Below are 71,820 nucleotides of genomic sequence, written 5' to 3'. Positions count from 1 at the left end.
TCTCCCATTGCCCTCCCTAACCTGCTTCCTAGCCACTTCTTCCGTGGGTATCCCCTACCCACACTGTTATTTGCTTATAACCGCTACACACTTCCTGGGCCTATCCTTTTTGGAAGTGCCTCAGGCTTCAAAATTACTGTCACAACCAGCTTTTTAGTTGGGTATTAGCATTATCTGACCAAGTTAACTCACTCTAACATGAATTATCCCCAGAGAAGACACAATTCAAAAGAAGGTCTTATTAACCTAAAGGAAGCTCTAATTTGTGGATTTCATAGGGGGAATGTTTCAGGGGCCCATGGCTGGGGTGGGGGTGAGTTTCCTGGGTCAGGTGCTCGCCTCTGGACAATAAACTGAGGGTACCGGGAGCATGTGGCCCACAGGGCAGCTGGACCAGTGGGTCAGTGTGGGTTATTTTAGAAGGGGACATGGGTTGGGGCAGTGATTGGTATCACTTTTGTATGATTCTTATATTAGTCTGCTCAGGCTGCTATAACAAAATACCATAGACTAGGTGCGTTAAACAACAGAAATTCATTTTCTCACAGTTCTGAAGTCTGAGAATTACAAAATCAAAGTGCTGTTTGATTCAGTTTCTGGTAAGGGCCCTCTTCCTGGCTTGCAAGTGGCTGCCTTCTCTGTGTCTTCACATGGCAGAGACAGAAAGAGCTCAAGTGTCTCTTCCTCTTCTTTTAAGGGCACCAGTCCTATTGAATTAGGGCCCCACCCTTATGAGCTCATTTAACCTTTATCACCTTCTTACAGACCCTGTCTCCAAATACAGGCACAGGGGGTTTAGGGCTTTAACATGTGAGTTTTGAGGGGACACACATATCCAGTCCATAACATTCTGCCCCCTGGTCCCCCCAAATTCATATCCTTCTCACATGCAAATACATGCATTCTACCTCAGTAGCCCCCAAATTTTTAACTAATTCCAGCATCAACTCAAAGTTTCAGGTCCAAAGTCTCGTCTAAATATCACCTAAATCAGATATGGGTGAGACTCAAGGTATGATTCATCCTGAAGCAAAATTCCTCTTCAGCTATCAACCCGTGAAACCAGAAAAATCATATGCTTCCAAATTGCAATGGTGGGACAGGCATAGGGTTGACATTCCCATTCTAAAAGAGAGAAAGAGCAAAGAAGGAAAGGGTGATAGGTCTCAAGCAAGTCCAAAACCTGGAAAGGCAAATTCCATTAAATGGTAAGGCTTGAGAATAATTCTTCAGCTCAGAGGGTGCCCCACCTCTCCAGATCTTGAGGAAGGCCTTGCACATATAGCTGTCTTCAAGGGCCCCGCCTTCTGAAACTGGGGAGAAAATTGTCTTGCCTCTGAGCTTGCGGTGGGAGTGACAGCCTTGGTAATCTCTGAACTGGCTTCAGGTCACTCTTCTCTTTCTTAAAGGATAACACATGTTCACAGCCTTCCTTCATTCTGGCCAGTTTTCTCCCAGCTGGTGATGTTTTGCTGGTATAATCCTACCTCCATTCCTGGCTTCTGCTGAGATGGTTGATTAGATCATGGTTCATATCCACAGTAACCTCATTATTAAATAATCATTCAGCCGCACCCTTAGTGTTCTCTTCAGAAAATGATTCCTCATTTTTTGGCAATATGAATAGGCTAAGAATTTTCCACATCTTCAAGTTCTGATGCCTTTTCGTTTAACAATTATTTCTTCAATTTATCGCTGCCCTCTTGAATTTTACTATAAGCCGTAAGGCAGACCCACGCCTCACTTTCAATACCTTGCTTGGAAATCTCCTCTGCTAAATATCCAATTTTATTGTTCGCAAGTTCTACCTTCCACAAAACACTAGAACACAGTCCAGCCAAGTTCGTTTTCCCTTTACAACAAACAGCACCTTTCCTCTAGTTTCCAATAACTGTTCCTCATTTCTGTCTGAGAGGTCTACGTTTCTACCAACATTCTGTGTTATTTATGTATCCTCTAAGAAAATAAAGGCTTTCTCTCCAGCTCTCTTCTTTTTCTGAGTCCTCACCAGAACTGTCTTTAAAGTCCACATTTTGGCCAGGCATGGTGGCTCATGCCTGTAATCCCAGCACTTTAGAAGGCCAAGGCAGGCTGATCATTTGAGACCAGAAGCTCGAGACCAGCCCAGGCAACATGGCGAAACCCCATCTCTACCAAAAATACAAAATACAGCTGGGCGGGTGGTGTGCACCTATAGTCCCAGCTACTCAGGAGGCTGAGGCAAGAGAATTGCTTGAACCTGGGAGGCGGAGGTTGCAGTGAGCTGAGATCGTGCCACTGCACTCCAGCCTGGGCAACAGAGCAAGACTCTGTCTCAAATAATAAATAAATAAAGTCTATATTTCTATCAACAACCCCTCCTCAGCAATCTAGACATTTTCTAGCATGCACCTCAAAACTTCTTTAGCCTTGGCAGGGCACAGTGGCTCATGCCCAGTAATCCCAGCACTTTGGGAGGTAGGGTGGCAGATCAATTGAGGGCAGGAGTTGGAGACCAGCCTAGCCAACATGGTGAAACCCTGTCTCTACTAAAAACACAAAAATTAGCTGGGTGCGGTGGTGTGTGCCTGGAGTCCCAGCTACTCAGGAGGCTGAGATGGGAGGATGACTTGAACCTAGGAGGCAGAGGTTGCAGTGAGCCGAGATCCTCCAGCCTGGGTGATGGAGTGAGACCCTCTCTAAAAAATAAAAAGAAATTAACTAGCATAGTTCTCAACTTCATAAATCTCAACTACATAAATCACCTTAGATTTAGATTTATAAGTGCACACTGGAATCCCCCGAGGAAGCTTTAATAAACATACTATACTCTAGTTTCCCCCACCAGAAAGTATTATGTAATTGGTCTGATGTGCAGCTCAGGTCTTGGGAGTTTTTTAAAGCCCATCAGGTAATTCTAATATGCTGTTTAGGGGGCAGACATGGTACATCAGCAAGCAAAGTTAGAGGGCCAGAGGAGCTAGATGGGGCCACTTTATGTAGCTCAGCCCCAGAGCTACACCAATTGACTACTAACAGTCTCTTAGTTCAATTGGTTGAGGGCTTTTATACTCTTCTAGCTGTACCTGCAAAGGAATATCAAGCAATTTAACAACATAGGTGTGCTAAGTACACGTGCAATAAAACTAAAATCAAAGGCACAGAGCTTTCGGGGGAAATAGAGATTCTTTGAATATGGGAATGGTGGGGTTTTGTTTAAACTATGGTGTTGGTGACAAATAGAGCTCCAGCTTATGTTTCATAATGTATATATGTATATAGTTGATTCCATGCACTTATCATCATTTAGCTGATTTTTTGTTTGTTTGTTTGTTTATTGTTTTGGGGATGGAGTTTCACTTTTGTTGCCCAGGCTGCAGTGCAATGGCTCGATCTCAGCTTACTGCAACCTCCGCCTCCCAGGTTCAAGTGATTCTCCTGCTCAGCCTCCCAAGTAGCTGGGATTACAGGCATGTGCCACCACACCTGGCTAATTTTTGTATTTCTAGTAGAGATGGGGTTTCACCATATTGGCCAGGCTCGTCTCGAACTCCTGACCTCAAGTGATCCACTCACCTCGGCCTTCCAAAGTGCTAGGATTACAGGCATGAGCCACTGCACCCTCACCCAGCCCATTTGGCTGATTTTTGACAATTACTACTTTTTCTTCTGGGAAGTTGGGAGCGCACCACCCTCCCTCATTTTCCCCACTTTTCCCAGCTCACAGCCAGGAAAGGAGGGATGGTCCCAGTAAAGGGGCAACTGGGTCTAGCCACAGAGTTTGGCCTCCTGCAGGGTGGGGAGGAGATGGGGCTGGAAAGACGACAGGGAGAGAAGCTCCTCTCCATCCTAGCTGAGGAAGCCACTGGGCCTGGGTGTAGGTGGTGCCACCAGATATGACTTTGTCTGTAGTTCTTTCCTCTGTACTGCTAGGAGCGGACAGTGACACTTCCCTCTTTGCTGAGGGGCAGCGTCTCTTATCCACTCTACCACGAGGGAAATAAGGCAAACCAAAATGGCAATTTACCATCCAGACGAGGTTTTGTACAATATTCATTTAATATCAATCTGGTGAGAGGCCAAAAGTACATTGACATTTTTTGCGTGGTAAACAAGGGCCATGTGACATTGTTCCAGCTTTTGCCATAGAGAACTATGCAAAAACACCAATCCATTAAAAGATACTAATTCCTTAAAGATAATCCATTGATGATAACTTGAAAAACATGGAACCAATCCTGCCATGTAGTTACAAAAATAAGTTCCACCGTGCACACAGAGTTGCCATTCGGGAAGATGAAAAAGTTCTGGAGAGGATTGTGGTGATGGTCGCACAACCATACAAACGTACTTAGTGCCACTGAACTCTACACTTTCAAATGGTTAACATAATAAGAAGGAAAAAAATCCACATTGAAAACTAAAGGTATCCCATACGCAGAGTTAACACCATCTTTAAATACATGATATTCAAACTGAAACCCTTTAAATATACGATATTCAAACTAAAAGATACAGTCTTGTATGTGCAGGAGAGGAGGCGAGCGAGGGCATGGCAGGCAGGGCGTGTCTGTGCCACCACCAACAAACACCAGACTTTCCATTCTCAAACAGTTTGTCAGACTGGAGCTCTTCCTTCGTTCAGCTGGTGTTTCGGTGCCAGACAATCAAAGCAAAAGGAGAGCCAAACCAGGGAAGCCCTAGAGAGACGGGGAGAAAGCCTCAAAGCAACTGAGACAGAGCCGGGCCCCACCGCACGGCCGGAGGGCCGCCCCCACACGGAGCTGCCCCAGCCCGGGGCCTGCGGGGCCGAGTCGCCTCCCGGCAACTGAGTGGCAGCCTCGGCTGCGGACCCGGGCGCAGCTTCCCCCAGAGGCCGGCGCTATTAACTCCCCGGGCCTCCTGCGGCGGCGAGGCGGTGGCACAGCTCCTCCCGCTCCCTCGGCCTCCAGGTTCAATAAGGATTACATCATGGAGCAAGTATGCGGGGCAGCCTGAGAATCAAAGCCGTCAGCACCGGCGGCTGGTTAACTGTACTGTTGCTGAAACACATCCTTCCCACCCCCTCCCTGCGCGCCTCTCCCCGCCCCGGCCCTCTGCTTTTCGTACCATTAAGGATAGCATTATTGGGGAGAGGAAAATCTGATCAAAACTGTCGACCGCCAACGACAGATTTTCTATGGATTCTATAAAGGCCACCTTAACGATTTCCCTAATTAATGGATGACATCTTTGGCTGAAGGAGAGGCGATGGATTCGACTCTGTCTTCGTCTTTGTTAACCTTCTAATTAACTTTCGTAGGTCACCCAGGTCTCCCAAACCTGAAAAGTGAAGAGGCCCATTGTGCGAGGAGCAGTAAACTTACTTTTTCTGCTGGGGTACTTAAAAGGGAGAGCGGCTATAGGCCGAGAAAAATAACTCCATTTAAAAGCTTTGTGGCTGCAGAGAATACATAGGTCCCTCCCTTAGAAAATAATTGAAACACCTTTTATACCAATATTTCTATGCATAATAAAAACAAATTAGCAAAATGCATCTAAATTCAGCAGCACTTTCAAATTACCTTTTTTGGAATGTAAGCCTCTGCAAGTCAACAAAAGGAGTTGGGTTTAGAGAGAAAATTGCAACTGCAACAGCTATCAGCCTTTATGCTGAGAGAGCAAGAAACTCGGATCCCTCGGAGTCAGGGCCAGGAACTCGTATACCTCGGAGTCACCTCCCTGAGGAAATGCTCTAAAATATCCTGCCCTTGCAGAAGCTGAGCTATAAACTGCCTGAGGGACCTAAAGACTATTCACAAATGAGCAGGACTTTTTCTGGATAGAGTGATCTTTTGGGGTTCAGAAATATTTTAATGGTGTCAGTGAAAAGCAAACTGCAGTGGAAAAGCCAGAAAACAAGATAAAGCTCCACTGTGATCATAACATTGATAGACCAGAGCAATTTGTTTTAAAAAGTTAAAAAAAAAAATGGAGTTTTACTTTTGGTAGATTTGCCAAACTATGCAGATGAGTTGTGGACACTGCTCTAGTTCCTTGGCATCTTTGAGGGCAATGTGAAGGAGATACTGAGGGAACAAACAGCAGGTGCCCAGCCTAAAGTGGAACCAAATGGAGAATCCTTTAAAAGAATTTTGCTAAAGGAGCACTCCTCTGAGGTAACTTGCAAGGGAGTGAGATTCCTAGCCCAAGGACAACAGCAGCTATTTGATCATTGCTTTCTGGTTGTAAACAAAATCAGAGCTAATTATTGAAAGGCACAAACCTTTCAATACTGTCACTATTGTAATTTTATAAATTAAATTATAATTTTATAAATTTAATTGCTATTAATATTTAATATTTTAATGCAATATTTTAATTGTGTCTATTCCTTTTTCTATGTCCCCCCAAATTTTTACATAGTTCAGATTATATTCTTCTTTTTGTTACTTTAATACCTTAATAACATATCATTAGCATCTTTCTTTCTTTCTTTCTTTCTTTCTTTTTTTTTTTGTAGTTTTAGTAGAGATGGTGTTTTACCATGGTGGCCAGGCTGATCTCAAACTCCTGTCTTTAAATGATCCACTTACCTCAGCCTCCCAAAGTGCTGGGATTACAGCCATGAGCCACCGTGCCCAGCCCGTTTTTCTTTTTCTTTTCTTAACATTAAAAGATAGTTTTTCAATTTAGAGATAGGATCTGCCTGGTTATGTTGAGCAGTCTGGTCTCGAACTCCTGGCCTCAAGCAATCCTTCAGCTGCAATCCTGCTGCCTCAGCCTTCCAAATCCCTAGGATTACAGGTGTGGGCCACCATGCTTGTCCATCATTAGCATCTTCTGTTCCCTTTTTTCTTAAAAATGGGAACAAGATCCCTTTTGGGTCCACATATGCAGATTAAAGGTGGGGGCAACTTGATATCATCTCTTTCTAGAAAGCTCTCTGTCACTTGTTGAGAAACAAGTGATCTCATGCACTGCTGTGGGCACTTAAATTGCTATAACCTCTCTGGGCAATTTGACATTATCTATCTTGGTGATTTTTGTAAATTTTGTAATCTTGCTTTGATGTAGCAATTCCTTTCTGGGAATTTTCCCTAGAAGTATATACTTGCACATGTAGAAAATAATATATGTAGAAGGTTATTCTTTGCAGCATTGTTCATAATAGTGAAAGATTGAAAACAATCTAACTGTTCAACAGTAGGGAACTGGTTAAAGAAATATACTACATCCTAGACAGGACTATTATGCTGCCATAAAAAATAGATGAGGGTGCTCACTATGTACCAATTTGGAATAGTCTCCAAAATAGCCTGTTAGGTAACAAAACGAGCACACAAACAACAGCAACAAGGAGCAGAACCTTGTGTAAAGTATGTCACTATTGGTAGGGAAAGGTGAGATTTGACGTAGAAATTTCCTAGTAGTAGTTGCTTTCAAGAAGAGAATGGAGTGGCTGAGGAATAGCTGTGGGAGGGACACTTCACTATAACTTTTGTATCTTTTGAATTTCATACCGTGTTAATACTGGTTAAGCATCCCTAATCCAAAAACCTTAAATCTGGAATGTTCCAATGGGCATTTTTTTTTGAGGATCATGTCAGTGCTCAGAAATTTTTGGATTTTGGAGCATTTCAGATTTTGGATTTTCAGATCAGAAATATTTAATGTGCATACTATCCATTCAAAAAGTAAGTTAACTCTTGAGCCCAGGAGTTTGAGACCAGCCTGGGCAACATAGCAAGACCCCATCTCTAGAAAACAAACAAACAAAAAAATAAGTTAAAACATACATCTGCATTTTTAAAAGAGAATGGGTTGCTATTTTCCAATGTGCTGTCTGCATAGCTCTGTACAATTCAAGGGTGGCCCAGTCTTAGAAGTGTCTTGTTCATTTCCGTATACTAAATAGCTCATTTTAGACTTCTCAAAGTCTACCTGGATTAAAAGACCCCTAAAATGGAAGGTACACAGTCACTCTCTCTTTGACATTTTTAAATGTTTTATAGCAAAAACAGAATAATGCATTCTGTGATTTAATTGTTCAAATTTAAAATTCAACAAACTGTTAATTCTGTATAAATAAAACATTCACAGGCTTCATCAGCACGTGCATCGGGACAAATGCTTTGGGCCTTGGAATTGTGAAAATATTTCCTAACATTTGAGATGTGCCAAGAAAGAGATAAAGAAATCAAATAAGATCTTGTATTATGCAAATTCTTCTTGCTCACAGGAGTCTGATTTACTTGTATCAATCAATGTAAGTGATTCACACTTCATGAGCTATATTAAGTGATTGAACTAAAACCTAGGGCCAATATTATTCTCTCCCCACCCCTCAACCCAGGCTGTCTGTATAAACAGGATTGGAAATTACTAGGTTGAAGATATGAAATTAGTGTTGTGTCAGTGGTTCAATACCAGCACTTTTTTTTTCTTAGAGAGAGGGTCTTGCTTCATCAGCCTGGAATGCAGTGGTGTGATTACAGGTCCCTGTAACCTCAAACTCCCAGGCTCAAAAATCTTCCCCTCTTAGCCTCCCTAGTAGCTAGGACTACAGGCACATGCCCCATGCCTGGCTAATTGTTTTACTTTTCTTTTCTTTTTTTTTTTGAGATGGAGTCTTGTTCTGTCACCAGGCTGGAGTGCGGTGGCATGATCTTGGCTCACTGCAACCTCCGCTTCCCAGATTCAAGTGATTCTCATGCCTCAGCCTCCCGAGTAGCTGGGATTACAGGCACGTGCCACCATAACCAGCTAATTTTTGTATTTTTAGTAGAGATGGGGTTTCACTGTGTTGGCCAGGATGGTCTTGATCTCCTGACCTCGTGATTCACCCACTTTAGCCTCCCAAAGTGCTGAGATTACAGGCGTGAGGCACTGGGCCTGGTCTACTTTTTTTTAAAAGATGGAGTATTGGTATGTTGCCCAGGCTGGTCTCAAATTCCTGGCCTCAAGCGATCCTCTCCCTTCAGCTCCCAAACAGATGGGATTACAGGTGTGAGCCACTAGGCCCAGCCCCAATAGCAGCAATTTTAAGATTCAACCTAATATTTCACATCATCATGATGTCGTAGCCTGTAGCAGAGACACTGTTAGTTGCCTGTCCAACATCTATTTTTCCCTTTTTACCTGTTAGTACTCCCATTTAGTTCCCGTTTGGAAGGTAGTAAACCTCACTTCAGCTAAATCATAGAAATGGAATTCCGACTTCTTTTGCCTGTGATGGGTTTAGATTTGGGCATGTGATAAAGTTCTAGGCCCTTGAGGTGTCATAAAAGACAGCCAGAGGTTTCTGGGAAAGGTTTTCTTCCACTGGATATTTTCAGGTTTAGATAGACTGCCCAGGATTCCAGCGGCCACCTTACCACTACAAAGGCAGTAAGCATACAGACAAAACGAGCATGCTAAGGAGACACAGAAGAAAGGAAGGAAGTTGGGTCGCAATGCTACTATTTTTTTACAAAAAAAATTTTCTACAAAAAATTTTTAAAAAATTAGCCAGGCATAGTGGTATGCACCTGTAGTCCCAGCTACTCAGGAGGCTGAGGTGGGAGGATTGCTGAAGCCTGGGAGGCGGAGGTTGCAGTGAACCAAGATGGCGCCACTACACTCCAGCTTGGGAGACAGAGTGAGGCCCTGTCACAAAATAAACAAATAATTAAAATAAAACAAAAAAGGAAGTAACAACAACAACAACAAAGGCCATTATATTAAACAACTCTGTAATCCCCCAAACTTGCACTTTTGCCGTGTGAAATAATAATTTTCCTTATGATTTAAGCCATTTCGAGTTGGTGTCCTATTACACATTTTCACCACATAAAGTAGCGTGAGGCTCAGGTAGTATTTTGCAAAAGCTCTTCAGATGATTCTATTGTGCTCCTCTGGGTGAGATAATTGTATTATTTTATTTTATTTTGAGACAGAGTCTTGCTGTGTCACCCAGGCTAGAGTGTAGCAGTGTCATCATGGCTCACTGCAGGCTCAATCTCCCTAGCTCAAGCCATCCTCCCACTTCAGCCTACTGAAGAGCTGAGACCACAGGGCTGCATCACCACACACAGCTAATTTTTTTTTTTTTTTTGTAGAGACAGGGCTTCTCTATGTTGTCCAGGCTGGTCTCAAACTCCTGAGCTCAAGTGATCCTCCTGCCTCAGCCTCCCAAATTGCTGGGATTACAGGTGTGAGCCAACACCCCCAGTCAAAATTATTTTAAATCACAAAAATAAATGCCTCCTCAACATCATTAGTCATTAGGAAAATGCAAATTAAAACCACAATGAGATACCACTTTACACCCACTAGGATAGCTATAATTTAAAAAATGGACAATAGCAAATGTTGTCAATAATATAGAGAAATTAGAACCTTCATACATTGTTGGTGGGAATGGAAAATGGTGCAACCACATTGGAAAATAGTTTGGCAGTTCCTCAAGAAGATAAACATAGAATTACTGTATGATCCAGTGGTTCTACTCCTAGATATATACCCTAGAGAACTGAAGACATACATCCATATGAAAACTTACACACAAATGTCATATTAGCATTACCCATAATAGCCAAAGAGTAGAAACAACTCAAATATCTATCAACTTATGAAGAGATCAATAAAATGTGGCATATTCACACAATGGAATATTATTTGACAAAAAAAAAAAAAAAGAAACGAAGTTCTGACACATGCTACAAGATAAACTTTGAAATATTATCCTAAGTGAAACAAGCCAAATGCAAAAGGCTATATAGTGTATAGCTTTATTTATATGAAATGTCCAAAATAGGCGAATCCATAGAGATAGGAAGTAAATTAGGCAGCATGCAGTGGCTCATACCTGCAATCCCAGCACTTTGAGAGACCAAGGTGAGTGGATTGCTAGAGCTCTGGAGTTTGAGACCAGCCTAGGTAACATGGTAAAAGCCTATCTCTACAAAAAATTTTTTAAAAATTAGCCAGGCCTAGTGATATGCATCTGTAGTCCCAGCTACTCAGGAGGCTGAGGTGGGAGGATTGCTAAAGCCTGGGGGGTGGAGGTTGCAGTGAACAAAGATGGTGCCACTGCACTCCAGATTGGGAGACAGAATGAGACCCTGTCACAAGATAAATAAATAAATAAATAAAATAAAACAAAAAAGGAAGTAAATTAGTAGTAGTTGCCAGGGGCTGGTATGGGGAAATGGGAAGTGACTGCTAATGAGTATGGGGTTTCTGTTTTGAGTGATAAAAATTCTGGAATTTGAGAGTAGTGATGGATATGCAACCTTGAATGCATGAAAAACTACAGAATTGTATACTTTATAAGGATGAACTTTATAGTATGTGAATTATATCTCAATAAAGCTGTTATAAGCCAGGCGTGGTGGCTTGCCTGTAATCCCTGCACTTTGGGAGGCTGAGGCAGGCAGATCACGAGGTCAGAAGTTCAAGACCAGCCTGGCCAACATGGCAAAACCCCCATCTCTACTAAAAATACAAAAAATAGCGAGGTGTAGTGATGCATTCCTGTAATCCCAACTACCCGGGAGGCTGAGGCAGGAGAGTTGCTTGAACCCAGGAAGCGGAGGCTGCAGTGAACCAAGATCACGCCACTGCACTTTAGCCTGGGTGACAGAGCAAGACTCTGTCTCAAATAACAACAACAACAACAACAACAACAACAAACTGTCATAAAGAATTAAGAAAATAAATGCCTCTTATAATTATTTAAAAGATCCCAAAATTACCATACAACTAAAAGCCAACTTTCAAAATTAAATATAACCAGTTTAATAGAAAGATTACTTCTTCTCTAACTAGATTTGGATTTTTGTAGTCATTTAAGCAAAATGAGTGAAGATTCTATCTCCCAGCAGACTATAAGCTTCATGAAGACAGGATCCACCTATGTGTCTTTGTGCCAGCATGTCCAAATGGATTACACATACAAATGAGTGGATCTTCTTGTATCTTCTTAATGAACACTTGTGGGCTTAGCCTCTAAAATTTAGGGCTCTGTTTAGTTATCTGTAAAATGGGGTTAAAGCAGTAACTACCTTACAGGATGGTTGTGAGAATTAAATAAGATAATGGAGCTAAAGCTTACATAGTTCCTGGCATAGTAAGAGTCAGTAAGAGGTAGTTATTGCGGTTTTATTATGTAGTTATTATGATGATTGTATTTTGGGACTTTGTGTCAACTCATCACAAGAGATAAGAAACTTCCTACCTATTTATTATTCCTAAAAATAATATTGAGTGATTATTTTTAGAATATATAGTCATTATTATCACAAAATGGAAGAAAAAGGAATTAGCAATTTTCAGATTTTGAAACAAAATCATGGAAATTGGAATTCAACAATCATAAGATTTTACAAGTCTATGAATATGTGAAAAAAATCTAAAATATAGATTTGAATTCCTATAAATGATTTAGTCTGAAATAGCTTTCTAAATTTCTACTGTTTTTTTCAGTTACTTCATGAAGTTTAAATACCAAAGGCCTTTTTGTTAAATGGTGAGCTTTCGGCCTGTGCTGCTTACAAGTGTTTGAGGGATGTCCCTCCTTCTCCCCAACCCTTGTATCCCTCATTCATCAGGCTATAAGATGTGCCTTATTTGAGTGCAATGCTTTTCACTTTGCATGAAGTTTAACACATACTGATAGGATACAAATTGAGTTGACAACTGTTTGTGGTAGGTAGGGGTGTGCTAGAGGCCAGCCTTTGGTCCTTCCATCTCATACAGAGAAAAGCAAGCGTAGGTAAGTGATTTACCCAAAATCATATAACTCAGTAAGGGGACTTTGAAAGGAAAACTCAGGACAAGCCACTTTTTTTTTGCCTGCTACTACAACATATAAACCTCCTCTATCACACGGACAAACAAGGGACAACAAGCACCCCCCGCAAACCATCTCCCAGCAGCCATGACTGCAAATATTAGGAGAAGGGACAAGCACAATGGGGAAAAGCACAAGATTTTCAAGGAAATTCTTCCAAGTTTCAATGCAGGTTTTGATCATTTATCTGGTCGCAAGTTTTCATTAGATCAATATGCTTCAACTAGCCTTCTTGTTTGCTTTTGTGAGGAAAATACAACCGCTAGGGAAAAGCAGGGGAATGATGAGCAAGGAAGTGTTTTACTGGAGAGATTAGATATCTCTGCTAGAATCAATTCCATGTATTCACACCATAGCCATCCCACCTACCCAACAAAAATAGAGAGAACAGAGGGCAGGACAGAAAGAAGAGTCTTCTCACCTGAGGTCAGGAGTTAGAGACCTGCCTGGCCAATATGGCGAAATCCCGTCTCTACTGAAAAAAAATATATGTGTGTGTGTGTGTGTGTGTGTGTGTATAGAAAAGTCTTCTAATCCCAGGCATGAACGGGGTGAGATATCACCAAACTGGGCCAAAAATAATGGATGGCAACCCCACCATTGCACAGCATCCCTGGTATCAGTTCCTTTTTCTTTGTTCTCATATAAGTAAGACCCACCAACAAGGGGCAATATTTCCTCCCAGTGTGAAGAAACTTCCTAACAACTGAGAAAGTTGGATGTTTTCTCTGCTGAAAGGTTACATCTTGTTTATGGGTTGGAGTCTCTATTTTAAAAGTTCATGGGAAGAAGGACCCTGTGGAGAAGCATTATTCCCCATTCTCCCCAATTTAATCCTTTCATTCAATTCACATTTTTTCTTCCTCCTTTACCCTTTCTGGTTTCTCTCTTCTTTTCTCCCCTCCTTCCTCCTATTTTGCACCTCTATTTTTATTTCTCTTATCCATTCTTCCCTTCTCTTTTATCACATCATTCTTTGGTCGTATATTTAATGTTTCTCACCAAAGTGAGAAAGTCCTGCTTCTGAAACCCTAACTGCTCTGCTGGACAAAAGATAGGTTTAACATTAAGAACTGCAAGTGGTCCAGCATTCCTTCTCATATCCACCAAACAAGGAAGCCCTATGTCTATCTAGAGATATTTTGTGGAGCTTAATTCAGAATACATGTAATTTACGTATACATACATATTAAAGAATTTTCTGGATGTAGTAGAAACCTTTGAAGTCTTTTCTGCATGTTAATTTCTCTGCTAATCCAGATGCCGCTGCTCTTTGTGACATTAGAGAGGTCACTGAGCACCATCCCGATAACCCTCCAGAAAACAATGGCATGCCAGTGCAGAACCTTTTTTTTTTAACTACCAACCATTTAGTATTCTTTTTTCTTTTCAAGAAAAGCCAGTCAAGTCCTAGGAGGTCTTACCACTAATACTAATTTCTCCCAGCTCAGTCAATAGTTACCCTCTGCAGAGAAACTTACAAATGTATCTGTGTTCACAGATTTACAAATTTCCTAACTATGTAATTACTCTCCAGAAGGAACTACCTTGAGCTTCTGTGCCCCTAAACTGATCTTCCTGGTCTTTCCGTAATTATGTAGTTCAAAGAATCACAGCTTTTACAGATGAATTTGCCTCCTGATGTGGAATTCTAAAGAGCTCTAACTACGGCTAAACTGTGTATAGATGATAGGGGTTTGAAAGAAGACTGCAGCCTTTTAAGCTACATTGTCGACAAGCAAAATACCAGCTTGAACTGGAAGCTGTGTGTGTGTGTGTGTGTGTGTGTGTGTGTGAGAGAGAGAGAGAGAGAGACAGAGACAGAGAGACAGAGAGACAGAGAGACAGAGACAGGCTCTCACTCTGTTGCCCAGGCTAGAGTGCAGTGGTATGATCTTGGCTCACTGCAGCGTTGACCTCCCAGGCTCAAGCAACCTTCCAACCTCAGCCTCCCAAGTAGCTGGGATCACAGGTATGTGCCATCATATCCAGCTATTTTTTTTTTTTTTTATTTTGGTAGAGACTGGGTCTTGCTCTGTTGCCCAGGCTTGTCTCAAACTCCTGGGCTCAAGCAGTCCTCCTGCCCCAGCCTCCCAAAATGCTGGGATTACAGGCATGAACCACCACGCCCAACTGGAAAAAAATATTTTTGTTTTAGCAAAAATGTAAATGTAAAATTAATAAATTCTAGAGAAGAGCTAAAATATTAAAACTTTCCACAAGTTTATAAAATTATGTTAATTTGTTACTATTTGGTAAGTTTTTAATTTTGCTGGCATGAAAATAAGTTTTTTGAAACTAAAATATCTTATTTGTATATGATTTTATAGCAAACAAAAGCTCAGTTTTATATACTGTGCATGTGGCCAGGTGTGGTGGTTCACTCTTGTAATCCCAACATTTTGGGAGGCCAAAGTGGGAGGATCGAGTGAGGCCAGGAGTTCAACTTAGTGAGACCCCTGTCTCTACAAAAAAAATTTTAAATTAAATTAGCCGGGCCTCGTGCCACCGCACTCAGCCTGGGCGACACAGCAAGACATTGTGTCTCAAAAAAATAAAAATAAAAATTAAAATTAAAATAAACTTTACTGTGCATGAGAAAAACCCTTTTTGTTTTGTTTTATTTTTTTGAGATGGAGTCTTCCTCTGTTTCCCCAGCTGGATTTCAGTAACATGATCTCAGCTCACTACAACCTCCATCTCCCAGGTTCACGCAATTCTTCTGCCTCAGCCTCCCAAGTAGCTGGGATTATAGGCATGTGCCACCATGCCTAACTAATTTTTGTATTTTTAGTAGAGATGAGGTTTTTCCATGCCACCCAGGCTGGTCTCAAACTCCTGACCTCAGGTGATCCTCCCACCTCGGCCTTCCAAAGTGTTGGGATTACAGGCATGAGCCACCACACCCAGCCTGGAATTTTCATTTTAAACACAAATGGGGCTGGGCACAGTGGCTCACAACTGTAATCCCAGCACTCTGGAAGCCCTGGACAGGTGGATCATGAGGTCAGGAAGTTCCAGACCAGCCTGACCAAGATGGTAAAACCCTGTCTGTACTAAAAATACAAAAATTAGCCAGGCATGGTGGTAGATGTGGTGGCAGGTGCCTGTAATACCAGCTACTTGGAAGGCTGAGGCAGAGAATTGCTTGAACCTGGGAGGCGGAGGTTGCAGTGAGCCGAGATCATGCCATTATACTCCAGCCTGGGCGGCAGGGCAAGACTCTGTCTCAGAAAAAATAAAAAACAAAAAAGAAAAGAAGAAGAATATCATGGATAATTCTACCATCCATTTAACTACTGCTCGTATTTTCTCCCAGTCCCTTGGGTATGCAGACATTTTGAAATTTCTTTTAAAGATTTTCACTGTCCTGTTTTAAAGCAACCAATAATGTTTCATGCTGAGGCATGGCTCAATTTTCATAATAAGGAGGAGACAGAGAGAGAGAGAGAGAAAGAGAGAGAGAGAGATCAAAAATGAGGAAAAGTCAGATGTCTTGGAGGATTGGTAAAAGAAAGAAACAAGAAGAGGCACGCAGCCAGATCCTCTCGCCTCCTTTCTCCTTGACTGCTGACACTGACCCCCTACACCTTCTTCCCCTGGAGGCATTCCCCAAACCTTCAAATAGAACAAAAAAGCTGTTCCAGACCCAAAAAGCATCATAAGCCAGTCTACTGTTATTCCTTGTGAGGAAAATATCAGTGTATATGATGGCTAGGTAATTTCTGGATGTTTGCATTTCTATCACGACATGTTTTTAGGCTTCTAAGAAATCATGAATATCTTTTTCTCCCCAAAGGATTTTTTCAATCCTCTGAAAACATATTTTACATTTGACACGAAGATGACCATTATTCTGACCTCCTGGCCATCCAGTAATCACTCTGCAGTTAAGCTTTCTTCATATTTTTAGGATTTTTGCAAGTTTGAGTAAATAACACAGTTTCCAGAGTAGCTTGCATCACTATGGTCTAGAATGTGAGACAATTACATGTATTCTCCTTTTCCTGTAATTCCGCAGAGGAAGAACACACGCCCTATAGTGCCTATAGTGAGCGCTAGGCTACGCAAACAGAACAGTCTGTCAGCCTCCTAAGAGGACGCTCAGTATCTCCTTGGGCCTCTTTTCATTGAAGTCTCTAAGCATGACAGTACCGGGCTTCTTGATCATACTAACACTTTATGAGATAATTGTAGCCCTGCCTTCAATTATAATAAATAAATAATAATAATTGTTTATTATTATAAACAAGTGTTATTAAAATAATAATAATTGTTTCCAGCACTCTGGTGGATTAGGTACTATTATGGTTAATTTTATGTGTCAATTTGGCCAGTTTATGGTGCCCAGTTGTTTGGCCAAACAGCAGTCTGGATATTACTCTGAAGATACTTTTTAGAAGTGGTTAACATTTATTTTTATTTTTAGACTCATGATCTCAGTCTGTCACCCAGGTTGGAGTGCAGTGGTGCGATCATGACTCACTGCAGCCTAAACTCCTGGGCTCAAGTGAACCTCCCACCTCAGCCTCCCAAGTATCTGAGACCACAAGCTCACACCACCATCCTGGCTTATTTTATTTATGTATGTATGTATTTTACAGACAGGGTCTCAATATGTTGTCCAGACTGATCTCAAACACCAGGGTTCAAGTGATCCTCTCACCTCAGTCTCCTGAGTCATTGGGATTACATGCATGAGCCACTGTGCTTGGCTGCATATGGTTAAAATTTAAAGTAGACTTTGAATAGAGCAGATTGCTCTCCACAATGTGGATGGGCCTCATCCACTCACTTGAAGGCCTTAAAAGACTGAGGTCCCTAGAAGAGGAAGAAATTCTGCCTCCAGACTCAAACTGCAATATCAGCTTCATGTGAAATTTCCATCCTTCCAGCTGGCTCTGTAAATTTTGGACTTGCCAGCCCCCACAATTTCATGGGTCAACTCCTTAAACGTCTCTGTCTTTCTGTCTCTCTCTGTGTGTGTTTATATATATGTGTACACACACACATACATACGCAGACACACATACATATATGTGATAAACAGAAGATCTACATGTATCTTACATATGTATCTATCCTCTTTATCCTATATATTCTATAGGTTGTTTCTTTGGAGAACCCTAACTAATACAGACATACTGCATGGCAGTCTCAACGGACATAACTAAAATGCTGGGTAAAATTTTTTTTTTTTTTTTTTTGAGACGGAGTCTAGCTCTGTCACCCAGGCTGGAGTGCAGTGGCGCGATCTCGGCTCACTGCAAGCTCCGCCTCCCGGGTTCACGCCATTCTCCTGCCTCAGCCTCCCAAGTAGCTGGGACTACAGGCACCCGCCACCACGCCTGGCTAATTTTTTGTATTTTTTGGTAGAGACGGGGTTTCACCATGTTAGCCAGGATGGTCTCGATCTCCTGACCTGGTGATCCGCCTGTCTCGGCCTCCTAAAGTGCTGGGATTACAGGCGTGAGCCACCGCGCCCGGCCATGGGTAAAATATTTTTAAGGTATCTTTTAAAATGCATCACTGAGCTGGCACAAAAGGGAGGGATTTTCATATTCCAAAAAATAAATGAAAGCAGGAACCATGGTAGGTAAGTATTTTCCAAAAAGCACTTCCAGCTTTCACCCTGAAAGTTTCTGTCAGATTCTGGAGACCCTGAATCTCAACTCTGAGATGATGTTTAGGTATTGCCCAAGGTGGGGAACCTATCAGGAGAATCCTTGCATAAAGCTGAAACCTCAAAGGGTTACATCCTCAGTATAAAGATAAATAAGTTGGGCATGGTGGCTCACGCCTGTAATCCCAGCACTTTGGGAGGCCAAGGCAGCCAGATCACCTGAGGTCAGGAGTTTGAGACCAGCCTGATCAACATGATGAAACCCCGTCTCTACTAAAAATACAAAAAAAAAAAAAAAAAAAAAAATTAGCTGGGCGTGGTGGCATGTGCCTATAATCCCAGCTACTTGAGAGTCTGATACAGGAGAATCACTTGAACCCAGGAAGCGGACGTTGCAGTGAGCCGAGGTCGCGCCATTGCACTCCAGCCTGGGTAACAAGAGCAAAACTCCGTCTCAATCAATAAACAAACAAACAAACAAACAAACAAACCCTGCCCCAAAGAGGAGTGCCATTAGCCAGGACATTTGTCTATCTTGATGTTGACAGGAAAGGAAGGACAGGAAAAAAGATCTCCTCTAAGAATTTGAAGCTATTAATACAACAAGGTCTCACACAGATTTTATATCTAGATCCACCATTTATGTGGTCCAGAAAAACTGAACCCTAATAATACAGTATTTCAATATAAAAGGACTCCACATTAGTAGTACAACCAAGTGACTTGACTAGAAAGAGCAAATGCAAATCTTCACACAAGTTCATCTTTAACCTCAACCTCCAAGAATCCCCAGATAGAGTGCCAAGGCAAAACCTAGGAGAAAACACAGCACCAGGAAGTGAATTAGAAGAGGCAAGCAGTAGACAACAAAAGTAGTCCCTCTAGGACATCAAATATTGGCATTTTTAGTTACCAAATACAAATATTACATGTTAATTAAATAACAGAGGAGCTTAAAATATTAGCAAGGAACTGAGACTATAGAGAAAATCCAAAGAGATCTGAACCAGAAACAAACAGTACTTTAGAAAATGAAAAATACGATGATTCAGTTTTGTTTTGCTTTTTGGGACAGTCTCACTCTGTCACTCAGGCTGGAGTGCATTGGTACAGTCTCTGCTCACTGCAGCCTCAACTTCCCAGGCTCCAGCAATCCTCCTACCTCACCCTTCCGAGTAGCTGGGACTGCAGGCGTATGCCACCATGCCCAGCTAATTTTTGTATTTTTAGTAGAGACAGGGTTTCGCCACATTGGCCAAGCTGGTATCAAACTCCTGGGCTCAAGTGATGTGCCTGCCTCAGCCTCCCAAAGTGCTGAGATTACAGGTGTGAGCCACCGTGCCCAGCCAATGATCCATTTTTTAAATTAGGGAGAAGGGCCTTAAACAGCTGGTTAGACCCAGCAGAAGAGAGAATTAGTGAACTGGAAAACTGGCATAGACATTTTCCAGAATACATCCAGAATCAAAGAGATGGAAAATATAAATGAGATGAGACTTATAATTCATAATCGGGGTTCATGAAGGAAATAATAGAGTAGGGAACAGAAAATTTCCAAAGAGATAATAACTGAGAATTTTCCAAAATTGTAAACAACACCAACCTTCAGATTCAAGAAGCCAAGTGCATCTCCAGCAAAATAAATAAAAAGAAATCCACGTGTAGAACTATTATTGTAAAAATGCAGCACTCCAAGCTGGGCATAGTGGTGCATGACTGTGGTCACAGCTATTTGGGAAGCTGAGGCAGGAGGATCACTTGAGCCGCAGAGTTCCAGGCTGCAGTGAGCTGTGATCATATCACTACGCTCCAGCCTGGGCAACAGAGCAAGACTGTGTCTCTTACAAAAATTAAAAATTAAAAAGGCAGAACCCCAAAGGGGAGATAAAACCATAAAGGTAGACAGAGGGGAAAAAGTCACTTTTTTTTTTGTTTCTTGAGACAGGGTGTTGAGCTCTGTGGCCCAGGCTGTAGTGCAGTGGTGTGATCATGGCTCATTACAGCAACCTCCTGGGCTCAAGTGGTCTTCCTGCCTCAGCCTCCTGTGTAGCTGGGACTACAGGTGCATGCCACCATGCCCAGCTGATTTTTTTTTTAATTTTTTTGTAGAGATGGGGTCCTACTGTGTTGCCCAGGCTAGTCTCAAACTCCTGGGCTCAAGTGATCCTTCTGCCTCAGCCTCCCAGGGTGCTGGATTACAGGTATCACGCTCTGTCTGACAGGTTACTTTTGAAGATGCAGCCTTAGACTGAATACTGACTGTTCCAACAGCAACAATAACAACAATAAAACCAAAAGATAGTGAAACCACATCATCAATGTGCTGAAAGAAAATAACCATGAATCTAAAATAATATCCCATCTGTAGTCCCAGCTACTCAGGAGGCTGAGGCAGGGGGATCACTTGAGCCCAGGAGTCGAAGGCTGCAGTGAGCTATGATCAAACCACTGCACTCCAGCCTGGGTGATAGAGTGAGATCCTGTCTCTAAAAATAATAAATAATAAGATAACATTCCCAGTGAAATATCTTTCCAGAATGAAGGTAAAATATTTTTCCTTAAGGTAAAATATTCTCACTTAACCGAAAATTGAGAGATTTCCCACTGGCAGACTCTCACTAAAGAAAATTATAAAGGATATGCTTCATAAAGAAGCAAAGGGCTGGGCACAGTGGCCCACGCCTGTAATCCCAGCACTTTGGAAGGCTAAGGTGGGCAGATCACCTGAGGACAGGAGTTCAAGACCTGCCTAGCCAACATAGTGAAACCTCTTCTCTACTAAAAATACAAAAATTAGCTGGGCATGGTGGCATGCACCTGCAATCCCAGCTACTCCGGAGGCTGAAGTAGGAGAATTGCTTGAACCCAGCTGGCAGAGGTTGCAGTAAGCTGAGATCACACCACTGCACTCCAGCCTGAGTGACAGAGCAAAACTCTGTCTAAAAAACAAACAAACAAACAAAAAACCCTGGGCTGAGATTACAGGTGTGAGCCACCATGCCCGGCCAAAAATTTTAAAACCAAAAAAAACATAGAAACCTTCCCAGATGGAAGGTTTGAGAAGAAGAAATAATCAGCAAAGATATAGATAAATATGTAGGCAACCCTATATAAATCTATGTGATTGTATGAACAATAATAATATCTAATTTGTGGGGGGAAGATTAAGCTAGAACTGGATCCCAGTACTAGAAACAGATGATAATATATAAAGACTTCTAAGGTTTTCATATAGTTCAAGAGGCAGAAAGATATTAACTTTGTTAACTGAAAATATTAAAATAGGTAACCACTAAAAGAATAGATGCACAAAGAATATAACTTCCAAACAAGAACTGGAAAAATTGGACTGAGAGGGGAAAAATTCTCAGTCAATGCAAAAGAAGGCAAAAAGGAAGAGCAAAACATAGAAATATAAAGCACTAAAAAGATGGTAGTAACAAATCAAATATATCAGTACTCACAATAATATAAATGTAATAAAGACTCCACTTAAATGATGAAGATTGTCAGACTAGGTTTCTGAAAATCAGCAATATACTGTTTACATGAGATTTTTAAAACATCAAGTCATAGAAATGTTGAAATTCAAAGGACAAGAAAACAAATATTAATAGAAGAAATATGATGGGGCTATCTACATTGATATAAAAAAAGAGACTATGGCCAAAGCATTACTAGAAATGAAAAGGATTGCTACCTAATTCACAAAGAATATAGACCAATTAATTCTACGCTCATATGTACCAAAAATCATGTACTCTTTTTTTTTTTTTTTTTTTTTTTGAGACAGTCTTGCTCTGTCATCTAGGATAGAGCGCAGTGGCAGAATCATAGCTCACTGCATCCTCAACCTCCTGAGCTCAAGTAATCCTCCCACCTCAGCATCCTAAGTAGGGGACTACAGATACAAACCACCACACCCAGCTAATCTGTCTTGTTTTTTGTAGAGATGGGGTCTCCCTATGTAGCCCAGGCTGGTTTCAACTCCTGAGCTCTAGCAATCCTCCCACCTTGGCCTCCCAAAGTGCTGGGAATATAGGCATGAGCCACCGTACCAGGCTGAAAAGACATTTTTAAAATACTTAAGTAAATGGAAAAATAGCAAGTTGTTAGTAGAAAGCTTTATCAATAGCGTGAAGATGTTAATTCTCCCCAAACTGATTAAATCCAATTCCAGTGAAAATATCAACAATATTTTTCACCAAACTTGACAGGCTAATTAAAAAATTTAAATGGAACAGCAAAAGGTAAAAAATAGCTAAGTGTCCCTAAGAAAAAGCATAAGGTAAGCAGACTTGCCCTCCCAGATATCAGTACTTACTAAGTAAATAAGACATTGTGATATTAGCAGAGGTATCCCACAAAGAGGCCAATGGAAGATGATAGGGAACCTGGAAACAAACCAATGCATATATGGAGACTTGATTTTATAATAGAGTGGGCTCCAGAGATGAGTAAAGAGTCAATCAATGGGCCAGGCAGGGTGGCTCACACCTGTAATCCCAGCACTTTGGGAGGCTGAGGAGTGTGGATCACGAGGTCAAGAGATCAAGACCATCCTGGCTAACACGGTGAAAACCCCATCTCTACTAAAAATACAAAAAAATTAGCTGGGCGTGATGGCAGGTGCCTGTAGTTCCAGTTACTCGGAAGGCTGAGACAGGAGAATGGCTTAAACCCTGGAGGCGGAGGTTGCAGTGAGCCGAGATCGCGCCACTGCACTCCTGCACTCGAGCCTGGGCGACAGAGAGAGACTCTCATCTCAAAAAAAAAAAAAAAAAAAGGTCAATCAATGGTACTAGGAAGTTTGATTTTGTATTTATTTTTTATTTTTTGAGATAGAGTCTCACTCTGTCACCCAGGCTGGAGTGCAGTGGCACGATCTCAGCTCACTGCAACCTGCGCCTCCTGGGTTCAAGAGGTTCTCTTGCCTCAGCCTCCTGAGTAGCTGGGGAGCAATAATAAGTCTTACTACCTTCTGGTGGGAGTTTAAATTAATACAACCATTTAGAGAAACAGAATGATAGTAAAATTCAGTAGGAAAGTCAATTCTGCTCCTGGGTTTAGATACTAGAAAAATTTTTGCATATGTACACCAGGAGGCATGCATTACAGATTCTCATAGCAGCATTGATCAGAATTACTAAAAAGAGAGAGACAGAGAAAGGGAGAACCCAAATGTGCATTCATAGTAGCAAGGAGTAGTCACTTGTGGCATATTCCTACAGTGGAATACTATACAACAATGAGAATGAAGAAACCCCACTGTGCAAATGTAACACATTTAACTTAATACCAACATTAAACAGAGTGTTGGAGAAAAACCCAGATCACTGAAGCTATATAATGTATGCTTCTGTTTATGTAACATTCAAAAAGGAAAAGCAAAACTTCACATGATTTTAGGGAATGTATATATAGAAGTTGTAAAATTATAAAGAAAGCAAGCAAATGAATAAAACACAACTCAGAGTGGTGATTATCTCTGGTGTGTGTTGGTGGGTAGGGGAGACACCACCTAAGGGGGCATGAAGAGGTCCCCTATGGATACTAAGATTCTGTTTCTTTAATGTAGCTGCTAGGATATAAAGATTCATTTTATTTCATTCTTTTAATTGCTCAAAAACATTCATACTGTATTTTATATGTATGGTACATTTCACAATCAAATGGTCCATGTGGCCAGGAATGGTGGCTCACACCTGTAATCCCAGCACTTTGGGAGGCCAAGGCCAGTGGACCACTTGAGGTCAGGAGTTGGAGACCAACCTCGCCATCATGGTGAAACCCTGTCTCTACTAAAAATACAAAAATTAGCCAGATGTGGTGGCATGTGCCTGTAATCCCAGCTACTCAGAAGGCTGAGACAGGAGAATTGCTTGAACCTGGGAGGTGGAGGTTGCAGTGAACCAAGATTGTGCCACTGCACTCCAGCCTGGGCAACAACAGAGCAAGACGGTCTCAAAAACCAACCAAACAAAAAACAAGTAACCACTGTGTGTTATTTCTGGGATCTTGACTAAACACATTGAAGCTGGGCTATGTCTCCTCTGTCTCCCTCTCCAAAATGAGTTAGAAAATTCCATTCTGGCCAGGCACGGTGGCTCACACCTGTAATCCCAGAACTTTGGGAGGCCGAGGAGGGCGGATCACCTAAAATCAGGAGTTCAAGACCAGGCTGGCCATCATGGTGAAACCCAGTCTCTACTAAAAATACAAAAATTAGTTGGGCATGGTGGTGCATGCCTGTAATGTCAGCTACTTGGGAGGCTGAGACAGGAGAAACACTTGAACCTGGAAGGCGGAGGTTGCAGTGAGCAGAAATGGCACCACTGCACTCCGGCCTGGGCAACAGAGCAAGACTCCGTCTCAAAAAATAATAAATAAATAAATAAATAAATAATAAATTTTAAAAATGAAAATTCCATTCTTCTATTGATTTAAATCTAGTCGACCTCTGGATAAGCCCTTCCCTTTAGCTTATTACTACTGTATTCCAAATCTAGTGCTGTACTTGTCCCTGCTCCACCATTATCAGCAGTCAGATTTTTCTACTTTTCTGGCAACCTAAGCTTAGGGGGTACCAAGATCATCCTCTTGCCTTTCCAACAGTGTTTGCTCAGCCTGCAAGTACAAGAGGGGGGGGGAAAAAAAAAGAAAGAGGTTTAATTATAATCACTTCTCCAGGAACTGCTTTCCTCTAATGATGTCCACATCAAGTGACTCCAAAATAATTCTTCATTCTAAAAGAGAGTAATTCTGGCCAGTCATGGTGGCTAACACCTGTAATCCTAGCACTTTGGGAGGCCAAGGCAGGTGGATTGCCTGAGCTCAGGAGTTCGAGACCAGCCTGGGCAACATGGAGAAACTCCGTCTCCACTAAAATTACAAAAAATTAGCCAAACATGGTGGTGCATGCCTGTAATCCCAGCTACTTGGGAGGCTGAAGCACGAGAATTGCTTGAACCCTGGAGGCAGAGGTTGCAGTGAGCTGAGATCGTTTCACTTCACTCCAGCCTGGGTGACAGAGCAAGACTCTGTCTCAAAAATAAATACATACATACATACATACATACATACATACATAGAAGAGAGTAATTCAAGGCCTTGAATATCAACCAGAGTGAGTGATGGAAAGGCTTGATACCTGTATGTCACTCATGGCTTTCATGGGTGGACCTTTTCAAAATCACCCAGTGTCCCCCTCTCTGAAAACCTTCATCCGTAAAACAGAAATAGTAAACAACTGTGCTGAATGTTCTTAGAAGGCGTGGTCATAAACTTTCTATTAATAGGTGGTAGAGCCTGTTGTCAACTCTGTCTAAATCTATACATTAACTTAGAAGTTTCATCAGTCTGACTCATATTTTCTTTTTTCTTTCTAATTCAGTAGCCCAGCCTTTACACCCTCACTCAACTTCTTTTGGCACAGACATGCTCAGCATTGCCATACTTGCTAATAAAGGTAAAACCTATACTTTTTTTTGTCAGGCTTTAATAACTTTCATAATGAGCTACCATGCCTGTCATTTTTTTGATTTGAACTTGCAAAGGCATCAATAAATTAAAAGAAAGCATACTGAGATTTGGTGGAGGAAAAAAATGTCCCAAACTCATCTTTTGGAAATTCAAAATACACAATAGAGCAACAGCTGTTCTAGATTTCCATCAGAGATTAGCAGATAAGTTATTATTGAAATTCAAAGTTGTGACATCTTTAGATAAATATTTGCCCTTGATTTTCACAGCCTCTGATTCAACAGAAATCTGGAAGGGTTCACAGCTTGGCCCAGAGAAGATCGTTTTAAATCTACAGCTTTAAAATGTGGTTGAAAAGGAGCCCAGGTTGGATCCTGCCAGCAGGTCTGCTGGCCGCTGTTACCTCCCCACTGTCAATGCCTAGGTCTCTGCCTCCAGCCCTGTTTCAGCCTGTCCTTGAAGATTTGCTTCACCTCATTTACTGAGCCTGCCACAGATTCATTACCTGGCATCAGAGCTCTCCTCTCACTGCGCCTGCCCAGAGGGGTGCCAGTATACTAGCCAGATGCCGCTGGAGGGACTCCACAATAAAGCCTGGCTATTGAAGACTTCGACACTCTCATAAAGTCACTTTGCCAGCTATAGAGCACACAAGTGACCGCAGATCCAAGCCTCCTTCCCTCCCCAAAAAAACACCTTGGATAAAGCCTTGGGATATCATCCACATGGCTCCAGCCAACACATGAATTCCCTTACACCAGCACATGGTCTCTCTTTCCTGTTCATTCACTTTGGAAGACAGTCCTTGAAATGGCAAGGCCTGGAGTGTCTTGTACAACTACCCCCAATCCAGTTTCCAGCAGAGGCTTGTGGGCTAGGGAGTGTATCGATTTGTATTGTTAAAGAAATTTCCTGCTCCTCTCAGTGTCAGCTGAAGGGCCCTCTGCAGTCATTCTCCTATTTTGAGAGAAGTGAAACAAGAGGAGACCAACTCCTGGTTGCTTCCTACGGGGTGTTTAGACCAGTGACAATGTTAGTCCTACAATTTGGATGTATTTGTTTATTTATTTTTTAATCACCGCCATTTCTCCAAGTACAAAGTCTGTGTCTGTAAAGCAATTAGATATCTTCCATATGTTACACCGGCAAGTCCATCTCATCATTTTACAGCGGGATGGGTCCCCCATACTGACCGCGGTCCCTCACCTACTGACTGATTGACTTGTAAATCTGCCCCCACCCACTTGTCTGTCCATTGAAGGCAAATTCGCCATCAGGAACACAGTGGTTTCTCAATAACTATCTGATGAATGGCCACCCTTCCCGGGGTTTAGAATATCAAAGGGGCGTGTCCTTTCCTCCGAAATCACCTGCCTGAGCTTCCCGCAGCCAGGTGTCCCCAGCCTTCACCTCGGTCTGGCCACCACCTCATCCCGTTTGTCCGCGGCTTCCAGGCTTCGGGCTGGGACCTCAGCTCCTGCCTGTAGGTGCGGCCCAGCGGGTGCGACACGCGTCGGAGCCGGGCAGCGGAGGCGGGGACAGGAACGCGGCAGCCACACCCGCGTCTCTTTCCCCTCCCGGGCATCCCCGAGGGCCCTTCTGCCTCCAGTTCCTTGAGCCCCCAAGCCCCCCGTGCGGCAAGAGCTAGTCGCAGGAACAAGTGGAGAATCTTGGCCGCGGCCCCCTCCCCCGCCTTATAAAAAAGAAATTGACTTTTGTTTGGAGTTTGTGAAAAGTGGGGCTCGGGGCCCAGTCAATGGGGCGCCCCGCGGCGCGGGCTGAGTGGAGCTAGCGCGAACCGCTCAGCCGCGGCCCCAATTAATCCGCCCTTTGTGCTGCCCGCCCGGCCGCCCCCGCCGCAGCCGCACCAGCGGCCCATTGTTCGGCCTCGCCGGGCCGCGGGATTTACCCTTTTCAAACAGCCGGTTTTGTCCAGGGCAGTTCGAGCGGAAGTTTCTCACTGACAATTTGCCCCAAATAGATAGATTTGTCAGAAGCGACCTTCGGGAAGGAAGCAAAAAGCCACCGGCCCAAAGGTTGGGCCCGAAACAGGGACTCTGCGTCCCACCCGCGGCCGCGCCGCCCCCCGCCCCGCGCCCCGCGCCCCCTTCCCCGCGCCCCCTGTCCCGCGCCCCCTGCCCTGCGGCCCCGAAGCCCCGCGGGGGTCCCGACCACCGCATCTGCTGAGCCAGACACTCCGAGGACCTGACCTCCGTTTTACCCATCTGTAAAATGGAGCAGCTGGGCGCTGGCAAGCCGTAAGTCCAAGAGCTTTGGCTCCACCAGCGTGTACGACGCTCATTTCCTTTCTCTCTCCCCACACCTTTTCCAAAAACTGTAAACCAGAAAACCTGGCCAGGCCTCCGCGAAGGCGAGAAACGGTCTTGAAGGTGGGTCGCGGTAACGCGCTCCGGATCGTGCATGTGCTGTTTCGCCGCTGCCCTCCGACTCCTCCTTAACAAAGATGTCAACCGTGCGAAATCACAGGTGGTGCCTTTGTAAAACCAGCTATTGTCCCCTCATAAGTCAACATATAAAACGCTTTGTACTGAATGGCCCATGATCTGGAGTTCTCAACTTGGGAGTCGAGCTGTTAGATATTTTTTTCCCCACCCACCAGAGCCACTCTTCTCCCAAATGACCTCACTTAATAAGCAAAATTTAAAAGGGGGGGGGGACTCAACACGCTGTGGATGAAAAGAATAGTTACTGATTTCTTCACACTTAATGGCACGTAGAAGTCTTTTAAAATACAGTCTCATACCAAACAGATCTATGAATTTTAAGCAGAACTGAATTGTATTAATCAGTTGATGGGTTTGTTCATCTTCTATCACTAGATGAGAAATACAAAGGTTGGGACTCCACAGCGTCTAATTCTACTGTACTTAAGCAATCTCCCTTTAGTCCAGAAAATTTCCTGCTAGCTGCACATGAGAGAAAAATTGAAGCAAAAAAAAAAAAAATCTGTTTTTTGTTTATCCATCAGGTGAATACACACTTCAGCATCATACAGAGGAAACCCTAGGTGGTCTTTAGCAAGATTTCAGTGGTTAAGAGCTACAATTTAGAAAAGATGACAATACATACACAGTGTCAATAGTATTTAAACAAACATCCCAGACAACAGAATAATGGTTATTAACTATGATGCTTTGGGCTTCTGACTAATTTCCCATGTCTGTCTGCAGCCAAACAGCTGCAGGATTTTTCCCCCTTTAAAAACTGTTTGTGCATCATTTTAAAAATTGCATTTAACAGCCATATTCTCCAAAATAGTCCCTCTGTGTGGAACTGAAGTGAATGGTTTAGCAATAACGATGAAGCCAGTAAGTAGTAAGAATGTCTTTCATGCCAAAAGAACTCTAACCACTCTGCTAGAAATGGGCTACTTTAAAAGATTTTACTCTCTGAAATGTAGACAGCTGTCTGCTCCCGTATGACCTTCAGTATGGTTTACATGTCTAAATAAATGGAATTATTTAACCCTGCTCACACGTGCACTAGTGTTTTCAAAATTGATTAAGTTGTGCAACTGTACTAAAGTGTACCTTTCTTGGGGTTTGAAAATATTAAAGAAATCAAAAGAGAGGGTAAGATTATTTTGCAAAATTGTTTTCTCACTCTTCCAGACAAATATTACATTTTAAAAATTACTTGGTGATCCAAAGATTAAAATGAATGCATTTCTGTACACCCCAAATATGCAATTTCAGTGATTATTTAGCTACTGCAACTGGAAATACATATATTTAGGGACACAGATATGTACAATTATGAATACTTGGGTAATTACACATTGTAACTAACCATTAATGCATGGACTAAAGTCAAATTGCCTCCACTGTTTTCATTGTTATTTAGTACTTAATGAGTAACCACTTGGCACTAAAAGATGGTCAAAATATATCAAACAACGTCAGCCTTCCAAAAAGGCATCAAAATACTTACATCGTAGATAGATACACATATGTTGTATGTAGTGCATGTTGGTGTTTCAAATATCTCATTATTTATTGTCCTGATCTGATAGAAATGTTAGATTTCAAATCACTGTTTCATCTACCCCAAATTCATGTCAGTTACACCTGAAATTTTAGAGGCTGAGGAGAAATGTCTGCAACCTACCTCCTCAGTTGTGAACTCCTATACCTGAAAGGCCAAATCCTCCTCCTCCCAGCAGGCAATCATCTTATGCCCTGAAGCATGAGATCTGATTACCCCTATCATCATCTTAGCTTGCATAGATACAGATGTTATTAACGGCTGTAGTTTATCCAACCCTTTTTTAAAACGCAGCTGCAGCATTTGACTTGGGGACCTCCTGTGAATCCCACTGGTTGACTCCGTCTTGCACAAAGCACGTGGGGTTTGGGGGAGGGAGAAGAGAGAAGGAGGTTTGTTTTGTTTTGGAGGGTTTTTTTTTTTTTGAATCAGAGTTCCCTAAATAGCCACTGGGCATCTTTGTAAGTGATGTGAATTCTGAAATTACTTACTAGAATAGGACAACAGAGTACTGTGTGAACTAGATCTGTTGGAAACAAAGCATAGGAGAACGTATGATGCTTTTCACTTCATTGGCAGAGATCAAATACGTGGTCCTGATATACTCATCCACATAATAAAGAATTGTAGCTTATTCTCAAATATTATTGGCCACATTCAAACTGGAGTACCTGATTTTACATAATAATTGTTTCTACAAATGTTGAAACAGTAACCTGGATAAAGTAGGTCCTAAACCTGCTGTGAAGGGAAGACCGCGATGTTTTTCAAATCTGAAAAGCCCAGATTGGCAATCCAGGCAGATCAAATTCAGTGACTAATTGCTCAATCTAATCATTGACTTTTTCTCAGCATCTATGATGTGTGTCTCTAAATATTGCCCCTGTAGGTCACATCATCCCTTCTATAAAACAGAGAGGACACCTCACAGGTTTTCTATACCTTGGAACACAGCAAATTTTAAGTACTGGCAGAAAGGGAATTTAGAAAATAACCCTGTGAAGAAAAGGAGGCTGACGTTGCACAAATACTGAACTATAGTTTCAAGATGCACAAAACACTGTTCTTAATTCTGAGTACTTCACTAGTAAGTAAGTGAAATTGCTTTAATTGGAGCTTCTAGAAGCCCTTCTGGGAAATGAGAGGTAGCTCGATGCGGTGGAATGCAGTGGAATGAGTATTTCAAAGAGCACTGGACTCAGCATCAGGAGCTCTGGGTTCTGGGGATGGTCTCTGTCTCTCAGTGAGTAAGCAAAGACAAGTTGTCTCTAAGGTTCTCACTTTCCTCATCCATAAAATGACTACATTAGAGGAGTGCCTTGTGACTTATGTGTTCTGTGATTCTGGGCTAAATGGAAGCCAAGTTAGACTGTGTAATTCACAGGAAATTAGGAGACTGAAGAAAGCTTGGCAGCCAGTATCTCCCTGGATGTAGTCTGTGCTCTGCTTTCTTTAGTCATTCTTCTGTTTTCAGAAAGCCAAAAATGACCTGCACTACTTCCAAAGGTTTGGAGATCCAGAGGACCTATCCCTGTTCCCTTCCTACCCCATTGCTGAGGCTGAGCAAAAATGAGCTCCTCACCTCAAGCTTCAGCAGCTTTCATCGAGTATCATCAGGCAGGTTCACTCATACATTCCACATTTACAAAGCACCACTATGTGCCAGGGTGCAAGGGACTAGAAAGATGTTTCTACTTGATTATTCTCGGAGCCAGAGAATGTCAAGATACAGCAGGACTCTAGAAGCCTCAGAGTCTCAGCCTGACCTTAGAACTGAATTTTTGCCCAACCAAGGGTGTGAATAAATGCAGAGACATGATTTGTTATTTGTTAAGGTTGTGTGTGTGTGTGTGTGTGTGTGTGTGTGTGTGTGTATGCGCGGGGGGTCACACAGAGCACTGTCTTCTTGTTGCTGTTAGCAAGTGTTCATCTTCCTACTTGTGGGGAGTAACAGACTACTTTTGGCAACACAGTGCTCAAAAGTGTCAAGAAAAAACCCTGCAACTCAGGACCCACTGGATTCTAGAGAACAAGGGTCCCTTTTCTGGATTGTTCTTGTTTATTTGGGGGGTAAATTTGGATAGGAATCAAACAACTTGTAGAGAGATCCATAGCAGAATCAACAGCAAGCTTGCAAACACTGTTTCTTTCATTCTGGCACTTAGCAAGCACCTACTATGTGCCATACACTGCTTCATGCCCCACCTCCTCTCTCACCATCCATTGGGCAAACAACAGCCATAGGTTGAATTATGATGTGGAAGCAAATGCAAATCAACTTCCTCCTTCATATAAACAAACAAACAAACAAAAACTTGTGTCAGAGTGTCTTTTGGATACTAAACATCAAAACTCAGCCAAGCTCAGCTGGTAGGTTTTCCCAGCCATTTCCTGGGTCTGAGCATCTCTTTACTCTGCATGTCAGTAAGGGGAATGGTATTTTAAAGGAGTGACTCTCTAGAGGCTGAATGGCCTCTGTGAGGGAGTTGGTCCCTGGTTGGGGAAGGGGTCTCTTTAACACCAGTTCCATCAGCTCTGCTTGCTGATGGGAAAGCTTGTCCTTTCACCTTTAGTATTTTAATTTAGAAGAATGTGTGTGTTTGGAGGGGGTGTTAATGGAAAAGAAGTCACCATTTTTAGAAAAGCTAGTGAATGGCAGAGTTAGCAGTCAACCTCAGATAGTCTGAAACTTAGAGGGGTGCTCTGTACCCCTGCCTCTCTCATACAACCTAGTTCATAGGATTCTCTTTAACAGGGCATTAGCAGAGCAATGAGCTATAACACAATACAGTCCTGAGAGGACTGTAGAATCAGTAGATTCTCCTAACACAAGGCCAGCTTTCCAGGGCAATTCTGGACAGCCTATCCCACTGCACACTCGTTTAGGGCTCCTTGACATATATTTCCAGTGTCCTGTGTTTCATCCCAATCTACACTTGATCTTAGCCAAAAGGCCGAGAAGCGATGTTTCATCCCAATCTAAAACATTTATCACCTTTTATGTGTCTGCTCCCCGCTACATTGAGAAAGGAGTCATGTCATTAATCTATATCCCCAGGGTCTGGCATGCAGTATTTGATGAGTGGGTAGATTGATGGATGGGCAGAAATACCTCTTGATCCATGGTCTTCTCATGGTCTTATTTCCTGTCTCTTGGACCAAAATGTAAACACCTTTCAATAAAAGATACCTTCCCTGCGTTTTAGGCTTTGGTTTTGGTTGAGAGCTCCATACTCACAAGCGCCTACGGAGGAAACTAGGGGCTATGTCTGAACCTGTTTAGAAGAGTTTCAGAACCTCTGAGGGTGTGGCTATCCCCACCACCCTCCAAAGCTATAAACTTATCCTTGTAACTTAAGGTCTTGTCTCTGTTAAAAGATAATTCTGAAGACAGATGGTATTTGCCCCTTATCAATCATTTCCTTTAATGGAACACAGGAAAAATCTTTGAAAGTTAAGACTGAACAGGGTGAGAATCCTTTTACAAATAACAATCTGGAACCCAGAGAGGTCTAGTCACTTGCCTAAGGTCCTGAATCCCAATCTTGTGGTTTCCAGCATTTAGCCTGGCTGTGCCTCCCCTGGCCCCTCAGGGCATCTGCAGGTGACTTCCCTTATTCATTTGCCCAACATTTATGCAGCACCTACTATGAATCAGGCAGCATGCTGGGGCCTGTGGATAGAAAGATGAAGAGCCACAGTCTTTGTCCTGCAGAGGCTTTCTTCTCTGAGCGGTACCCACGGTAGCCCCAAGTTTCTACGCCTTAAATTCGAGGTCCCCCGTGGCCTGCAGCAGCTTTGCCTGAGTAGAAGGCAGCCGGCACTAAGGCTCCTGGCTTCTTTGGGACCTGGTGGGCGACGGGGCCTCAGCCCCTCCCGCCTACCCTGGAGCTTGTTGCCGCCGTTACCACTGAACCAATCATGCCAGAAAGTCATCACGATGATTTCAGAACTGTATTGTGATTTATGCAAAGCGCGCCGATAATTACAGCCGGGCGCACAGAACACAGGATGCATATGCTGCGGGTGTGTGCGCGCAGTGTTGTGCCTTTTGCCAGGGCTGAATGGGGTGTGTGTGTATTCCGTAGGCATCTTCTTGACACCCTGCTTGATTAAGGACTGGTGACAGGAAAAAGAGGGAAGATACCCATTTTGATTTTGAGACAATTTGATGAGCCTTGGGAGTATTTTCCAGAAGTTTTGGTGCCTACAAATGAGCCAGCCTGGCGGGAGTGTTCGAGAGTAGGGGAAGAGGTGGTTTGGGGCCCAGGAAAGCCATCGTCCAGCCCCCGCACAGGCAAAGCAATTCGTAGTTCTCCTTCTCGAAACAGACCCCTAAATGCTTCCCCTGGAGACAGGCCTGGGTCTAGTCACCACCCCTCAAACTGCCCTCATCTTCGCCCGAGATAAATTAGTTCCACCCTTGAAGTTCTTTGTCCTTAACCAAGCACCGTCTTTCGCGTCCGCGTTATGGGGGTGGTGGTGGTGGTGGCTGAAGCAAGTGGATTTCTGGCGTGAACCAGAACCTGAGGATTCCAAACGAAGCCTGGCATCTTACTGTGTTTCTCAAATCCTGCCCGAAATTCCTCCCCTCTCTGTGCGCCGAGTTCGAGAAAGTGCCACGCCGCCGGTCGGGCTAGCTCCACAAGCAGCTGTACAAGTTGGCTGTAAAAAACGCTGATTTCTCATCCTGTCACCTAATAAAACCAGACGCGCTTATGGCCTCGTCCCACAATTCCCCAATCTCGTCCCAATTCGGAAAACGGAGGAGGAGGGAATAACTTGAGAGATAAAGGTCCCCCATCTTGCTCTTTCCAGCGGACCCCAGCCTTGGTGGCGGCGCTCCACTCGGGAGGATACAGGCTCTGGTGTGTGTGGTGTGAGCGACCCCGAGCTCGAGGCCAAGCCAAGGCTGGGCAGAAAGTTGCAATCACGTGCTATCGCAGCCCACGGGAGCGCACAGCCAGCTCCCCCTGGGACGCCCGGGCGGAGGACCTGCTGCGCCCTCCCAGGGCTCGGGGGACTCCAGCATTCACTTGCACGCACAGGCAAACTCTGATTGAAAGCCTGGGATGACACCGAGTCTGGAGAAAGAGGGACCGGGGGTGGGCTGGCCGAATTGCAGAGCGCGGGCCACAGCTCCCCTCCCCGCGAACATCGAGCGGAGGGCGGGAGGTGTAACCTCTGACCTCTGGCCGGGCCCACGCCCTGAGCAGGGACTGGGAAGCTCTTGTTCGACAAGTTCAAGCTGCCGAGAGAGCTTAAATAGAATTAATCTCTTAGAGATCGGGGATCATCGCTCCCTCGGCATGCGCTCTCCCAGCACCGCGCACAGAGCAAGGCGCGAGAGAGCTCAGGAATCGCGGGAAGGCAAACGGAATGGGGCCGGAGTAGGGGATGAGACCAGCTCTTCACGATCCCTCCGCCCGGAGAGCGGGAACCCGCGATGCCCGCAGAGGACAAGCCGTGGGAGGGAACGCTCTGCCCTCCTGCCGCCCGGGTGCAGATAATGGAGCCGACAAGAGATTCGTTCAGCGTCGGATGGGCCAGCTCTGCTTGAGGAAGCTGGCGGCACCCTCCCCTCAGCTGGAGACCAAACCCACCTCGCGAAGGCCGAAGGAACGCGGAACCTCCAGAAGACCCCATCCTCAGCCCTGACTTTCCGTAGATATGTGCAAAATGAGTAAATTACTCACCTCGGGCCAGATCCAAGTTTTACCCAACGGAAGGGGCACGGGACCAAGAATGAACCAACTCACATGGCCGTGTCCGGCGCGCACAATCACACGCCAGCACACAGCCACCCAATTTCTTCCGCGAATCTATCTGGCACTCTGGAGAGAGGGGGAAAAGCGTTTTGAGAAAGCCCCGTCACCCCTCCCCTTCCTTCTTGCCGTGAAATATACGAATTCATTTTTTATTACGAGCCGCACCGTCCTCACCATCACGCACGCACAGAGCCACACTCCCGTATTCACACTTTCTAACTCGTAAGCTCTGAGAGCGCCTGCATTTTCTTTGGGAGCCGCTTGGAGGTTCATTAATATCATTAGCATTTAACCCCCTCCCTCTTCCCATCCCCTCCCCGCACATGGCTGACGTCAGACCCCGCCAGGAGTTGGGGGAAAAGCTAAGTGGGCCAGGGACGCCCTATTCCCCTCCCCGCGGCTGCCTGTCAGAGCGCTTCTGGAGATATTACAGGGGACCCAGCCCGCAGCGACAGGCACAAAGTCACGGGGTAATGAACTTCGGGGACCCTTCGCCGCTGCGTGTGCGGCTCTCCCCGGAAACCCGGACCTGGCCGCCTCTTCCCTCGGAAGATTTCCCAGCAATCTAGTTGTCCCACTCTGCGCTTGGGTTCCGGCAGCGCGGAACCCGTCTGCCTCTGAGACTGCGGTTGTGTTTTCCTTCTTTCCTTGGGAGACCAGCGGTCGGCAGAGATTGCCCACACTCTGCATACCTATGTAGAGGGAGAGATTGAAGACTGAGTGACAGGAATGGGGAAAAAGAGGGATTTCGCTCCGTAGGAAGGCCATTCTCGTGTCTCCATCTCTGTCCTTCAACATCCCTCTCTTGCTGTTCTCCCTTCTTCCTCAGTCTTCCTGTCCATCTCTTCATCTGTCGGTCCATGTGTGTGTCCATATCAAGCAGCATTCCCAGCAGCTGCGGTTTTGCAAGAGCCGGGAAGAAACTTAAAGATGCTTAAATTTCCACTGTGGAACGAATTCTGAGCGCCCAGGGAGCAGCGCAGCGCGCGACTGACACCCACCTGTCCCGCCCCGGAGCCTTGCAGGCTGGAGGGCGGCTGGAGAGCGGCGGCGCCGGGCGGCGAGGCGGGCGCTGCCTGCCGGGACTCGGGCAGCGCCCACCAACCGCTCCGCCCCGGGACAGCCAGCATGAGCAAGCCAGCCGGATCAACAAGTGGGTACCTCTCCGGCCGCCGTGGGGCCTAGACGCGCAGCGTGGGGCGGGCGAGCAGGGAGGCTGGGGAGGTCCTGCCTGGAGCGCTGCGACTCTGAGCCCCGGGACTCCAACGGGCGTGTGCGTTCGGCCCAGCCCTGTAGACCGTGAGTTGGAGCATTTCGTGGTGAGGGGAGAGCTGTTTCGTTGCCTCTGGATTGCTTGATCCCCCCTGTCTGGTGCGGTGAGAAGGTTACGACCCGCGCAGCCCACCAGTCGGATGAGTTGCCTCCATTTAGCCGCCAGGTGCTGGGTGGGGGGGCCATGGGGGCGGGAACTGGGCCGCAGTTTCAGGCGGTAGCACAATAACACACTCGCTCAAAACTCCGAGCTCCAGCGCGCAAAAGCAACTCTGTGCAAAGCGGATTTTGAATGGAATGCTTTGCACCCCGTTTCTAGCTATTTCAAATAATCCTGCAAACTGGGAAGCAGAAACAATTTAAAAGTCACATTTTCCTTAATCCTAAATCCGCGTAGGTCATAACTGGGGAATTTAAAGTATGGCGAACCACTCTAGCAAAGAGAGGACCAAATCCCTAATCCCAAGGACTTTTCGAGCCGGAGCCCAGCAGAGACAGGAGTGCTCGGCCTGCTCCCTCCGTGCGCTTCTCTCCTTCCACGAACTTCCTTAGTTGCCGGCTCTCCGAACGCCAGGCCGCAGCTGATCTCTCACCACCCCGAGACTCAGGAGCGCCGGGCTAAGTGTGTGTGCGAGGGCATTTGCTTGCTCCATGCCTGCGGAACCCAAGAATGTGCAGGCCCGAGCCAGCGTTGAGCAGGCGCAACCACGGTGCTTAGATCTCCCGGGGGCATTTCAGTTCCCGCCATCCCGTGGCCCACTGCTGAGGGGCTCCAGGGTCTGAGGCTGGGGACGACCGTTGCCGCCGCAGTCCCCATATCCCGAAGTTGCCTTGCTGCCCGTGTTGTTTTCGCGGATAGCATTTTTTGGCGCTCTATGCGTTCCTTCCCGCCCCCTCCCCCTTTCACTCGCCCTCATTGTCCTGAGTCTTTGAAAGTTGGGAGAATCGGAGATACTTCTGAGGACTGGTAATGAAGTCTCACTTAAGTGGGATGCAATTCCCGCCCTCCTACCCCCCTCCAAGAAGGAGGTTGTATTTTCACTTTGTCCGTTGATTTTGCTTTGGGTGCTGACCTTTTAAAAATTAGAGTAAAATGAACGTGAACAAAAAGAAAAGGAGAAATATTTCGAGCTGGGGCAGAGGGAGCAGAGAAGGAGCCCTAACCGCGGCCGGAATGCAGAGCGGACCCTGGCGTAGGACTGAGTTTCCCGTTAGGCTCGGGCCTACTCTGGCCCTCGCTGTTGGAATTTCCAGGAGGCAAAGCGACCTCGATTTTTGTTGCCCGCATTCCCGGGCGTGAGTGTCCTTCCCAGGAGGCGCAGGAGGCCGTTTCTGTTGCATTCTGAGCCTCCATTGCAAAAACTGAAGCCCGCGGGTCTCGGCAGGCCTCCTAGCTCGCTCGCCCCGGGACAGGCCCTCGCCTACACCCCTGAAAGTAAGGAGTACCGGGCTCTTTCGTCCATTTCAGGGTGCGGAGCCGCTGGGGCCCTTGAAAGGTGAGGCCTCAGAGGCGAGGGAGGGGTGAGCGGGGAGCCCTGCCCGCCTGCGGCTGCGCCCCTGCTGTGGACTAGGAGGCAGGCCAACCCTCCAGACTTTGGGGGAAAAACCACAGCGGGCTCATTGCGGAAACTTTGGCCGTTCCAACTTCCCAAGAGCCTGAGTGAGGCCTTGGAAGCCTCCAGCCCCGGCTCAGGTCGGGACGCGGCTGCTGAGCTTTCTCAGGCCCGCAGGACAGAGGCCCCCGCCCGTGGCGCCGCTGCATCTAGGCCCTTTCCAAACCGGTGGCGGCAGCCAACCCGAGACCTGCGTCCCTCGGGCCGGGGGCGGCGAGGAGGTCGGCGCGCAGCGGGCCAGGTCAGGACTGGGTCGAGCAGCCAGAGCTGCAGCCCCCGCCTTGCCCGGCTTCTCGCGGCTGGAGAGCAGAGCGATGTCACCCGGAGCCCCGCCTGGGTGGTAACGAGACCCTGGCCAGTCACCCCTGCAGCCCAGACTAACTTCTTTCAACAGCCTCTGATGGTAATTACAGTAATCGAAGCTGCCATATATCTTTAGGCAATTATGACACACAAAAAGCCCCGAGGGGACCCCCTGGCGAGGGAAGTTAAGAACGGTTTTCCAGCTTCAGGAAACTCCGGCTCGCCTCACGTCGGAGCTCACTCGGTTTGCTAAATGAGAGGAGCTTTGCAACGGGGTCAACCAGCTTGTCTCGTGACCCCAAGTCACCTTAACGTGGCTGGGTGGCGGAGTCTGAGGCACAGACCCGCTATGCCCCGGAATTTTCGCGTCCCTCCCTCCTGGGCCCCGCCCCAGCCCGGTTGCCTGTCTCTAATCTGCCCCAGGAGCTGCGGCTCGGAGGTCTGCGCAGAGGCAGGACTCGCACTGGTGGTGGCCTAGGGGGCAACAGTCCGGAAGCTCGGGCGGGGGAGTCCGAGGAGGGGCCCCCACCCTGCGCTGGTCTTCCCTCCACCCTCGTCGGGTTCTCAGCGATGCTGTCATGGGCTTCCTGTCCGGATGGGAAGTGGGGAAAAAGAGACCCCATCACTGCTCCTCCCACTCACTCATCTTGGCATCTTCAACAGTGCCACGGGGAAGAGGATAGCTGGGGTGACAGTACTGCTGGGCCCCAAACGTGGATCCTGGAGCGGTCAGAGGGCGCGTGTTGTGCAGAGGATGGTTGTAAAATATAGAAACCAAGTTTACTGCTTCCAGAGTGAGTGCCGTGCAGCGGCGCTCCAGACCCGGTTCCTGAGCGACCAGGAACTCCCTTGGGCGCAGTGACAGGCCCAAAGGAGTGGAGGACAAGACCAGCTGTGCCCTCGCCTGGCTCTCTCCAGCCCCTCCCTCCCACAGCACAATCTCCCCTCCCGCCCTGTGGGAGAGGGGGCGCCGAGCCGGTGGCAGCCGCGCCGCGCGCCTCCCCTGCCCGCCTTTGTCGCCGTCCGAATTCCCATGCTACTCTTTTTGACGGGTCACTGGTGGCTCTATAGGCAGGTGCTGCCGCGGGGTTGTAATTACCCGGCCGAGCCTGGTCGTTACCGAACACCCCCCACCCCCAAGCACGGTCCCCCGCGCTCTCTCTCCTCCCACCCCCTCCACCTGAGACTAGGCTGGGACCCAGGGTGCAAGCTCGCCCGGACGCCTAGGGTTCCAGGAGCAAGTTTACACCTCCGGTGCCTCGAGGCCCTCCCCGCGCCACGCCCTCACCTCCCCTGCTCCCCTCGCCCAGACGTTTCACTGCCGTCCCTCCCCACCCCAATCTAATCGTAGTCCCCAACCCAAGCGCTTTCCGCAGAAGCTGTCGAATTTCAGGGAGGCCTGAGGCCGCTGGGGCCCAAACTGAAGGTCTTCGGATGGGTGGAAGAAGAGAAAAGCAAGTGTTAATAAGTCAATTGTTATCAACTATTGTTATTTTTAAAATTAAAGTGTTAATTAAGTTAACAGTTTAATACTCCCTTTGTTTTGCGGGAGGAAGCATTTCTAAGTCCCTATAAACCGCTTCAGGCACTTGTTGGACTCTTGAACCTTAGAGGAAAAGAATTCCTCCCTTTCTAAACGGCCAAATATTACCCTCTCCCTGACACTCCTCCAGGGTCTGTGGCCACCCCTAGGCTTGAGGGGATTCCAGGGAAAGTTCTCTTGAGGTGGGGTCCATGGGGGGTGGGGGGTGGGGGGATTCAGCCTAGAAAAATCAGTCAGATTCTTAAAAAAAAAAAAAAAAAAAAAACCAGGCTCACACAGCACTGGAAAAACTGGGAGGAAGAGACCCAAACAGGACCAAGCGTGTGGAGGCCAGTGGTCTAGGGAGAAAGGGCTTAGGAAATGGAGGGAGAAGAACGCCTGTCCCAAGCTAACCCGGCAGGCAACCAACAACTTGCGTCGCTCCCCTCTCCCTTGCCTAGCCCCGAACCACTTTGCGGAGAAAATAATTTTTTCCTAAAAGAAATAATTTCTCCAAAGCGACTCACCAAGCATTTTTTAAATAGGTAAAGCGAAAGTTGGCCAATTACCACTACCCTTATTATCATTAATAATCCAAGTATTAGCATTACAATAATAATCCTAATAATAACACCGCCCGGCGGAGCTCAGAGAAAACTCGATTGCCTTCCAGCTGCCACCACTGGTTCCAGCCGTGTTTGTTTTTCTTCTTTTCCCTTTTACATTTCAAGTTTGTCTCCTCGCGCGCTCACTAACAACTTTCTCTGTTAAATGCAAAAGCGAAGGAGGGAGGCGGCCAAACTTTCCGCGGAGCAGAAAGGCAGTGGAGGGCCGCGCTGCCGCCCGGGCCTGCTGTCATCTTTTATTCCAAAATGGGTCTCGCCGATTAGAGGAGACCCAAATACATGTAGCGGTGCATGAATAATGCTCATTGTAGGAAACTGACACTTGCTCAAGGAAAAAAAGTTTGGCTATAAAATCACTTCATTATTTGCTTTTACCGCAGCTTCGGTGCTAATCCCTTCAGAGGTCAGATTGCTTAGCATCTCTCTCTCCCTCTCCCCTTTTCTCCCTCTTCTCCGCCCTCCTTTCCCTCTCGCCCCTTCCCCCCTTCCCGGTCTTTCCTGCGATTTCAGGCCGCATTTTAGATATCCCCTGCAAAGTGTGTGGCGACCGCAGCTCGGGGAAACACTACGGGGTCTACGCCTGCGACGGCTGCTCGGGTTTTTTCAAACGGAGCATCCGAAGGAATAGGACGTATGTCTGCAAATCTGGAAACCAGGTACCTTAGCCAGGGCTGCACTGCTCAGCTCCCCTCTGCTGCCTCCTCACTCTTTTGTTTGTGCCAAGGCCTCCTCTGAGTTTTCACGCTGTTGAGGAGAGACCCAGCCCTGACCTCTCCCTTCCTCTCCTCTCCTTCTTGCCTCAACTCTTGGAGGCCCTTTGGCTGGGGAAAGGCGGGAAGAGGTAACGGAAGATATGAGTTTATAGGAGGAAGTCTGAAGTCCTAGAGCCTCCCTACACTTTTTTTTTTTTTTTAATTCTGACAGATTTTGACAATGGTTAAGGCCCACGCCCAGTGGCTCTAAAGCTGGTCCAAGGGACCTAAAGAATTTAGCATCTAAACCACAAGGAGCCAGAAGGAGAAAGAGCTTTGTTATTGTGCCTGCCCACCCCACCCTCACTCCTAGCAGCATCAAGCTCAGTCCCCTGATCACTTGCCTGGGATGCAGAAGTAAGTGGCACACAGACATCTGAGTCAAGGTCACCACCACCTTTAGCTGAGACCACCAAGTGAGTGCTGGCTACTTGAAAGAGAGGCAGTGCTTTCTGAAGAGCTGTGCCTTTTCAACTCCAGAGAAGCAGGGTTGCTCTGGAATTGGGCAGTGGGAATTCAGCACCCATGTGACCTTAGCTGTGCCTTGTCAGAAAAGGGCAGGGTGAGGAAGAAGAGAAGATTCAAAAGGAAGGTGCAACTGGGATCCTCCTCAAGCTTCCATATCCCTGTTCTCCTTCTCTGCTTAGAATATGGACCCAGTTAGTGGTTTTGGTCTTGAGTAGGCAAAACTGTCTCAAAGAGACAGAGGAATCTGGCACGGGCTCAGTATGAGCCAAAGCTTCTAGAAAGAGTGAGCTGAACCCCTTGACTCAGTTTCCAGCTCAGTAATAGGCTGATTTTAACTAAGGAGATCAACCTTCTGGTCCCACACTTTGCCCTCTCCTTACCAGCCACTCAGATCCTCAGCACAGAGGCCTCCATTTCACTCCTGGAAAGATCCCTGAGGGTGCATTAGTCAGGAGTCATCCTTTGGTAACAAAATAGTAAAACACTTTTCACTAATTAGTAAATATAGGGTACATGTATACACATGCATACATTGTCTGCTGCTAGCGAATTGTTCTGATGTCTTTTTCTGAAGTCATGTCTGCTCATATCATTTTCTAATAGTTTTGGATTAACCACAAAAACAGAAGATATTTGCATTGAGATAAATTTTGAGCTCTCTAGCCCTGTTACCTGTTTAGTTGGATACTGTATCAGTTTCTGGCTTCACCATATGGACACATCACATTTTACATGCATAGGACTGTATCCCAATAACTCCACAGGATTGTGCGATTACTGGGGGTTGTCAGATTTGAACTAACTTCTACTTAGATTGTCTTTTGCTTTTATGCAGTGAACAGAATTGGAAAATCAAGATCTCTGATGTTGTGCTTGATCTTTTAAAAGGGGATGGCTATCAATTCAAGCATATTGATATCAGTCCAAGTGCTTGTAAAGGACTGATAATAGACTCATCAGGCCTGGTGTTCTTCTTGCAAGGAGAGTAAATGATCATAGCTGAGGCATTCATCCTTCTCTCTGGCACTAGATATTTATATACATTTGATCTGATTTGAAGACACACTTAAGAACTAATGAAGTTTTCCATTTTGCATTTACATGTTTATAAGAACACTGGAAAGATACCATCTGAGGATAGATATATGATTACATTTAATAATGAGTTTAAAAAACCTATTTACAATGAACTATTACATTGGCCAGCAAAGATGCCCTAAATGATTCACTTTGGACCCCAACATTATTTCCTTTCTCTCTTATTCTAAGATTAAATTATATTCCAATGTATTATTAACAGTAATGAGGACATTTAGAAATGGATGTGAACATCTGTCCCACCTTTATTTTAAATAAATCATCATATTTTAAATTGGAGAAGCATGAACTCATAAAACTGCATTCTGATGTGTAATTTTCCCCTAAAGGGCTTCAGGGGGAAAAAACATACTCCAACTCCAGAGTATATGAATTTTTGAGATTATGAAGCAAAATAAAAATACATTTATTATCTTTCCTCGCTACAAATGTAACAGTAGCAACTTCTATAAATATAGGAGAGCACACAATGTCTTAAACATTTTCTGTGTATAAAACTCATGAACATGACTCTTTATGTATCCATGCACATGTCCCCTCAGTAATGACACCTAACACTGAATAAATTCCAAAGGAAACTTTATCTGTAGATTTCCTCTTTCAATGGCTAATTTTTTTTTGGAAAATTGCATTAGGTAAAACATCTATTTTCTCATGCATCTCAGATAAATATTTCTAAAGAAGTGACCACCTTTATTTTTTCAGTTACCATGCTAACATTCTTAGTCCATATTATCATTTAGACTGACAGTCCGTCACATTACCTTCCTGGTCCTGTTTACATGGTGGGCATTTCTATATTTTGCTCAAGCCTTGAGCTCTTCCTTTTTCACCCTCACCTTCTCTAGGCCTTGCCCTCCTAACCCCTCACCTTCCAGGAAGGGCTGTGTTTCTATGCACCTGGGCCAAGGCTAGTCTTTAAGGCAACTCTCAATTTGCTGATGATAAGGTTGGCTTCATACAAAAGCAAAAGTGAGGTAACAGAATCTGAGTGAAGAATAAATGGGAGAGATTTATCTGATAGATAAACGGGCTTGCCCAGAAAGTGGCAGGAAAAAGGTAGACTCAAGTACTGAAATCGTTGGTGGGAGGGCGGTATGGCGTGAATCCTGACCCAAAAGCCAGCTCTTAACGGAACTCAGAGGCCTCCTTCTCTGGGGCCAAGTCGCTGTCTTCGGTCCTGAAGTCTCATCCCTGTTCCACCACTCCGCGACCGGCGGAAGTTCCCCTACCGAGAGCCCCGCAGGCCTGCGGGGTCTGCTAACCCGGCTGTCTATCCTTCACCTGCTTGGAGAAGGACGTTTTCCCCTTGTCCGCTTTCTTGGGGTCCGGGACTGGCCCTCTTGAAGTAGCCTGGGACGTCCCAGCCCCTTCTTGATCTGGCCCTGCTCATGCCCAAGGCGCTCGCGTTTTGCAGGCCCAGGCTCGGGGCTCCAGGGCCTGTGGTCGGGCAAGGTGGCGCCTCCACGCCGTTTCCCCGCCCGGGTGCCGGCTCCGGGTCTCCCGCCTAAAGGCCAGGGGGACCGCTGACTCCCTGCGCTCTGTTCCAGGGAGGCTGCCCGGTGGACAAGACGCACAGAAACCAGTGCAGGGCGTGTCGGCTGAAGAAGTGTTTGGAAGTCAACATGAACAAAGACGGTAATCAGTGCATCCCTTTATTCCAGTGTTGATTGAGTAGTAAGGAAATTATATGTACAGAAAATACTTGGCAATCCTATGCATGTAAATCAACTCCGGAGCGCTTCTTTCCAGATGCTGGGAATTGGCCTCGGGCTTTCAGTCGTAGCCTTCCCGTCTGTCAGCAGGAGCCGCTGGCGACCCCTAGAATTCCCCAGGGCAAGACCCATGCCCATATCAGGAACTTGCGCCACACAGTCATTTCTACAAAGGCAGCCCTTGGGGGGACCCCACTCTCCAGGGGACCGCGGCGCATTTTCTACCTCCGGTCCTAATCCCTCTTTGCAGCCCTTCGTGGCCACCCTTAAGCCTGCTAGCCTCCCCCAGGATCTTAAAGTCTGGATAGTCTCACGGGGAGGAGATCATACGGGCTGGAAGATCGCGGTGTGTTGGAAAAGGGAGGGCAGAGACGCGAAAACGCGCAATTTCCAGCCCGTTTGCAAATTCAAGATCAGTACGGCCATTGGGCCGATGTGAGCTTTTCCAGGGCCTTCTCTCTGTTCCACAGAAAAGAGGGAAAGGGGGCTGGAGAGGCAGGGTGACGCCCGTGGGTGCCTCGGACACCCTGCTCTCCCAAGGCTCTTAAACGCAGAGCAGCAAGAACCAGGACGTCAGAGTGCTTCCTGGGCCTGGAGTACAGTCCGAGCTGCGTCCCCCGCTGCAGCCTGTCGAGGGCGTCCCAGGCTCAGGCAGGGGGCGAGGGTAAAGGGCTGGAGGACACCGTGGGGCCTGGCAACAGGGTGCGAGTGGGTTTTGCTGTGAGGCGGCTCGGGCCGGGTGGCTGCTCCAGGAGGAGAGAGCCCCTTCCTCCGCGGCGCAGGAAGCCGGAGGGAGCGTCCAACCTGTTGAACTTGTGTATTGACAAGTTGTCAAGCTCGGCGGGCGGAAGATTGCCCTGAATTAATTTGTTTATTTAAACTGTTGGTGGTAATTGTCACATCTCCCCTGCCTTTCTCCAGCATACTAGGAGACGGGTTCTCCCTCTTTCCATCCCCTAGCAATCCCGGGACTCGGTTCCTTTTCTCCTGCGGCCCTCAGAGGCCAAAAGCCATTTCGCTGGGGGCAGGGCCTGGGGGTAGGGAGGGTTGTTCTTGGGCGGAGTTGGAAAAGTCTCTGCAGAGACGAGGTGTCTGGCATGCACTACGCTCCCTCTCTTTTGGATGAGTATACCTCTTTTGGGGCGAGTATACCCGCCTACTCCGGCCCAGAGGGTCTCTGGTTTCCCTGAGAATCCCCTTCCCTGGTCGGAAGGAGCCCTGGACCGACCGAGAACACACTTAGTCTTGCTTGAGGCTCTGCCATTATCATGGCACTTTGAGCACGGGCCCCTCTTCTAAGTCTCAGCTTCCGAATCTATTCACTGTAGTGGTTAGACAATCTCAGAATCCCTTCCTCCCTCAGATTCCCTCTCTCTTCTTTTCACCTCTTGGGCGATTTTGCCTGCCCAGACTTGACATTGGGGCGGGGCTGGGGGGAGCGCCGCAGCAGCTGTGTCGCGACGTCTCTGATCGCCCGCATACGTTTCTGTTTGCCTCTGCAGCCGTGCAGCACGAGCGGGGGCCTCGGACGTCCACCATCCGCAAGCAAGTGGCCCTCTACTTCCGTGGACACAAGGAGGAGAACGGGGCGGCCGCGCACTTTCCCTCCGCGGCGCTCCCTGCGCCGGCCTTCTTCACTGCGGTCACGCAGCTGGAGCCGCACGGCCTGGAGCTGGCCGCGGTGTCCACCACCCCTGAGCGGCAGACCCTCGTGAGCCTGGCTCAGCCCACGCCCAAGGTCAGTGGCCTTGCTGGGCCCAAAGAGACTCGTGCCAGCGAATGGAGAAGAGGGACGCACCCAGTTCTTCTGAGCTGTGAGGCGGATCAGGCATACTGGGGAGAGAACTCCAGGGTGCTTGGCTGGTCTCTGCATGGAGCTCCAGCCCCCCTGCTCTGCCTTGTTTAGCCAGGGGTGCTCAAACTTGAGTGTACAGTAGAGTCAACCTCCGAGTGGCTACAAGTGTGCAGTCCCGATCTTATCCCCCCAGAAATTTCGTTTCTGTAAGTTTGGGGTGGAGTCCAGGAACCTGCACCTTTAGGAAACACCCACTGGTGATCGGTGGTGGGTGGAGCCCTCGTCTAAACCCAGAGGGCAGCCTCAGGTGTTCCTAAAGGCCCGAAGAACCAACGTTCATTTTTAGAGGAGAGGAGTTGGCTACAGCTGGAGGAAGTGCCCCAGAATTCCAGATCTTGGCCTGTATGCTCTTGGGTAAAGCCATGAGTTTCTAAGGCAAGAGAGAAATGTGGAGATCACACTGTTAGAACAGTTTGAGGAATCTGAGTTCATTTCCCATGGTTCCTCACCTACTTCTGAGGCAGGTGGATTTACAGCAGAGTTGATTCCATAGGAGCAGGGCCCAGCCTGAACCACCTGGAAAGGCTGCCACCTAAGGCCTACCCTCCAGGCCTCCAGCTGATACCTACTAAGACCCCCATTCCAGGTCGATGAGGGCCTAGGATGTCCCTCAGAGGAGGGCCAGCTGCAGCCGCACACTGCAGGGAAGCCAGACACCTGGGCACATGCACACGCACAATATTTAATATGGCTTTCTTACCCTTGATGTGTATAATAAGCTCAGGGAAGTAGTGTTATGAATATGTTGTCAGTTATGAATGGGAATGCTCTGTGAATGATTAAGATGTCTAATTGAAATATTTCCATAATATACTAATCCTTTCTAAAAATACTCATATGCATATTTGTGTTTGGGATGCCTATTAATTTATACTTTTTCACATCTATTTTTATTTACACAAATGCAAGCAGCTCTTGTCTAAATTGGGAGCCAGGCTTGGCACTTGGCTCAGCCCAAGGAAAATTTGCTGCAGGGGATAGAAAAGCCAGAGGACCCTCTGGAAGGGAGAGGCTCCCAAAGAATGGAAATGGACCTCCCCCAACCAGTATTACTTTTCAAACTCTATAGATAGAGATGTTTGATTTTTTTGCCCATCGATGGCAACTGCATGTTTAAGCAAAACATCCAAATTCCTTTTTATCCCCTTCCTTGCTTTAATTAGAAATTAAGTTTGTCTCTTCTCGCAAAGCTGTGGTTTCCTTACTTCTAGGTGTCTTTCTTTCTTCCCCACCCAGTACCCCCATGAAGTGAATGGGACCCCAATGTATCTCTATGAAGTGGCCACAGAGTCAGTGTGTGAATCAGCTGCCAGACTTCTCTTCATGAGCATCAAGTGGGCTAAGAGTGTGCCAGCCTTCTCCACGCTGTCTTTGCAGGACCAGGTATGACCACCAGAGCACTGAGGCCTTGGGAAAAAGAGAGCTGGGAAAGAAGCGGTAGCACTCAGTCTTACAAAACTCCCTCCATCCCCAGGTAAACCACCCGAGGCAGGCATCCATTCTTAACAGCAACGTGGAAACTACTTGTTTTTACTTGCTTCTTCCCATGGGCTCAAAATATCTACCTATATGATCCTTAGTAAGAAACGTAATTACATTATTTCAGAAAAGCTGGGTCCAGTCTATGAAAAACACACATACAAGAACATTACCTCTTTTTGTTTGATTGAAACAGCAAATATAATACCAAATTTTAAAATTGTAATGATTTTCTAAAACTGTTGAAACAATGTTTTACTAAGAACATTGGAACTGAGAGAAGTAGAAGGTGGTAAGAGTAGTAGATTTTTGGAACTGATGTTATTATTTATATTATCAGCTTTATGTTCTCCATTGTGATGCTCCCAGTTTTGGTCATTAATTGATCAGCATGTAAGACCAAGGGGCACAGTGCACACCTCCTGCAGGCTAGGATCTTCCTCCATTCTTCATGTGCTTTTAGACATTTTGTAAACAAATAGGCATTTTGCATAATTCTGTGGTTGTAAATGACATTCAGAGGAAGAAAAAGTGTGTGCAGTGAAACATTGTATTGTACTGAGACCCAGAAATTTTGTTGTTAGGAATATCAGAAATGCTAACATTTTTCTAACCTTAAAGGAAAGAAAGAAAACAAAGTGTTCCCAACCATTGGCTGTCACCAGTGCATTCACAGGAATTAATGACAAATTTTCCAAAAGGCTAATATGTAGTTCTAAAAGCAAAGGATTTATTTCTTCAATTCATTTCATACCTAATTAAAGCATAATAGTGGCCCTTTATATGAAGTATGTTTCCTACGGAAAGATCAGGCAATGTGCTAAAAGCATTTCATCTTCTAGCATGAGATGTTCTTTTTCTCATGGTCTGCCCTTTCAAATATGGCCAGAATTAGATATTGTTTACCTTGCATTTTACAATTATTTCCTGTACTTAATGCAATAAAACTAAAAATAAAACATTTAAAAAATTAAACCCTTTGGTCTAATTGTGATTTTGGTTACAAGCCTTCATGATTCAGCTCTTAGCTCCCAAAAGAAATCCTTTTACATAAATCATTTAGAATTGGCTGGTTTTTAGTTTTGAGATTTTTTAAGGTAGTTAGGTCCTATCTTTGAACAGGTTTACTGCTTAACTCTAACCATTTGCTGTGTGTGTGTGTGTGTGTGTGTGTGTGTAGATTGGCTTTTTTTTTTTTTTTTTCAAAACAAGTATTTGTATACTCTCACCCAAACAAAATTTACTTACTGTCTGCCACTTAGCCCTTTGGTAGAAATGCTTCGACAAAGAGCAAACTGCAGTGAAATGGAATCTGGTATATTAATTTGGAAAAAGAGACAGATTTTCATTTTAAATATTCAATAGCACACTTTATTAGAATAAAAATGACAAGCACCTTGATGCTGTCCATTTATGGGTCTCAGAAAAATCACGCAGTGAGACGAGGAAAACTCAGCAAAACCCGATTAACATAATTGCACCCTGATTTCCCCTGAATGCCTCTTGGGAATTAGTGATCTCTGTCTCTCTCCCAGCCCAGCCCCCTCAACCCTCCAGGAAGATGGGGACCCAGCTCTGCAAGTGTCTGAGGAATCCTCAACCCTGCTAATAGCAGCATTCTCTGTGAGGGGAATCCACCTGCTGGGCTGCTGGCATTTCATAAAGCCTCGGTCTCTAGAGGAGCTTCTAGGTGGTCAGGAATGGGTGGATACAAGGACGAGAAGGGCAAATCCTTTTCTGAGAGAAGGAAACTTTGGAAAATTGGAATGGCTGACTCTCAAATCCATGTGCATATCTATAGGCACCTTTTCAAAAGGAAAATATGGGAAAATAAGGGAAAGCTAGAATATTCAGAAAAAATTACCAAGACAGGCATTTAAAACACTTTTTAAAATAATGGAAATTTACATAGTGAAATTGTTTATAAATTTATAAATTACACACTATATTATATTATACATCTATTGTATGACAGCTGATGCTTTTGGAAGATGCTTGGAGAGAACTGTTTGTTCTAGGAATAGCACAATGGGCCATTCCGGTTGATGCTAACACTCTACTGGCTGTATCTGGTAAGAATTGCACAATTTAATGACTTTGTTGTAGAAATTACCATAAAAATACATTACTGAAAAAAGAACAACATGTAAAGAATAACAAATTCCTGCTGAACAATAGAGTATACCTGTCATTTATAAATCTATATTTAAATGCAAATAATGTTGTTTTGTTGTATTCATGACTGCTTGCATTGTTATTTAAATGCAAATTACTGTGTTTGTTATCATCCAAGAGAAGATTTTATATTAACTTTCATACAATATAGCCAGTTTACATGGAATCAGATATCTTAGAGTGACAATTGAATAGATATTGATATGCAGGATTTTGTCAAAAATCAATATTAAATCATGAAAATGCCTTCATATTAGAGTATTTATCCCATATTTTTATTCTAGGCATGAACGGTGACAACACAGATTCCCAGAAGCTGAACAAGATCATATCTGAAATACAGGCTTTACAAGAGGTGGTGGCTCGATTTAGACAACTCCGGTTAGATGCTACTGAATTTGCCTGTCTAAAATGCATCGTCACTTTCAAAGCCGGTAAGCAGACACAGACCCCTGTTTCTTCTCCTTCCCCAGTTTTGCCACCTCACTAATTCAGCCATCTCGAAGTTTGAACTGACCTTTGCAAAAAGAGGTGATGGTTTTCAAGGGAGCTGATACTCTTAATCTGGCCACATTTTTGATTGCTATGGGAACCTGCGTATTCTGCTGGGCATCCACTTCCACAGAGGTGCATTCCCAGACCCAATTTCTTTTTTTCTATTTTTAATTTTTTTAATTTTTTTTTGAGATGGTGTCTTGCTCTTGTCACCCAGGCTGGAGTCCAATGGCACCATCTCGGCTCACTGGAACCTCTGCCTCCTGAGTTTAAGCAATACTCCTGCCTCAGCCTCCCAAGTAGCTGGGATTACAGACACGTGCCACCACGCCCGGCTAATTTTTGTATTTTTAGTAGAGACAGGGTTTCACCATGTTGGCCAGGTTGGTCTCGAACTGCTGACCTCAAGTGATCCGTCTGCCTCGGCCTCCCAAAGTGCTGGGATTACAGGCATGAGCCACCATGCCTGGCTCCCAGATGCAATTTCTATGCTGTCTATCACAGTTTCCTGGTCTTCATTTCTAGTTCCTACACATAGTGGTTCTGAACTGAGAAGCTTCCGGAATGCTGCTGCCATTGCGGCCCTTCAAGATGAGGCTCAGCTAACGCTCAACAGCTACATCCATACCAGGTGACCCTTGTTTGCCTTGAACATGTACTTAAGAAAATTGCCTCATTGTGAACGTCTGAGCAGGCGGTAATAAGCCAGTTCAAACATTGTGACTAATTATCTTGTTGCCAGCCAGTTAATTTAGGGAGAATCCATGTCGTTACCTATCATCTCAGCAAATCTAATTAGATGATCAAACTGAAAGCACTGTCAGACATATTACAGTTGTCCTGGTGGAACAAACTAATCCATCAAAATAATGGAACAACATTTGTGTGAATGGGTATGGAGGGGTCAAAAATGAAGCCCAGGCCAGGCGCGGTGGCTCACGCCTGTAATCCCAGCACTTTGGGAGGCCGAGACAGGTGATCACGAGGTCAGGAGATCGAGACCATCCTGGCTAACACGGTGAAACCTCATCTCTACTGAAAAATACAAAACAATTAGCCAGGCTACTCGGGAGGCTGAGGCAGGAGAATGTCGTGACCCTGGGAGGCGGAGCTTGCAGTGAGCCAATATTGTGCCACTGCACTCCAGCCTGGGTGACAGAGTGAGACTCCATCTCAAAAAAAAAAAAAAAAAAAAATGAAGCCCAGAGTGTCATGCTTGGTATGTGAGAGAGTGGCCACATCATCCTTGAGAAAACACAGGTGCCTTTCTGCAGATGCCAATCTCAAATAAAAGGATGAGAGAACTTTCCAGAGAGGTTTTTTTTGAGACAGGGTCTTGCTCTGTTGCCCAGGCTGGAAGGCTGAAGTGCAGTGGCATGTGAGCATGGCTCACTGCAGCCATGAACTCATGGGCTTATACAATCCTCCCACCTCAGCCTACTGAGTAGCTGAGACTACAGGTGCATGCCACCACACCCAGCTTATTTATTTATTTATTTATTTATTTATTTATTTTTGAGATGGAGTTTCACTCTTTTACCCAGGCTGGAGTGTAGTGGTGCAATCTCTGCTCACTGCAACCTCCACCTGCAAGCTATTCTCCTGCCTCAACCTCCCAAGTAGCTGGGATTACAGGTGCCTGCCACCACACCTGGCTAATTTTTGTATTTTCAGTAGAGGTGGGGTTTTACCATGTTGGCCAGGCAGGTCTTGAACTCCTGACCCTGTGATCTGCCTGCCTTGGCCTCCCAAAGTGCTGGGATTACAGGTGTGAACCACCACACCTGACACAACTAGCTAATTTTTAAAGTTTTTGTAGAGACAAAGTCTTGCTATGTTGCCCAGGCTGGTCTCGAACTCCTGGCCTCAAGTGATCCTCCCACCTAAGTCTCCCAAAGTGCTGGGATTACAGGCCTGGGCCACTACGCCCAGCCTAGAGAAGTCATCTTTTCACCTATCATAACTGTTGTTTGGCCTTGGACTGGTATCTATTATTTTGAGTCATAACATCTACCGGGTTACCTCTGGCCTTGCAGGGCCCACATGCAGAGGCTGTTCTTGACTGTTTGTAGGAACTCTCAGAGACTGGGGCTCTAACAAAGCTCCTCCTGGCCCAGCACTGGGCAAGCCCATCAAGAAGTATAGACTGGGTGCTGAGGTGGCTCACACCTGTAATCCCAGCACTTTGGGAGGCCAAGGCAGGCAGTTCACTTGAGCTCAGGAGACCAGCCTGGGCACAACATGGCATGACTCTGTCTCTATCAAAAGTTAAAAAAAAAAAAAAAAAGAAGTATAAATTTTATTATGCCATTGGAGGGGGGGGGCGGGTGGAAAGAAGCCTGGCTTTTAAAGAGAAATGGAACCTTTCTAGTTTCCTGAGTTAGGACTGTGGTAGATTTGAGGTTGGAATAGAGTTGCTATTCTCTAGGCTGATTTGAAAGAAACCTGCGAAAGCCCATCTCCATAATCTCAACATCAGCTATAGACACTGTGGTGGGAATAAATACATCAAATGGGTAGAGGCTGTTAATGCCTCCCTCAACTAATGGGTCAGAGAAATCCCAAGTCAACTCTGTCCATTTGGGGTGATACCACTTCTGCTAAGGTCTCCCTATTTCTATCATAAACCTTCTTTTGAATACTAAATGAATAACACTGTTCCCTGTCCATGGAATATCACTGAAACTATGTTGATAGTGCACCTGTATATGTTTTTCCAAATTAAAATGCCAGGATTTGAAATTTTTAATGCATATCGAATTACAGAATATATATAGTAGGCAGTTAATATTTGTTCAAAATTATTAAATGGAGCAGTACATAATCTGGGTACTTCCACTAACTTTTAGGCCGGGCAGAGTGGCTCACGCCTGTAATCCCAAGCACTTTGGGAGTTCAAGGAGGGTGGATCACCTGAGGTCAGGAGTTCAACATCAGCCTGGCCAACATGGTGAAATCCGTCTCTACTAAAAATACAAAAGTTATCTGGGTGTCATGGCATGCACCTGTAGTCCCAGCTACTCGGGAGGCTGAGGTGGGAGAATCGCTTGAAGCTGGGAAGTGGAGGTTGCAGTGAGCCGAGACTGTGCCACTGTACTCCAGCCCCAGGTAACAGAGTGAGTGAGACTCTGTCTAAAAAACAAACAAAAAAATAAAAAAACAAAAAAACAAAAACAAACTAACTTGTATGTACTAACTGACCTTTGACATTTAGAATCATTATAGTATTAAGAACTTAAAAATGAGGCCGGGCACGGTGGCTCATGCCTGTAATCCCAGCACTTTGGGAGGCCGAGGTGGGCAGATCACGAGGTCAGGAGATCAAGACCATCCTGGCTAACACGGTGAAATCCCGTCTCTACTAAAAATACAAAAAATTAGCCGGGCGTGGTGGCGGGCGCCTGTAGTCCCAGCTACTCGGGAGGCTGAGGCAGGAGAATGGCGTGAACCCAGGAGGCGGAGCTGGCAGTGAGCTGAGATCGTGCCACTGCACTCCAGCCTGGGCGACGAGCGAGACTCCGTCTCAAAAAAAAAAAAAAAAAAGAACTTAAAAATGAGAAGAACATGGTATCCAGTTATTGATCCAGTCAAGCCTTTACCGAGTACTGGCCACATGCGGGGCTGCAGGTGGGCATTACGGGATACCAGAAGGAGCAAGACACTGCCCTTTATCATCGCAAGCAGTGGGCAGCAGTGTCACTCCAATCCAAATAGAGAAGAGAGGAAAGCAATGTGGGGAGTGTGAGAGATGAATCCTAGACAGAGGGAGTAAGGGACAATTGGAAAGGCTGAAAGTCTGATTGGTGGAGGAAAGAACATGTAAGTTGGTCCTTCAATAGGAGGAGGATTTCAGCAGGAGAGAAGTTGTGTCTTGAGAGTGGTGGAGGAGCTGGCAGGCGTCCTATGGGAAGTGCCAGGGAGGTGAGTGAGGAGGGGAGCCTGGTGTGCCAGGAGCTGCTGATAGGGTGGCCCAACAGAATTCAACCATGGGTTAACAACAGCCTATTTTAGAGAAATGGCAAGTAAACTACATCTCCCCAACACCCCAAAAGAGGAAAATCATGTGTGGAAAAAACACATCTGCTTTGCCATGGAATTCGTATTATTTCTATTAAATATTCGAATAGTAAATATTAAATAAGTATCTTATTTCTTATTAAATAATGGAATTATGGAATTTCTTATTTTATGGAATTCTTATTTCATTCTGATATCAGCTACAGCTGTAATTTAATATTTATATCTAGGGTCATACATGTGACAAAAATGACTATGCCTTATTTCTTAGCCCTTCAAATCAGTGAACACTTTTGCCTCCAGCACTTTCCTGTCTAGAAAAATAAAATCTGAAATTGAAATGAAAAGTTAACATGCAAACTGAAATTGAGCCTAATTGTATATTACAGCTCTCTAAGCTATTTCTCTAATGATCCAGGATGTAAGGAGGAGCCTAGGAATTGACATTCCATACAAACTATATGCTATAATGAAGATCAAATGTGCAAATCTGTAATAGACCTAAAACACTTAAACCTGAAAGAAAATCCAATTATTGATGCTAATAGATGAAGACAAGGGCATAGATATTCTAAAAAATAATTTTGATTAGTCAGACTCCCTCTCTCTCTCTCTTTCTCTGTCTGTCTCTCTCTTTCTCTCTCTCTCTCTCTCACACACACACACACACACACACACACACACACACACACACACACACAGTTTTTGTTTTGAATGTCCAGGCTGTGTTGCAGTGGTGCAATCGTGGCTCACTGCAACCTCTGCCTCCTAGGCTCAAGCGGTTCTCCCACCTCTGCCTTCTGAGTATCTGGGACTACAGGTGCCCAGCGAAGTTTTGTAGAGATGAGCCTTGCTTTGTTGCCCATGCTTATCTTGAACTCCTGGGCTCAAGCGATGCTCTTGCCTCAGCCTCCCAAAGTGCTGGGATTACAGGTATGAGCCTACCACATCTGACCTCATACATTGCTATTTCTGGTAGTACCGTATGCTACATATAATAGACAATTAATTTTTGTTGACTGACTAACCAACCCTTTCCCAACTAGAGAATAAAATAAGTGGGAGAGTAGATGAGTGGGTAATCTGTTTGCAGAAAATCAGGAGTTGGTTGTCTATGGATTCCCCCAAATTCATCCTTTCTGAAGGTGATGATTTCTCGCAGTGGTTTCTCACCATGGGAAACGTTCAGCATGTTGGGTGGATGCTGCAGATGGCAGAGGTCGTCCAGGCAGCCACTGCCTCCAGCTTGCTGCAGAATTATCTCTACTATGCCTGGTCCTGGGAAGGGAAATAGAGCTGTTGAAGAAAAAGGTGGCCAAGGTGAAAGGGAGACATGGATTTGGGGATTACTTTCCAAGAAACATTAGAAATACATTCAACAAGGAGAACAAGTGGTAGGATTTAAGGTTTTTTTGGTTTTGTTTTGTTTTTCTTTTTTTCTTTTTTAATGTAGATAAGCTTCGCCATTTCCACACCACACTACTAGATGTGGTCTGGTGGCCCCTGTCCCCAGGTGGTCATGAAAATGGGCAGTGAAAGAGTCAGCTGAGGTCCTGAGAGGCCCAGAATGAACTATAAGCCTTGTCTTCTGTGGAAGAGAAGGACTCTTATGTGCCCAAAGCTAAATAGACAAGCATGAAAGTTGCTCCCCTGAACTTTATTTGCAGAGTGGAGTTATCCAGCAGTTAAACATAGCCACCTGACTCCTTTGAAGGAATTTTGATATCCCTTAGCTTGTAGCACCTTGTGGCCTGGGTTGAACCCAGCTTAGTCACAGATGTGTATCCCAGAAGGTCAGTTTTTTAGGTGTTTCATTTCAGTGGAGGGAGCCTTCCTTTTGTATATTGATATCTAATTCTAACTATTGGCTGAAGAAGTATCAGGACTGCAGTGAGGAGGTGGATGCAGGCATCTAAAGGCAGCAGAAGATTGAACTTGCACATCTGAGCACAGATACATGTTGGACATCAAGAGAGGAAATTGTTAAGCAATTTCTCACATCTTTAATTACATGCCAATTTCATTGACATGAGAGTTGGGTGGCACTGCCCCAACAGAACTTAGTCTTTAATTTGCAGTGTAATAAGGATGGAATTATTCCTGAGAGAGACTAAGTATAATGCCTGAATAATAATTTGGAGAATTGCTTAGAAAAAGAAGCCATTTTATGTGAGGGAAATAGCCTTGTGAAGGAGTCCTGAGAATTAGAAAATGTGTATTCTGTTGCTAGCTTTATCCTCAACGTCCTGGTCATCTTCTATAACGGAAATCTTAAATTTATTATTTGGCTTAAAATTAGTATTATGTTTCTTAAAATTCTTTTTTTTTCCCCAAACAAAATGCAATCCTTTTGTTAATGTAGAGAGAGTATCTGTGTGATTTTGGCAGCATCATTTATGGTCTCCCTGCCTCAAGTAGTCTACCTGCAAAACAGGGACAACAGTGCCTGTCCAAACTTTGCTGCAGGGAGACTGTGTTATTCAGGAGACCTAGATCAGGAATGCAGGAGATGATGTATGTTCAAGTATAAGACATTAGTTTCCATGAGTAATGGACTCTGACCTTGTTTTCATGGCTTCTCATATTCCAGATATCCCACTCAACCCTGTCGCTTTGGAAAACTCCTGTTGCTTTTGCCAGCTTTACGTTCTATTAGCCCATCAACTATAGAAGAAGTGTTTTTCAAAAAAACCATTGGCAATGTGCCAATTACAAGACTGCTTTCAGATATGTACAAATCCAGTGATATCTAAGCTCACAAGGTACCCACTTTTCAGGATGGGACAGTATCAGATGAACTTCGACCCATGGAGAACAAGCCTCAACTAACAAACCCTTCAGGAAGCATACACCGGGGAATGTGTAGCCTTCAGGAAAAAATGCCAATTGACACAAAACATTCCAGTAGCTACGACCTGCCGCCCTGACCAGGGTAGGGAGGCTGGGAAGGAGAGGGGTGCAACAGGACCGCCTGCGCTGAAAACTCACTGCTGCCATGCCCTGGGAGGGGGCAAACTGGGGGTTGCCACAGGCCATGCCATTCTGCCTCTTACCTGGAAGATCAGGCTGAGCGATCAAAAGCTGAAACATAAGTAGTGCTTTCTTTTCCTTTTTAGCATATAAAGTTTGGTAACCAAATATAGCTCTGTGTATAACATCATACTGCGGCCTTCAGAACTACGTTATGTTGGAGCATTTATTTTAAAAATAATGGTAGGTTTTAAATTAAGTGTTATCAAAAGTTTCCCCTCTATTGTAATACATTATTAAATGGCCTTCAGAACTGAGTTAATAAGTGAAAAGTAGCTTATGCTATGTGATTTGCTTTTTCGCTATTTTCTTTTTTCTTTTCTTTCTCCTTCTTTTGTTCTTTCTTTTTCTTCTTTTTTAATACCATAGGCCAGGCAACCTTGTCAAAGGAATTGGTGGACAAAATGAGATTCTCACCAGGACTTCAGGTTGGATAACATCTCAAAAAGAGAAGAGCTTTACTAAAAGAACATAAGTCAAGGGAGGATGAATCAAAACAGCAAAACCAAATAAAGTGGAGATGAGTGATTGAGTGAGGTAGATCGCTGTCCCGTTAACACAGTGCTGAAACCAAAGGCAGTGGGGGTCCAAGCTCATGGTGCAGCAAGTCACACCAGACAGGAAATGAGTATGGACGTAATTGCAGAAGGAACTTCAAGGAGATGAATGCTAAGAGGGCTCTTGATTGATCCATTGCTAACAGCCTGAGACTCTTCAATGCCTTTCCGAAAACTGGTTTCTAGTAAAGCCTTGAATGAACATACACACACACACACACACACACACACACACACACACCGTCCTACACTTTAAGCTGCTCCTTTGGTATGACTCTATACTTATGGAAATGTAGAAACAAACATTTTTAAATAGCTGCTGTACTTTTCACATTTTGATTTATTAGGTACTAGCACTGAGGGAAAACATTCAGCACTTGGACTATCATAGGAGGAGTAAAACTTTCCTTGTACAAAGTGAATTAACTGATTTGTGAAGTTAAAAGGTTGTACTCATTGTATTTACAAAGAATAAAAATATATTGAATTTAAATGAACTCTGCCTGATTTCTTACCCTCCCTCTCTGGCTGGTTCTCACCCACCAGAAACAAGGTAGGGGCAACAGCTGGTGTTAAAACTGAAGTTCGGAGCACTCCAGCACAGAGCCTGCAGAACCGAACTACAAAGGCAATTTCCTTCTTACAGTGAATACCATTTGGAAAATGATGAATAAAGAAATAAAACATAAGATTCTGTTCTCTACAGCTTTCAAATGTAATTGCATCTGTTAGAAAAATTGCTGTGTGAGGAAGAAAGAGGCCGATTAACAGAGTCTTCATTCCTTCCTATGTTTCTAACTCTCTTGCCAACATTTCAATCCTGACCAGACACTTGAAACCATTTAATGATCAAAAATATGAAGTATGATAAAGTTCATATGGTGAGTAAGATGTGGAAGGAGCAGTAGAAAGGTCATCCAGATGTTCCCAGCAAGTCTTAAGGCACTGGTCCCACAAGGAAAGGCCAGAGATAGAAATCAGAGGTCCCCAAGACCACAGGCACTGTGGACTCCTTTTGGGTGGCAGCTCCAGCAAGAGATGCTTGTGCCTCTGCTCTTGCTAAAATGGCCTTGCAGACTGCATATGTGAAATTTCAACCAGCCGTGCACTTCTTGTCTACTTATTCTACAAAGAATGAGAATTGGTCTTTTTTTTTTTTTTTTTTTTTTTTTTTGAGACGGAGTCTTGCTCTGCTGCCCAGGCTGGAGTGCAGTGGCCGGCTCTCAGCTCACTGCAAGCTCCGCCTCCCGGGTTCACGCCATTCTCCTGTCTCAGCCTCCCGAGTAGCTGGGACTACAGGCGCCCGCCTCGTCGCCCGGCTAGTTTTTTGTATTTTTTAGTAGAGACGGGGTTTCACCGTATTAGCCAGGATGGTCTCGATCTCCTGACCTCATGATCCGCCCGTCTCGGCCTCCCAAAGTGCTGGGATTACAGGCTTGAGCCACCGCGCCCGGCCGGGAATTGGTCTTAAAGAAGAGCACAGTACTCAAAGATTGTGCAAAATGTCCCTTGCAACACTGTTTGTATTTAACAACTTTAATATCCATTGACAGAGAATAGGTACATTGTAGTGAATACAGACAGTGTTGCCATAGGCAAAGTGAATGGCTAGAGCTGATGTGTCAACATGGGTAAATCTGAAATACAGTGTGTTTGCGTGTGTCATGGGGAAAGTAAATTGCAGAGGACACAGACAGCTTAGTATCATTTATATAAAGTTTTACAACCTACAGAACAATACTAGACAATGTTTATGGGTATATAAATGTATAGGAAATATTTAAAATAGGCATGAGTATTATAAATACTAACTGCTTGATAGTGGCTACTTCCAAGAGATGGGATGGGTGAAGCATATTTAGAGGACCCTCAAATGTTTCTGTAATGGTTAATTTCATAAGAAAAAAAAACTCAAACAAATATGAGATCAATGACAAGATTTAGTAAAGCTGAGTGATGGGTTCAAGGCTGTTCATCTGTATCAGTCAAGTTTTCCTTCAATAATACTGAAAAACAAACATCCCTCGAAGCTTACAGCAACAAACTCTTATAACTTGCTCACAGGACTGCCAGTCTCGTGTGGGTGTGCAGGGCTTGGCTGGGATCAGCTGGAGCTGACTCCAGGCTATAGTTTGGGTTTAAATATGCTCCAGGGAGTCTGGGGGAGGTGACTCACACCTGTAATCCCAGCACTTTAGGAGACTGAGAAGGCAGATCACAAGCCCAGGAGTTCAAGACCAACCTGTGCAACAAGGTGGAACCCAGTCTCTACTAAAAATACAAAAAATTAGCCAGGTGTGGTCATGTGCACCTGTGGTCCTAGTTATTTGGGAGGCTAAGGTGGGAGGATCACTTGAGCCCAGGAAGTCGAGGCTGCAGTGAGCTGTGATCATGCTACTGCACTCCAGCCTGGTGACAGAGTGAGACCCTGTCTCAATAATAAATAAATAAATAAGCTTCAGGGTTTCCTCATCCTGGACTAGCAGCTTTCCTAGGATAACTTCTTTTCATGGCAACATGCAGAAGTGCAAGAGGCTGATGCAAAGACATTTACAGCTGCTACTCACTTCACATTGCTTACTTTCCCCTGGCCACAGCTAGATCTATGGTCAACCTTCCCAAACTTAAGTAGACAGAGAAGTGTACTCCTCCCGTGGAGGTGGAGTGGGGGGAGAAGATTCACTGAACTATAACAAAACCTAATACAATCACAATCTACTTTAGTCTATTATAAATATTCTCAGGGAAATTAAAAGAGAGTAAGATTCTTGGAACAAGCCACAGAATACTGATTCCTACTGGGATGACTTTTGTTTTAGGCATCTCTGCCATTATTTAAAAAAAAAAAAAAAAAGCAAGCCTGGCCTTCAACATTTGAAAAAGCCCAGAATTTAAAGCATTTAAAACTCAGTACCAGTCTCTTCTGGGATTTTGGGGTTTCTGCTGGATGTAGCCTGAGGATGGGCTCCTTTGGGTTCTTGAAGAACATTACTACGTGCATGGACTTAAGGCAGATATTCTCTATGGTCTCTATGGTTGGTGTTGTGGGGGAGGCTCAACAGTGGTCTGTGAATACACAAATTCAAAATATGCAATCCAAATGGACAAATAAGAGATGCATTCAGCCAAGTGATTATTGCAGTAAAAAAAAAAAAAAAAAAAGTCTTCAGTGCTTCTTTTTTTTTTTTTTCTGACAGAGTCTCACTCTGTCTCCCGGGCTGGAGTGCAATGGCCCGATCTCGGCTCACTGCAAACTCTGCCTCCCGGGTTCTAAGTGATTCTCGTCCCTCAGCCTCTGGAGTAGCTAGGATTATAGGCACAGGCCCACGCCCGGCTAATTCTGTGTTTTTAGTGGAGACAGGGTTTCACCATGTTGGCCAGGCTGGTCTCAAACTCCTGACCTCAGGTGATCCACCTGCCTCAGCCTCCCAAAGTGCTGAGATTACAGGTGTGAGCCAGTGCGCCCAGCCTAGAGCTTCCCCTTTGATAAATGTTTTTTCTAAATCTGGGAGGGTCACTTTTCAAAAGTGTTATTTACATATCATGGCAATTAAGAATGATGTCTTACATTTGCATTTAACTTACTTTTAGTTATCCTTTGATACAAGAGAAGAGAGAGAACAGGGGGTGAGTTCAGGCACTGAATTGAGACTCCTGTTATTTTACATATAGATTAGGTTTTCATTCCAATGTAGGAGCCCAAGCACTGAATCCAATGGCCAGAGATTGCTCATGGCTGCCTTCCTTACACATTTTTATAAAAATGGTAACACTACTTTTCTGTAAGTTTCTTTTTGTGCCTAAGGCTATCTCTCCTGATGAATACATATGGTTCTACCTTATTCAATTTAACATCTATCTAGTATTCCATTTTAAGGATGGACCACCATGTACCCAGCTAATTCCTTGTTCAGGAACTTGGTTTGCTTGCAGTGTTTCACTATAATAAATTAAACTGCAAAGAACTCACCTTCCATGTACAGTTTTGTGGGTTTGGGGGGTGTTTCTGTAGGATAAATTTTTAGAAGTGGCATTTCTGGGTCAAAGATTATATGCATTTTTAATTTTGACAGATACAGCCAAATGGCTCTCCAAAGAGTTGTATCAATTTGCACTCCTGCCAAGAGGGTATGAGAGGGCCCATTTCATTGCTCAGAATTTAAAAGTGCTTAATCAGACACAGGCTTGATGAACACTTCAGAAGCTGTTAGAAAAATACAGAGAATGCATATGTTTCTATTGTGAATATGCCTCTGCTACAATGCTTACTGGACTCATTAAGTAGGTCTCACCCTGTACTGATAGTCAGAGTTTGGTTCCACCAAATTTTTAGTGCAGGCCACTTCTAAGAACTTTTGGGAGTGCCCATGCTACAGTGAAGTTTGAGAGAAAGGGTAAATGAAAATGTGAAAATGTAGAACCAGGTTGGCTGACGCTTTTTATTTTATTTTAAAAATTTAATTAAAATAATTTTTTTGGGATAGTATCTCACTCTGTCACCCAGGCTGGAGTGCAATGGCACCATCTAGGCTTACTGCATCCTCTGCCTCCTGGACTTAAGTGATCTTCCCACCTCAGCTCCTGAGTAACTGATACTACCATGCTCGGCTAATTTTTTTGTAGAGATGGAGGTCTCGCCATGTTGCCCATGATGGTCTCGAACTCCTGGACTCAAGTGATCTGCCCATCTCAGCCTCCCAAAGTTCTGTGATTATAGGCGTGAGAATTTTTTTTTTTTCTGACACAGAGTCTTGCTTTGTCACCCAGGCTGGAGTGCGGTGATACAATCACAGTTCACTGCAGCCTCCAACTCCTGGGCTCAAGGGATCCTCCCACCTCAGCCTACTGAGTGGGCTAGGAGTAAATGTGCATGCCATCATGCTCAGCTAAATTTTTTACTAAATTCTTTTTCTTTGCAGAGACAGGGTCTAATCTATGTTGGCAAGGCTGGTCTCAGATCCTGGCCTTGAGTGATCCTCCTACCTCAGCCTCCCAAAGCACTAGAATTACAGGTGTGAGTCATTGCACTTGGCTGGCTTGTGTTTTCTACTACTAAGATGATGCTCTAAGGATCTTGTACTACGCATTTTACAATACCTTTTTGAAAACAATCAGTTCTAGAAATTGAAGAACAACAACTCTCTTTAACTGAATAACTCCAGTACCTTTACCACAAATTACAAATGGTTTCTTTTCAATGTAGTGTTCATTTTTAATAATGTTTTTAGATTTTTGAAACTCATTTTGTAACATTGCTGAATATTGAATATTGCTGACCTCAATATAGACCATCAGGGAGTCTCATCAGATCTTTTACCGCACACTGTGAGGCAGGCTTGTGAGCAATGTGGCAGAGGGCAGACTCTCAGATGAAGAAACCAGGATGTTGCCACATATCCTGGGCATCTTCATGATGTGCCAAGATGTTGCAATGCTCTGCTGGGAAACCATGGGTGGAGTCAATGTATTGAGGAGACTAAGGTCATAGTTTGCATTTTCAGGTGAACCAGGTGGCCTTATTCTGTCCATGGAACTGATATCTCTAATATCTGTCAATCACTATGTCCCAGGAAACTGAGCAAGAGTCAGGAGAGACCTGGACTCTTCTACCATGCAGGCTAGAAAACAGCTCACAGCTCCCAACCCCCGACGGTCAGAACAGAGCATTTTGTTTGACACAGCAATGGGCCTAGTAGAAGGAGCATTGGCCAGGGGGAAGAGACTGAGGTTCCAGTTGTGACCAATGTGATCTCTGGCAGGTCAGCTAACCTGTTTGCACCTCTGGGTTTTCATCTGTGAAGGGAGTATTAGGCTCAGTGATGCCTAATTTTCCTCCTTCTGTTCTAAAATCTCATCATCATCTTTAACTGATGTGGTGCTAGGAGACCCCAGAAGAAATTCTCCTTTGTGGGAAGAATTAATCAGAGTGCCCAGGTGCAGTGGCTCACACCTGTAATCCCAGCACTTTGGGAGGCCAAAGCGGGAGGATTGCTTGAGGCCAGGAGTTTGAGACCAGCTTGGACAACATGCTGAGAAAAAGAAAGAAAAGAAAGAAGGGAAGGGAAAGGGAAAGAAAGGAAAGGAAAAGAAAGAAAGGAAGAAAGAAAAGAGAGAAGAAGGAAAGGAAAGGAAAGGAAAGGAAAGGAAAGGAAAGGAAAGGAAAGGAAAGGAAAGGAAAGGAAAGGAAGAAAAGGAAAGGGAAAGGAAAGAATAAAAGAACAAATCAGATCAAGCACATTTGCAAATGTGTCCAACCTTGGCCACTTGCTTCTTTTAGACTGGTCCTTCTCAATCTTTGTTGCACATGGAATCACCTGGGGAGTGTTAAAAATGCTCAGTGTCCAAGCTGTACCCCAGATAGATTACACTAGCATTTCTGGGGCAGGGCCCAGGCATCAGTGTTGTTTTGTTTGCTTGTTTGTTTTTTGAGACGGAGTCTCGCTCTGTCGCCCAGGCTGGAGTGCAGTGGCATAATCTCAGCTCACTGCAAGCTCCGCCTCCCGGGTTCACGCCATTCTCCTGCCTCAGCCTCCCGAGTAGCTGGGACTATAAGCACCTGCTACCACATCCGGCTAATTTCTTTTTTTTTTTTTCTTTTTTTTTTTTTTTTTTTGTAGTTTTAGTAAAGACAGGGTTTCACCATGTTAGCCAGGATGGTCTCGATCTCCTGATCTCATGATCCATGCACCTCAGACTCCCAAGTGCTGGGATTACAGGCTTGAGCCATGGCACCCAGCTGGCATCAGTGTTTTTAAGGCAATTCCAGTGTGCAACTAAAGATGAGAAGCCCTGATGCTGGCCTTTGGTCAAGAACCCTGGAAAAGGGGCTCATCTTCAGGCTCCAGAATAGTCTGTGCCCTCATCCGTCATGCCTGGTTGGTCTCCCCCTACTTTCTGGTGACCTTTTAAAAAGTTAATTCTTTCCCCTCTTTTTTGCTCTGGCTTGTCATTGAACTCACCCAGCTGATTGTGGCGCTTATGATTGAGAACCTCTTCTGACCGCTTCCCTTTCCCCAGAAATTAACATGATCATTAAGGCTTATAATTTTACTCACCAGTGCTATCAATCAAGGGGCTGCAAAAAGGAGTTACGAGTCCTTTTGTAATTGGCAGCAGCCTGTGATTTGGAGCAGAGCATCCAGGGTCTGTGGGAGGCTGGAGGTGGGGAAGGCCTGGGGTGCAGGGAGGGGTTCTGCCCCCCTTGAGCTGATTCCCAAAGTTTCCCCCAGGGGCTAGCGAGTTTCAGTCTTCCTCTTCCCTGAATATTAAAATAAGGAAGCCAGTTCTTGCCAACGGGACTCCAGGCTCACCCCAAGCTCTGCCATAGGAAGGGAGGTCTCTCAAGGCATCCCTGGGATAAGGAAGATCAGGGAATTTTGTATACACTAGGCAACCCAGGTCTGGCTGGGGAGGGGCAGTGGGCCCAGATTATCTGTAGTTCAGAAGTGGGATTGAGACTGTCAGACCCAAGGAGGTGATCCATCCTTCCCTAGTCCCCTTGGAACCTTGTTTAGGGCAACAAAAACAACAGCTGAGCCTGATGCAATGCACCCTCCGCCGCTCCCCACAGCCCAGGCAACTCCATGCTCCTTCCACATGCAGTGAGCTGCAGAATCGCAGTGCCCTGGGACAAGGGCTGACCTTCCCTTCTGGGAGGGCTGGGCTGTCTGAAGACATCTCTGACCCATGCAGTGCCTTGTGGCATATTTTATAGATACAGGGTAAGTGGCATGTATGCCAGAGGTGATAGGGTAGTTATTCTCTCTTTCTCTCTCTCTCTTTTTTTCTTTCTTTTTTTGAGAAAGTGTCTCACTCTGTCACCTAGGCTGGAGTGCAGTGGTGCGATCTCCACTTACTGCATGCTCCGCCTCCTGGGTTCAAGCGATTCTCCTGCCTCAGCCTCCCAAATAACTGGAATTACAGGCACGTGCCACCATGCCTGGCTAATTTTTTTTTTTTTTTTTTTTTTTTTTTTTTTGAGACGGAGTCTCGCTCTGTCGCCCGGGCTGGAATGCAGTGGCGGGATCTCAGCTCACTGCAAGCTCCGCCTCCCGGGTTTACGCCATTCTCCTGCCTCAGCCTCCCTTGTAGCTGGGACTACAGGTGCCCGCCACCTCGCCCGGCTGGTTTTTTGTATTTTTTAGTAGAGACGGGGTTTCACAGTGTTAGCCAGGATGGTCTCGATCTCCTGACCTCGTGATCCGCCCATCTCGGCCTCCCAAAGTGCTGGGATTACAGGCTTGAGCCACCGCGCCCGGCTGCCTGGCTAATTTTTACATTTTTTAGTAGAGATGGGTTTTCACCATATTGGCCAGGCTGGTCTCGAACTCCTGGCCTCAAGTGATCTGCCCACCTCAGTTTCCCAAACGGCTGGGATTACAGTCATGAGCCACCATGTCCAGCCCTATTTTATTTCAATTACAATATTGTAACCACATGAAAGTGATTTATTTTTATTTTTATTTTCATTATTTATTTATTTATTTAAGATGGAGTATCACTCCGTCGCTCAGGCTGGAGTGCAGTGGTGCAATCACAGCTCACTGCAACCTCCATCTCCTTGGTTCCAGCAATTCTCCTGCCTCAGCCTCCTGAGTAGCTGGGATTACAGGTGCCCACCACCAAACCCAGCTAATTTTTGTGTTTTAATTTTGTAGTTTAGTTTCACGATGTTGGCCAGGCTGGTCTCAACCTCCTGACCTCAGGCGATCCGCCTGCCTCAGCCTCCCAAAGGGCTGGGATTACAGGCATGAGCCACTGTACCCGGCCATTTTTTTTTTTTTTTTTTTTTTTTTGGATAACACTATAGGAAAATCTGGAGATGGATAAATCACCTATAATTCTACTTCTCTAATACAACTATTTTATTTTTGCCTTTTTTTTCTATTTCCTACACGTGTACCTATGTATTTTAACATAATTGTAATCAGAGTAAACATGTTTTGCATTCTGATAGCCCTCTTAACATTCGATCTCTGACATTGTTACTAGTGGTTATGAAGTCTAGAATTCCTTTTGGTGTTTGCATAATAATTCTGTTAGTTGGTGTGTGCCATCATTTTACCTGCCACTCACTGTTTTGGCTAATTAGGCCCAACAAAAATGTGTAAGAAAATCAGTTCGCAATATATGAAACAGCATGAATATGACTTACCCGTGGAGATTAGATTCCCATTTCTTACCTCCTGAGAGTGGGACTCAGCAAGTGCGAGGTGGAGCCCTGGCACTTGCATTTCACAACCCTGATGCCACTGGTCCTCACTCCGTACTTCCTGAAACACTGCCCTAGGGCTTGCTGAGTTTCTTCAGGGACCATCAATGATAGGGGCTTGGTTATAGCCACCACAGAAACACCAAGAGCAATTGCTTTCATCTTCCCTTCCACTTAACACCAAGGTTGGGCAGAAGATTGGAGTTAACATCTCTTTAAACATCGTGTGTAGGGGCTGGGCGCAGTGGCTCATGCCTGTAACCCAGCACTTTGGGAGGCCAAGGCAGCTGGATCACTTGAAGCCAGGAGTTCAAGATCAGCCTGGGCAACATGGTGAAACCCCGTCTCTACTAAAAATACAAAAAATATAAAAAGCTGGGCATGTTGGTGCAAACCTGTAATCCCAGCTACTAGGGAGGCTGAGGCAGGAGAATCAGTTGAACTCAGGAGGAGGAGATTGCAGAGTGGAGATCATGCCACTGCACTCCAGCCTGTGTGACAGAATGAGACTGTGTCTCAAAAAAAAAAAAAAAAAAATATATATATATATATATATATATATGAAATATATATACACACACACATATATATGCGTGTGTGTGTGTGTGTGTGTGTCTCACATGTGGGTGGACCAGGTGCAGTGGCTTATTCCTGTAATCCTAGCTGCTTGGGAGGCTGAGGCAGAAGGATGGCTAGAGCCCAGGAATTCAAGGCTGCAGTAAGTTTTGTTTGTGCCATTGCACTCCAGCCTAGGCAAAAGAGTGAGATCCTGACCCTGGAAAAAAAAAAAAAAAAGAAAGAAAAGAAAAGAAAAAAAAAACAACTGTGGGTTACACTGGAGCTTCTTCTCCATGGGGCTGTTCTTCCCCACCTGGGCACTCGCTCTCCTGGAAGGTGGTGCCACAGGACATGTCAGCACCTTGTGGCCCTAGGTCACATCTGCTCCAGGTGCCTTTGTTCCAGTAACTCAATACTCAGATGATGGGGGAGTGGGAGGGACCCACATTTTCCAGCTGGTGGAGATCTGGGCAGTCAGCACAAGGAAGGGGGCAGTGAGGGATTGTTTGGCTCATGCTGGGCTCGCCTTACTCCCGGCAGCCCGGGCCTCTCTCTCTGCACACACAGGCTGCCCTTGCCAGCATCTCTTCTCTCCCAAGCCGAAACCGTCTGGCAGTCTCTTCAACCTGCTTTCTTTCCTCCTCTTCGGTGTCTTGGTGGTCAGAATTATCTGCAAAAAGGAAAATGCCTGCCTTACCTTCCTTTATTTGCCTTAAACCTCCCAAACCTGGGTCTAGCCCAGCTATAAGCAGAGGCTGAGCAAGCAGGCCCCGGGAGTGAGACTGGGCCCAGAAAATGGCTCCAGAAACCACCAGATGACCACGAGTAGACTGTGGTGAGCACTTGGAGTAACTGCCATGTGATTCCACCCCAAATCTGGCTGCGGCTCAACTTCTTTCAGAAAGGGAGAGGGAGCTGCCACCTCTGAAAAATCAAGTCAGCGACCAGCCCAGCCGCCTGCCATGTCCTAGCTGAGTTTCGTTTCAGGGCCACAGTTGTGAGCTTATTCTTCGCTTCGTTATGGGATCTCTGGGGTGTCGATTTTTCTGGCTAGAAACCTCTGTGGCCTGAGTTCCTGTCCTGTGTCCAGGAAGAATGAGGCACACAGACAAGTGAAGGGTGAAGAAGATGAAGAGTTTTATTTAGTGTTAAAACAGCTCAGAGGAGACCCACAGTGGGTAGCTCCTCTTTCCAGGCAGATCATCCTGTGGAGTGTTGAGCTCTCAGCAGAGACGTGGCCCTGGAGAGGTTGGCTCCTCTCTGCAGGCAGGTCATTTGGATGTCTCTGCAGGTCTCTGAAGCTCTCAGCAGAGAAAGGAGCTCATCTCTGCAAGTCTCTGAAGCTCCCAGCAGAGAGGGTCATCTTGTCTTCCCATTGTCTCTGTACCCTCTTCTTTTATGGCCATCCTCTACCCTGCTCTGGCTGAGCCCAGTTTTCATGGACCTCAGAGGGGAGGAAGTGGGTGCCAATTGGTCCATGGGTGGCCACGGGTGCCAGGAAGAGGCACCACCAGTCCCCACTTCAGTCTGTGGGACTGGCAGCCTGGCCTTCAAGCCCTCTCTGGCCTGAAAATGGGGCCTTACTGAGGACCTGCACCGTTCAGGCCAGGACTCTGTCTCCCGCGGCCATTCAAGGCCTGGGGGCTCAGCCCCAATCCCACTCCAAGATCAGAGCAGGCGCCAGAAGTGGAGAGAGGTCAGGCAGTGGGAACAGACACCCTCGAGCCTGTAGGGATGTGGAGGGGTTGGGGAGTGTCCTTCCTGGGGCCCCTGAAGGTGCAGGCTGCAGCGATGCAGAGGTCCTGCACCTAGGAGGGCCAGGCAGTGGGAGCAGACACCCCCAAGCCTGCAGGGATTGGGGTGGGGAGTTTCCCTCCTGGGGCCCCCAAGGGTACAGGCTGCAGAGACGATGGGTCCTGTGCCTAGGAGGGTGGCTGCAGTCTCAGCAGATCCTGCCTGCACTCAGCCCTCCTCCAAGAGCATAAAGAGGTTCGAATCCACAGCTGTAGTTTGGGTGGCTATAGCCCTGCCCAGGAGTCGGGGGACTCCTGCCTGCTCCATGGAGCAGGAGGCCTGGGTCTGCAGCTGTGGTTTGGGAGGCTGTGGCAGCTCCAGGAGTTCCCATCCCAACTAAGAAAAGGCAGAGCTCCCAGTGGGGCTCCCACTGGCTCCATGGAGTGTGCAGTCCCAGCCGCGCCTCCCTGCTGCAGCTGGCGTGATGGCGGCAGCCACAGCCATCAACTTTGCCTTCATTTAAGTACAGGCCATAAGAATCGTTATAAATGAGTAATAAAATAACTGGGATGATAATTTAAATATATATATTGCCTGGTTTCTGAGGGGATAAAAACCGACTTACATTTTCTCATCATCTTCATATCCCTCATATTGTCTTAATTTTAGTTTTCTTTCTTAATTACCTTATTTTATTTTATTTTACTGTTTTTTGAGACCCGGCTTGCTTCGTTGCCCAGGATGGAGTGACGTGGCATGATCTCATCTCACTACAGCCTGCATCTCTTGGGCTCAAGCGATCCTCCCACCTCGGCCTCCTGAGTAGCTAGGACTACAGGTGGGCACCGCCACGCCCAGCTAAGTTTTGTATTTTTTGTAGAGACAGGGTCTTCCTACGTTGCCCAGGCTGGTCTCCAACTCCTGGGCCCAAGCAATTCACCCACCTCAGCCTCTCAGAGTGCTGGGATTACAGGCACGGGCCACCAAGACTGGCCTTAATTGCCTTATTAATGCAGATTCACAGCATGAAAGGAAGGGTGCAATGGTAAAACCTACCAAAAAAATTGAAACTAGATACATCAGCTCTGAAAAATCAACAAATTATTCTCTAGGACTGTAGTCCTTTATTTCAAAAAGGATTTTCAAATGCATGTTTTAGTGGAATTGGCAAATTTACTAAAATTTCCATTTGCTTTGAATTTTTTTTTTTTTTTTTTTGAGACGGAGTCTCGCTCTGTCCCCTGGGCTGGAGTGCAGTGGCCGGATCTCAGCTCACTGCAAGCTGCGCCTCCCGGGTTTACGCCATTCTCCTGCCTCAGCCTCCCAAGTAGCTGGGACTACAGGCGCCTGCCACCTCGCCGGGCTAGTTTTTTGTATTTTTTAGTAGAGACGGGGTTTCACTGTGTTAGGCAGGATGGTCCCGATCTCCTGACCTCATGATCCGCCCATCTCGGCTTCCCAAAGTGCTGGGATTACAGGCTTGAGCCACCGCGCCCGGCCGCTTTGAATTTTTATGTGGTGCACACATTCACTCTAGGAGGTGCTGCCCATCTCTGGAGAGAGAATCAAAGAGAGAAGAGGAAGCTTTATGACCTGACCCCCAGGGCCCAGGAGGCTGGATCTCACACAGTCAGTGCCTTCTTCCTCCAGAGAGGTGCAGTCATGGAGG

At 45.4% G+C, this 71,820-nt stretch overlaps 1 protein-coding gene across 1 annotated transcript; it reads left to right on the top strand.

The window, feature by feature from the left end:
* The first annotated feature begins 36,055 nt into the window (after nt 1–36,055).
* NR2E1 (nuclear receptor subfamily 2 group E member 1) lies at nt 36,056–59,145 on the top strand. The gene is made up of 9 exons (XM_010382492.2): nt 36,056–36,824; nt 41,518–41,663; nt 44,876–44,963; nt 46,543–46,778; nt 48,132–48,278; nt 50,350–50,446; nt 50,834–50,983; nt 51,570–51,675; nt 57,652–59,145. Exons 1-9 carry the CDS (start codon nt 36,800–36,802, stop codon nt 57,812–57,814), a joined length of 1,158 nt encoding a protein of 385 aa, XP_010380794.1. The 5' UTR covers nt 36,056–36,799; the 3' UTR covers nt 57,815–59,145.
* The last annotated feature ends 12,675 nt before the right edge of the window (nt 59,146–71,820 follow it).

This window comes from Rhinopithecus roxellana, chromosome 4 (assembly GCF_007565055.1).
Source record: "Rhinopithecus roxellana isolate Shanxi Qingling chromosome 4, ASM756505v1, whole genome shotgun sequence".
Taxonomy (NCBI): domain Eukaryota; kingdom Metazoa; phylum Chordata; class Mammalia; order Primates; family Cercopithecidae; genus Rhinopithecus; species Rhinopithecus roxellana.
This window is presented reverse-complemented; position numbering and strand designations above follow the sequence as displayed.

What these genes read in the sequence shown, in the direction of transcription:
- NR2E1 (XM_010382492.2), top strand. Translation starts at nt 36,800, where the DNA reads ATGAGCAAGCCAGCCGGATCAACAA. An exon ending in TCTGCAAATCTGGAAACCAG is followed by an intron (nt 41,664 to 44,875) that starts GTACCTTAGCCA and finishes GCTCTGTTCCAG; the next exon opens with GGAGGCTGCCCGGTGGACAA. An exon ending in CGCTGTCTTTGCAGGACCAG is followed by an intron (nt 48,279 to 50,349) that starts GTATGACCACCA and finishes ATTGTATGACAG; the next exon opens with CTGATGCTTTTGGAAGATGC.